The sequence below is a fragment of the Blennius ocellaris genome, assembly GCF_963422515.1.
Source record: "Blennius ocellaris genome assembly, chromosome: 5".
NCBI classification, from domain to species: domain Eukaryota; kingdom Metazoa; phylum Chordata; class Actinopteri; order Blenniiformes; family Blenniidae; genus Blennius; species Blennius ocellaris.
In genome coordinates, this window is record NC_137654.1 from 6651533 (window position 1) to 6723621 (window position 72089).

The 72089-nt window shown below is 42.0% G+C and overlaps 2 protein-coding genes across 2 annotated transcripts; one reads left to right on the top strand and one right to left on the bottom strand.

The window, feature by feature from the left end:
• Positions 1–18206: 18206 nt before the first annotated feature.
• fam50a (family with sequence similarity 50 member A) lies at positions 18207–28265 on the bottom strand. The gene is made up of 13 exons (XM_080497104.1): positions 28033–28265; positions 27224–27308; positions 26915–27014; positions 25183–25313; positions 24776–24852; positions 24582–24648; positions 24071–24132; positions 23887–23963; positions 23176–23230; positions 22667–22715; positions 22218–22288; positions 18886–18996; positions 18207–18399 (listed from the first exon to the last, which is right to left on the bottom strand). The coding sequence occupies exons 1-13, from the start codon at positions 28141–28143 to the stop codon at positions 18391–18393; spliced, it is 1005 nt and encodes a 334-aa protein (XP_080353230.1). The 5' UTR covers positions 28144–28265; the 3' UTR covers positions 18207–18390.
• A 1407-nt stretch (positions 28266–29672) lies between these two features.
• On the top strand, positions 29673–38790 carry LOC308130629 (uncharacterized protein). Its single transcript, XM_080497042.1, has 6 exons — positions 29673–29885; positions 31134–31306; positions 32120–32338; positions 33921–34081; positions 34628–34760; positions 37312–38790. Exons 1-6 carry the CDS (start codon positions 29708–29710, stop codon positions 37486–37488), a joined length of 1041 nt encoding a protein of 346 aa, XP_080353168.1. The 5' UTR covers positions 29673–29707; the 3' UTR covers positions 37489–38790.
• The last annotated feature ends 33299 nt before the right edge of the window (positions 38791–72089 follow it).

The following is a 72089-nucleotide window of genomic DNA, read 5'->3' on the forward strand; positions in this document are numbered from 1 at the left end:
TCACAGATCACACACACACACACACACACACACACACACACACACACACACACGCACACACACACACACACAAGAGATAATGCCAACGCTTGACTGGTTTAATTGGAACAGTGTGGGCTTGACTGTTCCTGTGACTCGGCCGGGTCGGAGGCTGCAGCGGTTGCACTTCACACTTCCTCCAGTGGAAATACACGACTGAGGGCTGCAGACCCAAATCTCTCCATCTGAATTCATGACATTCACAATTATTCATAGTCCCGCGTACACGTTTACCACCGCCGCTCTGCAGAGTAAAAGTGAAATTACCACCGCACCGATGGGCAGGCGTTTATTATTTATTCATTTTTAACTGCCTGGGCCTGCAATAAACGTTGAGCGCTGATGTGATGTGCTGCCCTGCGGATAAGACGGAACGTCACATGTGAAGTTTTCCTATTGGAATGCGTCTCCCTCCTTCGTCCGACGACTGTGAAATGTAAACATTGAACATGATGGGAAGAAATGAAAGAGACAAGTACTTCCATTACGGGAGCAGAGGTAATCGTGAAATATCTCAAGGTCAATGTTATTGTGCGGAGCTGCGTTTGGAGATGAGCTTGAGAACCGGCCGGAGACAGAGCGACTGTATTTCTGTGGTGCAAATCCTGACCTTGGGAGGAAGGAGCAGACAGATCGAGGCTTGAGAGGTTCAAAGTTGTAAGGAATGACTCAGCAGAGCAGCGTTCTATTGGTCGCGCCGCTCTCGCTCACCCGCCACTGCCTGCGCTGGCGTGCAACATGTTGTGAAGCGGCGAGGGAGGAGGAAACTAATTAAATAAAGAGGAGGGCTGTCGGCTGCAGTTAGACGGTGACAGGAAGTGCCGCTGAATAAAGCTCGCCGAGAACGATCGCAACACGGTTCACTGAATCCAGGACGGCGTCGTGGGAAAACGAATCACAGAGCGATCAAGACGCCTGACGGTGTCAAGCAGGATCGCTACTCTGGTCACTGATCAAACTTTAATAATTCTCCTGGGGAGATTCCAATAGACCAGGGGTCGGCAACCTTTAATGCTCAAAGAGCCATTTGGTCCCATTTCCCACTGAACACAACACCCAGAGAGCCACACATTTTATTTTGACACTCCCACCGGCATTCAGACCATGCCAGGACCACACTACACACTAAACCTTCTTCACTGCTGGTTGACAACTTACAACTAATACACTAAACTACATGAACTAAGGAACAAAAACACAACACAACACAATTATTACCGACACTACAAACCTAATATAACCCCCAATAATTACATTTAAAACGCGACAAACAGAAGCTCCCATAATGCATTGCAGCTCTCAGCTCCTTTATTGCTGCACATTATTAAAATGGAAGATAAATGTGGGAGATCTGGATTGTTAGAACCATGAGTGTGAGTGTTGTGTGGCTTTAATGTCCTGTAGTTGTTGTGTAATTCACTAGAATTTGCCGTCACTCTCAACAAGTCTGTAATGAACCTCCCGGAACTGTCGGCGCGCCACAGTGCAGCAGTTTTACTGTGAAAGGTACAGGAAGCTCCCAGCTTCAGACACCAGTTGAGCCGCTGTCATGACCTGCAGCCGCAATTCTACGTTCTTCATGCCATTATTATTGTGTAATGACGTTACATCACTGCGTCGTTCACAACCCACCTACATTTGACCACTCTTTGTAGAGGGACTGCGCTCTGGGTGGCTTTACCTCCTTACGTCCCTCCAGGATGAACTGCAGTGGGACCAAGGCTCAAGGAGCCGCAGTGGAGGGACCAAAGAGCCGCATGAGGCTCCGGAGCCACGGGTTGCCGACCCCTGCAATAGACCAATCTCTGGAACGGAGGCACGAGGGGGTCAGGGGTCATGACCAGGGACTCTCAGGTACTCAAACCGTCAAGACTCTGGAGCCTCGTAGGTGCAGAAGTAATGGTGCAGTAAATCACAATACATGAAATGACATGACTGTAATGGAAAGAAAACGACATGAGTTCAGAGTCAATCAATCAGGAGTTTTAACTGCTCAAACTGCATTTCAAAATAAATGTGCCTGTTGTGTGAAACGGACGGCGGTGAACCCAAACACAGACTCAGATTGTAGAGACCGGGGCATCCCAAACCATCACGGTCTCTACTTCCACACGCCTGGTCCATAACCCCGCCGTCTCGTCAGCTTTATAACAACACCTGAGAGGCGGATGGATTCTCGCAGATTTAGACACATTATCAACAATATCTGAGAGATGAAGCCATTTTCTGTGTACAGAAGAAGTCTTATATGTTTGAGTTCAGCTCTTAAAAAAAAAAAACCAAAGTTTACGGTTCTGTATTTTTCCTTGAGTTCAGATCTGACCAAAGAGTAAAAGACTGATCTCCTTCCTCAGCCGCCTGGCGGTCTGAACATTATTACGCTACAGCTCCTCCACAGAGAGCATGTGCCCGGGGCGGGCTGTCCTCATACCCTGGGAAATCAACAGTTGTCTGCACTGTTGCATGCGACATCTCATTACAAATTGTTTATTTTTGCGTCGTCACTTCAAAGGCCAGATTCAGTCATGCCATAAGAACAAATGAGCCTCTGTAAAGATTCCTCTTTGATCTGCGCCGTCGTCTCGCTGTCCAACATGTTTTATTCGTGTCGCTGTGAACGCTTGTTGTGCTCACGGTTCTCCTGTCGACACCCACCGCTTCACTCATTCTGTCTTTACAGACGTGAATCTTATTGAAAGTGAAATCACATAGAAACTCCACCCACATTTGCCATGAATTTCCTTTTCATTTGAAAATAACACAACAGAGTAGATGAATAATTCTACAACAATCAGACAAAATACAAAATATAAATGGATTTATTGTCATCAAGGTGCATGACAAAAGCGAGACAGCTTCTGCTGATCAATGCTAACAAACAGCAGTAAGTTAAGAAATTACATGAATTTAAATAAACTATAAAAACCATTTTATAGTATATAATCTGTTCAACTAAATGTAACAAAATGTACACACGTATATATATATATATATTGTGCCTTCAGCCTCATTTTGATAACTAGAAAAGTTATAAAACAAAGTGATTGGCCGGTGAAAAGGTGCAGTGGAGGGGAAAACAATGCTGCTGCAGTCCCACATATCCATAATTAAAGGTTCTCAGAGGAGTCGTGTTCTCAACAAACTAAAACAAGCAGGAAACCACTGCATCCACCCAAAACGTTACACAGCAGAGGCCTCATCTAGAAAGGCTGCTGGGGCACAAAACAAGTCCTGAAAGATACGTACGCCACTTCCCACGCAAAGTTTGACCTAAAAACATAAACTCTGCAGGAGAGTGTTGGTACCGGTACGACAACCTTGAACCTTGTGGAGACGGGGAACCTGGTGGTGCTGATGGTGAGGTGGAGAATTGATCCTGAGTCATCTCGTACATTAAATATCCTCAAATATCAGACTTATAGATCCACGTGATCGTAAACAGCCAAGCTGCAGGGCTGGAGATGTTTCTTCAGTGGAACACTACTGCCTCCAGCAGTGTGATCCGGTAGTGCCCCCATAATGTCCCCTCCTCTGACCTCCACCTTCAGATCAGACTCTGCTGCTCCACCTCTACAGTCTCTGGTCTCTCTGAGACTCTCACACTGTTTCCAGCAGTGACAAGTTGCTGATCGCTTGTATTTTCTATCATTAGTGATTCCACTTCCCCGACCACCAACTAATATCATCTCCTGACCTCCACCTCCTCCATCACTGTTTCTCCCTCCGTCCGAAGAAATTCCTTTTCTTCGTCTTTCCCGTCAGGATTTGGCGTCAAATGCCGGCGATCAGCTGATTGAGATGTAAAAATATATTGATTTGGCACTTTGCATTGAGCATTTATGGTAGAAAGTGGGCGAGTTGAAGAGGGAGTTGAACCGTCAACCTTCCAGGTGGACTGGGATCTGGAAAAGTAAAGTGCGTGCAGATGTGATCTAAATGTTTATGGGGCCGTTTTCTGCTTTCGGGCGTTTTTAGTAGGAATCCTCCACGAGGTTTTATCGATGAAGCCGCACTTCTTTTCACTCTTCCCTTCTTCCTGCCTCCATGTTTCCATTTTATTACATGTGAGGTTCGGCTCACACCTGAGGGCCTCTGCTGTTGGTGTGAATCCTGCTTGAGGGCGTTGGTAAATGTGAGATATAAACAAAACGGGGCCGACTCATCACAGCGCTGTGTGTGTGTGTGTGTGTGTGTGTGTGTGGTCACAGCTGGACGGGGAAGGTGGAGCTCCCCCGGCCACTCATCTCTTCTCCCCAAACAGCATTTTATCCGCTCGCTCCTCTTCCGGCTGCGGCTCCTTCCACATCTGTTTATCTGCCGCCGCGCATCACCCTCTCCCGCTCCTCCCTTCCTCTGCAGCAGGAGCCTCAGCGGGGCATCTGGGGACTCGCTGTGCCATTCAGCTAACAATCCCCCCCCCCCAAAACCCCGCCGCCGCTCCCAGCAGACGCCGCTTTCTTCCTTAAATAGATAGATGTAAGGCCGAATTAAGACACGAAAGCTGGGGGGCGGGGTGTGTGTGTGGGGGGGGTAGACGACGGGAAAAGAGAAAATAAACACAGAGAGACACGGCGAGGGCGGGTGATAAGACGAACTGGAGGACGGAGTGGGAAACAGGATTGTAAATATACCACGCCACAAAAAAATGAAGACGAGAGAAATGGGAGGGATTCAACACTGTATCTGGCTCTCAGCTGTGTTGACAAATCTGGATCGTGACAGAAAAATAAGTCCAATAATAATGAGCGGCGAGAACAGGAAAGAAAACAAGGACAGAAACAAAAGGAGCAGAGGATTCATCTCTGGAGGGATAAATATAGAAGCATGAATGTGACACAACTGGCCTCTACATTCAATCTAGACAAGCAGAATAAAGAAGATATTATATGAGAAGAAGCACAGTTTGGGATCTGTTGAGGAAAACGTCCCGATTCTGAAGGTCAACAAAGGTTTGACTCGTTGGCCATGGTCAGATATTATGAAATTAGTTTTATGTGAGTTTGTCACCTTTCAGCCGCAGAACCGTGAAGAGAAACCGTTACCACCGTGCTAAGCTGCACTGTAACTCAGTGACTTATTAGAAGTGCTGAATAAATGTCCGCCTCTCTTCCAGAGCGTCCTGTGTGTTGATCACAGCTTCTACCCGTCATCATTTCTTCATTTTGATTCTTTGAGGAAGGACAACAGAGCACCGTCCTCTGAAACGTACATTAAAGGAATATTCATGACGTCTTTTTTTGATATTTACTGTCCTACAAAACACCAATACATTTGATCTATGCTGTAGAAATCTATCAGAAAGTGTCAAATTGACCACGAACTATCATCATAGAAGACAAGAAAAACAACATGATTAATAATCCACACTGTGGTTTTGGGAAAAGATTCACAAAGAGCCCAAATTAGATTTCATTTAAATTTCATGAATATACTTGGTTTTCTTATTACTTCATTCACTGTTTAAGCTTCATCCATCCTAATGAACCAAAAGGCTTTGCACATTCAGAATGTGCTTCTCGTGAAACATTTCCTCAAGTGCACACTGAAAACATTGTGAGGAAGACATGTTGAGAGTTTCTCAAATCTAATTTAAGAGTTCAGCACCGTCATTTCATTCAAAAACACGTGTAAGTGTGTTACATGTTCTTTAAACTCACAGTAATTCAACATTTGTTTGCCTTTAACCGTGGGACACTTTATTGTCTCGTCCTTTCTTGATGTTTCTAAATCCTTTCTAATGGACGGCCTCGTTTCTTAATCCCGTTCTTTGTTACAATGGAGATTAGCTCATCCAGTGTTTCTTTTAATCTGCTCTCATACCTGCCATGTCAACGCCACCGACACCATCACTGGACTTGTCTGACACAAAGCAGACCAGTCCTTTGACTGCAAAGACACAAGCAAGGATTTACTGGAACGGCTTTGCCAGCTGATGCAACACAGTCTGAGCAGAGTTCATGGGAAAACAAAACGTGGTATTTTTAGCAAACTGGTATGTTGTCCAAATCCGGCATGCCGCTGTACGACACATGAGCCTGCTCTTATCGAAATAACCAAAAAAGGTTGTTGGAGTGGCAGAGTATCACAAATCTGTTAAAGTACTGAGCTTTTAGCTTCTCTTCAGCTAAATGCAAAAGACCTTTCAAGGGATGGCGGCTTAAAGGGTTTATTTCAAACTGAGGGCTTGTATCCTGGAGCAGTATGAGGGATTAATTAAAATGTGAATTTAAAGTGTCCATTTGTTTTCATCCATTCAGTTTCTTCTCTGAACTCAAATAAAACAGAAGTTTTTATATTTGGCCCAAAATATCTGAGAGGCAAATTATGTCAACCTCCAGTGAGTACTGACAAGAACCAGCGGCAGAGATCACATCACTCCAACATTAGCTTCCTGTTACATCGAGAATAGAATTTAAAATCCTTCTTTTAACCATTAAAATACAATACCTTAAAGGGGGTTATATTATTAAAATTCATTTTCTAAAGGTTTTTCAACAGTAATAATCATCCCGACACATGGACCGACGCCCCAGATAAAGAAAGTGTGTCCTCTCTCTCCCTGGCTTGTTCCAGGTTTTAAAAAGTGTGTTGCTCCAACCAGCCAATCAGAATTCAAACCCTATATAGTGTCATCGGGGGTTTAGCCTCCCCTTTGACTCCTCCCACAATCAGGCAGCTCTGCTCTGGCACATGGCACCGCGAGAGGAAGGACTTCCTGCTCTTCCCATAGATGGGCGTGTGTGGGCGGAGCCAGTCCAGCTCACACAGACACAGCAGATTCTGAATGCAGCTCCTATGATCCGATATTCTAATGGAGGAAAATCAAGTTAAAGTGTGTGTGTGTGTGTGTGTGTGTGTGTGTGTGGTGCCGGCGATCTCAGGAAATGACCTGTTGTATCACCGACACCTCTGGCAAAGCAGATATAACAAACACTCCTCACAAGAAGCAATCACATTTACCCCCATCTGCCACTCGGCTCCAAGCGAAAATCAAAGCAGAAGCAATGTGGAACAATAATCAAAGAGTTACGTCTCTGCTGAGCTGAATTACCTCACCGATGAACTAATGCTTCATGACATGACAGTAATTATTTAATGGAACCCGCCTTCGCCTGATAAATTAGACCGGGACTCAATGTGGCAGCAATAAACCAACACAAACATGGTTTTTATTCTTATATTCCTCCTCCTACAGATGCGATGTGAAGCTCCTCTACACGCAAAGTCCACATGGTGGAGAGGCTTGCTGTCTGTGCACTCAGTGGACACGCAACAGAGACAGACGGCTTCGCTTTGGAAATAACTTCACTGTCACATTTATTTAAATTTTTTTGTTTTGTTTTCCATCTCAAAACAAAGAAGAGATTTGATTTCAATTTTGGTGAATCCTCTGAGCTGTACAGGATTGATTTCACGCGCCGTCGCATTCCAGCGTGTGTCCTCTGAATAAATGCAGCAGAAAAAAGTCCTGCACTACTGAGCGTTGCTGCCAGGGGGCACTGCAATGCTCCGTCACTGGTATCACTCCCACTCAAAAACAATCACGCCGCTCTGGATTCCGGTTCCACCCCCCAGGCCCGGGGCACCACCGCCCTGCAACATTCAGACGCGTCCCTGCTGCTTATCTTCAAGGTTCTGTTGGGCCTGATAACGGCTTCCGTCAGTCAAACGTCGACTGCGTGCAGAAATACACATTTGAATCTCGCTGAATTCAACTCCCTTTTAAAGCCTTGCTTTGAGAGGATGGTTTATTCTAAATACCTGCTTTTACATTTCCATCCTGAAAGAATGACTTCTGAAAGTTTGTACGTATATCTACATACAATTTATGGTAGTAAATGCGAGATTGCTGTTGCCCAAGTCATTTATAGTCTAATGTTTTCTATAATCTGCAACATATTTCTCCAATCATCAGTACAAAATCATGTATAACATTAAAGATCACATTAAATTCTTGTTCAATCTTTTTACATTATCAAGCAGTTATATGGTTTTGGGTTGTATTACATCATATTTTATAACAATTGGGGTCGTTCTTCCAGTTTGGGTCATTGTTACACGTCGGGTTCGAAAAATCTCACTGACGTGAACGGAAGAAAACACGAATACGACAACATGACCGCTGCTTCGACTTACAGCTACTTTCAGATAGAAACAAAAAATAAAATGGTGATGGACAAACTTTTGAATGCTGGGCCGTGTCCACATGAGACAAATGCTTGATTGTTGGATAACGTAATCTATTTCTCGCCCCACAACTTGTATAGTTCAGTCGTCCTCGTGGTTCACAAAGTAAAACCTGCAGGAGCTCTTCATCATTTAACTTCCTTCTCTGACCAATCAGTGTCTTCGAGGATCCCTTGTGCCGTCCAGTCATTACAATGTTTAGATACAGTTTGAAGGGTTGTCAACACGTCTGCTCATTAGATGCTGTTGATGATTTGTGGTATCGACGTCAGGACTCACTGCATGCCCTCCAAAGTCAAAAAGAAATAACTGAAAATACTACAGTACATTGCTTGATCGGTCCTCGGCACTGAACTGGGAATAGAACCAGCACCATGCAGGCTCAGGCTTGTTATTCACAACACAATGTCGTGGTCTTCATCCCGGCGGAGCAGTGATGCCGCGAACGCCTTCATTAGTAACGCGTTGCTCTCGTATGACCACTTCTTTCAGTAACCAGTAATCTAATGTGTTACTCTTTCCACACCAGTAATCAGAGTAAAGTTACTTGTTCAAGTCGCTGGGTTGCTGTTGTAGCGTCCAATAAGACGAGTTTCTTGTAACGGACCCAGCCGCTCCTCTGTTCCCCAACCGAAAAACACACACTGCAGCGCATGCATGCAGACGCTGCAGCTCACCTGCCCCGCCCCCTTCTGCACTCTCAGCCAATCACAGGACAAGTGGCTCTAACGGTGCGTTCAGGGAACAGAAAAGCATCGGAACCAACCATCGTCATCAATAAACCTTAACATTGCAATAAGCCCCCCTTTTTCAATCAATTAATTAATCAATCAATCAAAGGATTATTTATTTGTCCAGCAGGGGAGAAATGAAGTCACATAGAGCAGGCAGTGCAAATAAATAAATAACTGAATAAATAACTAGTGCAACAACAGACTACAACTGTGGGTACATAAATACCATTAATAGTAAAAATGTGACAATAAAAGCGTGAGACAAATATAAATACAACAAAGAATGAAGGTCAAAGGTTAAATATGTATAAACATGGTGCAGGAGGCAGGGATCAAATCAAATCAAACTTTATTTATAGAGCACTTTTCATACGAACATACATGCAACACAAAGTGCTTCACAAAAAAGAAAAAGAAAATAGAAACACACACACACACACACACACACACACACTTTTTTAAAGGAGTAACTAGCAATCAGTAATCAGATGAGGTTTTTTTTAAGTAACTGTGGCAATCCTGGAGAGGAGTCAGGTGAGCGATGTGACGCAATCAAAGGAGGAACTCAAGCTGACGAAGCAAAGTGTTTGTCTGGGAGCTTCCTGTCCTGGCCTGCAGCCCCGAGGAGCCTCCAGGGGAACTGACGCCTCACAGCTGCTCACGCTTTCTATTTCCTGCTGCTATTTTTCTCACCAGAACTCCAGGTATTTGACAGAGTGTCAGTTTTTTTTTGTTTTTTTTTTATGAAAAACTTGTCGTACTCCAGGTGAAAATTCAATGACTGAACAGGGAAGCAGAAATAGAAGCAGCTTCTGGCCAAACGTGCACTTGTTGTGTGTGCAGTGTTTTTTTTTGTTTTTTTTAAATACTGGAAGGAAAAAAGGAAAAAAAAAAATACGATTGCAAAGATTCCTGTCAATGTTTACAACGTTCCATGCTTTGCTCCGGATTGAATATCTGCAATCCAACCGGAGGGCAGAGAGTCACAACAAATCATAGAAAATCATGAGATCGTTCAACAAATGTTAAAGTGAAATTATCTTTTCACCATAAAAACAAACTGCCCTGACAACGATCTACATGATCAAAACTGGCTCAGATATACCTGAAATACTGAACTGATCTGGTTTTTCACCACTTTAATCATGAGTAATAAACACAACCAGACTTTTCAGAGCAACACGGAGAAACCGCCTGCTTTTATCATCATTTCAATTAAGAGGATATAACGTGTTTAGGACCTTCAGCCACAAGGGGGCAGTGCTGTGATCTAATCTATCGATCTCTTGTTACTCCAAATACAGGAAATCAAGCGAAGCTGCACTTCCCGTAACACTGGGAGTTTTCTTTCTTTCCACCACCGCCTTAGTGTAATCCTTGGCTCTTTCTCTCCTATGAATGTGTTGCATTCGGCACTAAGCAAATAAAACTGAACTGAATTAAATCTGGCTCAGAAGGATAACTAAGGAAACGTTCATCTGCGACAACAAATTGACCATTAATCAAAATAAATCACTTTGCTTTGTGGCAATGATCTGTAGAATGAATGCCAGATGTTCACATTTTATTCTTTAAAATTTTAATTTCTCTGCTTCATAGCTTCAATGAGCAGATGTCATTTATTGGGGGATATTTATCTGGTAAGTTAACTGTTAATTTCCCCCAGCTAATTGAATCCGCTTGACGTGGCCCGTCTGCATACAGAGCAGCTCCGCGGGAATGAAGAGTGAAAAGCCGGGTCGTAGTGACAGATGGCTAGAAATGTGTGTGTGGTGTGTGAATTCCGCACCACGGCTCTAAAGGTTACGGACACAAGCGTGACGATGACACACGAGAAAATCCGAGGGTGAATTAAACCTCTAATCCAGTTCCCGACTGACTCGTCGTTATTTTCCCTGCCTCGGGTTCTTAAAAGATGTTTCCTGGACGTGTCCCTCCCTGATTATGCGACTTTTCCCTTCTCCTGGCTCTGTGACATGTCGCCGCGGCCCGAGGCGGGCTGGACGTCCAGACCGTCCACCGTGAGCAGCCCACTTAATCCTCAAATGACAATCTTGGCCGAGGACCAGGCTCGTCTCCCTGGAGGAACGTCTGCTGAGCCGTCGTGTGTCGGAGCCGTGAACCACAGCGAGGGACAACCTCCTGCACCTCCCAACACGGGAGCCTCATTTATCAAAGTCGGCCCACGTGTGCAGATATAGACTTCTGCCTGCCTGCATTTCCCTTTGAGGAAACACAAAGTCCTCAAGGCTGAGAGAGGATCCAGGGGGATCGGTTCATCGCAGGTTAAAGTTACTTCAGACTACAGGTCAGTCGTGTCTGTGAAGACGGGAAGAAACCGGGCTCTAAAATAAAACAGAAGAAGAGATTATAGGGATCTGTTCATTTTTATTTTTGGTGACTAAATTCACTGAAAATTTGATTTGATTTGTACTGATTGATAACATAAACACGCCATACTGTATTTACCACCTGTCTAAATGGAAACGCTTGTTGGTTTGCCTTTTTTTTTGTATTTCTATTATTGTTGATTGATTGATTCTTTATTTTATTGTAAATTTTTCATTTTCTTTTAATTTTTAAATTTCTTTAATTTCTTTTAATTTGTTGATTTTATTTAAAAAAATATTTTATTTAAAAAATATATTTTATTTACATTTTTTAATTTTCTTTATTTATTTTCTTTATTTCAATTTTTTTATTTTATTTACATTTTTATTTGTTTAATTAATAAAAATTTTGTTTATTTGTGTTTTTTTTGCCTTGTTATGCTCTGTATGTGTTCACTCTGTGGTATTGTATTATGAAATTTAAAAAAAATGTATTTAAAAAAAAAAAGGGGGGGGAAACATATAAGTTACACTGCATTAAGGTGTGTTAACAGTTAAAACCTCTCGGTCCACCATTAATCCACTCTTATCCTTAAACGTTGCAGTAAAACGGAGCTTCGACTACTTAAAGTGGCTTCAGCAGCATCAAATACTGCCTGTGTTCAGTGTTCCCCCGAGCGCCAGCGCCCCCTATGGGAGGACTCTGCTGCGAAGGTGGAGAATTAAGGCGGTGTGTGTTCACGTCAATTACATTTTTTTTTAAAAAGAGAGAAATTTGAAGGAGTGGCGGCGACCCTTGAGGAACGGCGGCTCGCCATGTAGAGGAAACACTGAAACTGAACAGCTTCAATTTCCTCACCTTCACACAAATAACATGTAATTTGCAGACGAGCCGCCGCCGCCGCCGCCGCCTCGCCACGGGACGACGTGAAGATGATAATGCAGGCGAGGGGAAGAGAGTGACGATCGGAGGCGTAAAGTGCAGCTGCTTGCTTTCATTTCAACGACGGAGCGATTCAGCAGGGCAGAAGTTGAATCTTTTGCATAAATGTAGCTGGAAAGTGGTCGACTCTTTTCAAAAAAAACACAAAAAAAAAGGTGTCTTTTCCCTGCAGAGAGACGAAATGCATTGAAATGCATCCACTTAGGTTGAACAAGCCTTTGTTGGGAACTGCAACATCAGTCACTAATCTCATTCCGGCATCATTTCAAACTGGGAGCCTCCATTTGTCCTTGTCGCTGTCCGCCCCCGCCACCAAGCCCTCCTGCGCAGGCGGTGGCGGTGGAGGCGGCGGCGGCCGCAGCCTCTCCCGGTGGCTCCTGATAGAAGGTGGCGTTTCCCTGGCACAATGACAGCCGCCACGCCGCCGCACATCCGGCCCGGAACGCGGCCAGTCAGCCGTAATCCTCATTATGCAAACGAGCTCACGCCACGTTGAGGCCCGGCGCCGCAGGTCAGGAGGTCGACGCGTTCGGAGCGACTCCGAGGAAGAGGGAGATACCAGGGGAGGCACTGTTTGGACTGGCGGGTTGCTTTCTGCTCCCGTCGCTCATATTCCTCTGACAAATCCACTTTACTGGTTTTACTATTCATAAATAGCCCTAAAAATAAATAAAATAATAACCACATTCAATGGAACGTCTACATCCTGAGATAAAGGTGAATTTAAACGAGTTTTATGCTTCAACCGCTACGAAAAGGAAACTGTGACGGATTAAGACCAGAGACAGAATCATACATCCAGTCATCTATTCTCTATTTGGCTCAGGAGCGTCGGGGGGAAACACACATTGTCACATTCTACAATTAGAAATAAAAGTGTTCTGAGTGCTAAACCAAAACTCCACATTATTTAGGAATAATCAATATTTGGAGACATAATGTAAAGTTTCCTGTCACACATTCACCTTGTTTTGCCCATATTTATTATTATTATTATCAAATAGAAACATTCACGCATTCACTTGAGTTCTAGAAAAGAAAATATTAGAGTGAAACCCAACTTCTGCAGGAAATGACGTGTTAGAGAACCAACCTCAAGACACGTGATGAGTTTAACTTTGAAAGTCGTTGTGTTGACGGGTAAACAACTCAAACAGCTATCATGTCGGCCCAAACGCAGGTTTATTAAAAAAATATCATATCAAAAGACTAAATGAGTTTTGTAAAGTTGTGGTGGAAAAAAAACCCCAGGAAGATCTTTAAATTAAAACATAAATACGTTTGTATTATATGCATTTAAAATATTTTTTAAAAAACATGAACTTGGAGGCTTCCTGTCACTGAACGCCACATCCAGATGTTGAGCGCAGCAGATGGCACACGTCACATCAGCTCCTCTGCAAAAGACGTATCTCACTGAGCATCTGGGGGGGATTTGACCCCGCAACCTCTCGCCTAAATCCATGGATGTGCACCACAGACCAACCACGCAAGGCAGCGCAGGACGATTTCTGTCCAAAGTGCACGATGCGTCATTTCGCTCTCCGTCCAAACTTGCAGGAAAGAGACTCGTGGTGGAACACCGGCAGCCTCCACTGCGCCATCGAACGCGCGCGCGCGCGCGCGTGCGTACATGCGTGTGTGTTTATGTGTTTATGTGTGTTTCAAACTCCGGTTGGAGTGCGCTTCTTTCATTCTCGTGCAATATGCAACGCCCAAACACGCAAACACAGCAAATCATCCAGCACGTGCGCGTCCTCATCCAGACCCGCATCTGTTCGGAGCGCGTGAAAGTTTGGCGGCAAGCAGTTCTTCTTACCTTCCTCCTGCGGTGGTTCGAGGTGCGTCTCGCAGCTCCGCGCAAAAAAAAAAAATTACAAATTAAAAAAACACCCCTCCGGACGGCGCGTGATTCCCCCGGTCCGAGGAGACGCTCGCTCCCGGTCCTGCGCCCGTTTAGTGACCAAACCTACCGAGAGCGACAGCGTCCAACATCAGTGTGTCCCTGTACTGACTCAACATCTCTCCTCCTCCTCCTCCTCCTCCTCCTCTTCCTCTCACTCACTCTCACTAGTGCGTATTTACGCAGCCTCCTTCCAAACACGTTGGCGCGCGCTCCGCTCTGCAGCTCGCACCCGCGTCACGCTCCTCACGCGCCCGGCTGCCGCTCGTCCGAGTCGTGTCGCGTCGCCTCGCGCACCGGAGACTCGCTCTGGTTTGTTGTTGGTCGCTTCTGCACGAGGTGGAAAATCCACACTTCACCTGCTTGCCCGGTGGTGAAGGTGACGCTGTTCCCACGAGCTGCTCTGCTGCCCCCTGCTGGACGCAGGCGGAGTCTCAACGTGCGCGTCAAAAACCACAAATGAGAAACTTTCATTAAAAAATAAAATAGCATGAGTTTTAATGTGTCTGTTTTTGATGGCGCCAACTGTTCAGACCCTGCAAAACAGGTTTTAATAATCCTTCCAAAGAAATGAGTTCACTCTTAGTTGTGTATTATTACATTGTATTATACATTACATGTATATATTATTTCCTAGATAGGCCATTTTATTCTGAAAAGAATTCATTAGATGTTAGTAATCCATTATTTCATTATTGACAAATTACCGTGTTACATTACTGACTTTATTACATTCAAAAAGACCAAAAGTGTTACACTACCAATCTTCTGCTTTACTGCATTTAAAAGGAAAACGTTGTTACATTGCTGGCTTTATTACAATGAAGAAGGGTAAAATGATTGCATATCTGGCTTTATAACATAAAAAAAACTCAAAAAAATTAGATAACTGGCTTTATTACAACCAAAAATGCCAAAATTATAGCATCTCTGGCTTTATTACATTAATAAAGTTACATAATATTACATTACTGGATTTATTACATTTAAAAATGTAATAAATGTAATAGTGTGAGTCTCAAAGGTGAAGGTGACATAGAAGCTGGAGTTTGAAACCAACACTTGAACTCAATATTTTCAAAAAAAGAAGGAAAATGCAACATGAACTGTGCAGCATTAGACACTAAGAATAGAGACATTTTCAGCTGGCAGTGCTTGTTTATTTAAAACGAATGAGTTGCATGGAGTATGAAAGCTCAACAAGAGGTGACGATAAATCACAACAGGCAGTACTCAGAGTAAAAGAACAACAGCCTCTTTAAGAGACAAAAACCTCCAAAAACCTATACTTAACAAAAAATAAAGATTAAAAACATGAACTTTAAAATGTTCAGAAGTTCTATATAAAACACAATCTGGTTGTTATTCATCAAATACAAAACTGATTCTTAAAGAAGTCACTATAAACCAGTGACCCAATGCTTTGAGGGAAAAAAAGATGGAAAACAAATGAGGCTTTTAAGATGAAACAGCAAAACGAACATAATTCTGAATCAAAATGATCACATCTAAAGTCACGTATGACTTCAATGTACCTTCCATTAAATTAGTGATTGCTCAGCAATCAGATTTGATTCATGCAATATGCATTAATTTGAATTCCAAGAGTTCCTTCCAGTCGACCAGTACGGTCTTCAGGAAACTCTCCAGTCCGCAGGTGTGTCACCGCCTCCATTACCAGTCTTTCAGCCTCTATCTTCAAACCAAGAGCGCCATCTGGTGGAGTCAGCAAATATAGAAAGTGGAAGGTGGCTTTATTGAGGAGGATTACTATTCCAACAACACATCATCAGTAGAGTAAAACTAACCTGTCTGACGACGGTCTCACCTCAGTTCACTTCCTGTTAGTGGACACAGTGTGAAGACTGGATTTCCTGGTTGTTGGTCTCTGGCTGCTTCTTTCACCACGCAGTGTGTATTGCATTAGTGTAGCTCGCCCCTCTCTCACCATGCAGTGTGTATTGCATTAGTGTAGCTCGCCCCTCTCTCACCATGCAGTGTGTATTACACTAGTGTAGCTCGCCCCTCTCTCACCACGCAGTGTGTATTACACTAGTGTAGCTCGCCCCTCTCTCACCATGCAGTGTGTATTGCATTAGTGTAGCTCGCCCCTCCCTCACCATGCAGTGTGTATTACATTAGTGTAGCTCGCCCCTCTCTCACCATGCAGTGTGTATTACACTAGTGTAGCTCGCCCCTCTCTCACCATGCAGTGTGTATTACATTAGTGTAGCTCACCCCTCTCTCACCATGCAGAGTGTATTACATTAGTGTAGCTCGCCCCTCCCTCACCACGCAGTGTGTATTACACTAGTGTAGCTCGCCCCTCTCTCACCATGCAGTGTGTATTGCATTAGTGTAGCTCACCCCTCCCTCACCATGCAGTGTGTATTACATTAGTGTAGCTCGCCCCTCTCTCACCATGCAATGTGTATTGCATTAGTGTAGCTCGCCCCTCTCTCACCATGCAATGTGTATTGCATTAGTGTAGCTCGCCCCTCTCTCACCATGCAGTGTGTATTGCAGCAGTAAAGTGTAAGTGTTGCTCAGACTGTGGCTCCATTCATTCAGGTCACATGATGTCGACGCCTCGTGGGGTTTGAAGCTCAAACCTCCACTAACGTCATTAAGATGCTCAGAGCTGATTGGCCGACGCTGATTGAGGCTCTGCTTCACAGAACTGGAGTGAGTTGAACAAACTCCAGCTGTTTAGCAGCTAAAACTAACAAACCATTAATAATCTATATACTTATGCAGGTCGATTATTTCCCGGAGTAAAAGTTTGAAACTCTTACTTGAGCAGAGAAACTGGAGGTCACTCGTGGTGAACGGAGTCACACGGTGCTAATTCCTCTAAGGATCTGAGTAGTTGCGTATTTCTGCCAGTGGTCAAGTGGTGGAATTTTCATCTTGGCACAGCAGACCCAGGTTCAATCTGACTCCCCCCCCCCCCCCCCCCTATTTTCTAATCCATTATTTCCAGTGCACAACCTTTTCACAGGATCAGCGTGGATATGGTTGTTATAACGGCACCCACTTTACTCTGGAGTCACTAGACTTGAAATACAATCTTGCCCCACCAAGTGTTTACACCAGGGGTGTCAAACTGATTTCAGTTGAGGAGCCACATCAACCTAATGTGACCTCTGGAGGCCCAACAAGTCAACCATATTAAACTGCAGATACGGACAAATGTCAAAGTCTTTCCTTCTTTTGATATTTTTGTAACTGCAAGAATTGGCCAGTCTATTCTGAAATATACATATTAAAGGAAATCAGATATATTTGCAAAAAAAACCCTCAGTCACCTGTATGTGGGATTATAACAATTTGTCATCTGGAAATTGTTTTGACTTTACGTGTCTAAAGTATCACTTCACATAAGTTGGACTCATTGTTTTATTGTGAAAGGTGTTGCATCATGTGACCTCCACAGACGCATTAATGTCGGGGGTCAAATTCTGACCAAGGCCGGTTTTGAATGTCATTTTTGCCAATCTGGTGTTTTTAGATCAGCCTCTGTCACTTTTAATTTTTATACCTCACACTTCAAAAATCATATGGTGGCCAGAATAGATCGTCTGGTGGACCGCTTCTGGCCCCCGGGCCGCATGTTTGACACCCCTGGTTTACATCTAGAAACCAGTGATGACTAAATAAAGCTTGATGAACCAGTCTTTACCTCCTGAAGCCACTAGATGGCACTGTCTGTTCAACAAATGTCTGAAAACACCTTCATTACCAGTCTTTCAGGCTTGATCTGCAAACCAAGAGCGCCACCTGGTGGAGTCAGGAAGTATAGAAAGTGGTTCATGAAGCTTTACTGGAGCTTCTATTGACCGTCACTACTGAAACGTCTGGCTGCAGGTGCTGAATGAAGGGTGGAGGTGCAGGCGGCCTCTTGAACAGTGGTGCTGCCGAACGAGTTGGAGGAGATCAGAGCTCAAACACAACAGAGAGGAAGAAAACAAAACACACACTAAACAGGACAAGAGCGATGTCTTGTCTCCTCCACGTCCACGTCCAAGTGTCCAGGTCCACGACGTCCCGGGAGTCAGAAAGGAGGGGACTGGTATCCAGGGTTACTTTATTCAGCCCAGACAGGCCGACCAGCTCACACTAACTATGTACAATGAGCGCAGGGTCATTTACATCACAGGAGAATCAGAGTGGAGAAGAACAAACATGGTCAAATGACTGAAATCAACACAACAGTTGTGTCTCAGATTCCAGAGGCTGGAGATGCTGGTGTTTTCACCGGATCTGCAAAACAAACAAGCATCCAGTTACTCTGCAAGAACGGATCCAACATCTCAGGCTGAATTAAAGACCACAGCTCTGGTTTGTTCTCTTTGAGGCTGAAATGTTTGGACTCATGGTGCCAAATTACTCTCAGTTGGATTTTAGAAGCAAATGTGCTGCTGGACTTCTGATCATATATATAATAAGTTTTAAATAAATACAGGGGTGTGAAAGTGTTTGCTCTCTTCCTGATTCCTTACTTTTTTGCATGTTTTCCACACTTAAATGTTTCAGATCATCAAACAAATGTAAACAAATAACGAGGGATGTGTCATCTTTGACTTGAGTGTTTCAGGTACTTTCGGATGAAATGCAGCTTGTGTGAAGAATTGTGTGTGTGGGGAGAGAGCGACTGCACAGAAGGACGTGGCCACTTTGTTTAAAGTGAACAATTCTCTTCCTTCCTATAAGTAAACAGGAGGATTTGGGGGATAAAATGACTCTCACCGTGTATTTGTCCCATTTCTTCTCGGGATCGTAGGGCTCCCAGCGGCTGGCAGGGAAGATGTGCTTGTTTTTCTCATACCAGCTCCTCAACACCACTTTGCCTGCGTGAGACTTTAGAGGGAAACAAACAAACAGTGTCAACGGACACAGGAACACGCCTGTCCATCAGCTTTGACTCTCGTGTCTTCAATTAGATTTTTAAAACTTTATTTTTTATCATTTGATTGGTCATTTTTTTGTTTGTTTTTTAAAAATTCAATTACCGTATTTTCCGCCCTATAAGGCACCTAAATACCTCAAATTTTCTCAAAGGCTGCCAGTGCGCCTTATAACCCGGTGCGCCTTATATATGGAAGAATTGCTCTACTTGAGACTGCTATTTGACAGCTGAACAACCAGAAGCTTTTATTTTGACAACTCTAACTTCGCAACCGGATCTTCAGAGCGGACGACACTCCACACAACACTCATCACTCATGGTTGCACACCAACATTCTAACAAACCAAAATAAACTAGATGAAATAATTACTCCCTAAACTGGGGAACAAAAACACATAAACACAATCAACACAACACCAAGCCCAACAACGACCCACAATAACCTCCAACAACACAAAACATGAATTCCCATCATGCCTTGCATCCTGAGCTCCTCAGTGCAGCCGATAGCTGCAATGAATTATGGGAGTTTCTGTTTGTGGTGTTTTAAATGCAATTATTGGGGGTTCTATTTGGTTTGTGGTGTCGGTAATAATTGTGTTGTGTTGTGTTTTTGTTGCTTAGTTCATGTAGTTTAGTTTATTACCGGTAGTTGTAAGTTGTCAACCAGCAGTGAAGAAGGTTTTGTGTGTAGTGTCCTCCTGGCATAGGCTGCAGGTAGGACTATCAAAATAAAGTGTGTGCACCTCTCTGGGTGTTAGAATCAATGGAAAATGTAACCTAATGGCTTTGAGCTATAAAGGTTGCTGACCACTGGTCTGTTCCATGCGCCTTATAATGCGGTGTGCCTTATATATGAACAAAGTTGTAAATTATGTCAATCAATGTAGGTGCGCCTTATAATCCGGTGCGCCTTATAGTGCGGAAAATACGATACATGTTAAATTTGAAACAAAGAGCTCGGAAATGGAAAGAATCCAATTGGATGACGTTTTAGGAAAACAAAGATGAATTTGGGTGGATCCAGAATGTTGATGTAATTCTGTGCAAATCAGACAAAAACCACAAAACTTCCTTTCCCTTTGGCTGCTGAAATGCTCTTTCTTCTACCAGACCGTTCATTTACATCTGTCTGAGGTTCAGTGACGGCATCAGGTACAATATTAATGACTGACTGTCACATTGGTCACCACGGCAGTCGTCATGGAAACGTGACGCTTTGGTGCGACGGAAGGTTTTCATATAAAACAGACAAATGTAGTTAAACTAGTTCTGAAGAACTGTGAAGGTTCATTGTGTTTTATTAAAAACCTGCTCAAACTGACGCCGCCGACTGTTTTTTCTTTTATTGACGTCCGGACAGACGAGACGTTGAGGGAAAGTAGATGCAAGTGTGAAACACATTTCAACCCTTCTGGTGATCTAATATAGAAGAAATATTGCTGCAGATTTTGCACAAAAAAAAAAAAACAAGTAAAAAAGTCGTCTCATTTTTTTGAAAAGGAAAAAAGTGACCAATGTTTACAGATTAAAAACAGTTTTGGACGTCACGGTGTTAAATCCCAGCGACTCGTTGCCTTTTATTTCTGTCTGGAGAATCAGACTGTGTAAATGTTCCAATTGAGTTAATAAACTGAACTTGGTTTAAGTTGTTGCAGATGACATGAGGTGGTTGATCCTATAGACATCTCTGATTGTGTGCAAATAAACATGTTGGGGCTAATTACATCAATCACAGCTAAAGTTCTAAGACGAGACACATTTGACTGCGCCTGCGCCAGAAGATGTGTGATTGTGTTATTAATCTACATTATTGGTCAGACGAGTATAAGGGGGAGATGAAGGTTGTATCTGGGAGGCAACTTTGGCACGACACTCATTTCACAGCATGTTTCACCAGCATACTGGCTAAAAGCAGCAACAAGTGGAAAATTAAGCACAAAGTTGGTCCCGGAACATATTTACATGAAATTGACCTTGATCACAGACGACACGAGACGAAAAGGACATTTTTGTGTCCCTTTCTCCCGAACCTCCACAAGACAGAGGGTTTCTTAGTTGCTGGGGTGAGATGATGGAATTCTTTAAAGAACACATTAAAATGTTCTCAAACAATAAATACATTTTAAAATATGTTTAAGGAGATGCAGATGGAGGAATATAAAAATTTTTTACTTGCATGTTGCAATGGGGAAATTTGTTTTGTTTTCTAAATTGTTCAAATGTTTGATTTTTAAACACAATAAAGCGTTACAATGTTGTTGAATGGATCGCCGCCGTTTATGGTCATGGATTTTTCTGTACATATTCAAAGGTAATGAATAAAAAGACGATGTCTTCATCGTGCTCCTTTTCACCAGGAACTGTTCACATTACCGTATTTTCCATACTATAAGGCACACTGGATTATAAGGCGCAAATTCATGTTTTGTGTTGTTGGAGGTTATTGTGGGTTGTTGTTGGGCTTGGTGTTGTGTTGATTGTGTTTATGTGTTTTTGTTCCCCAGTTTAGGGAGTAATTATTTCATCTAGTTTATTTTGGTTTGTTAGAATGTTGGTGTGCAACCATGAGTGATGAATGTGTTGTGTGGAGTGTCGTCCGCTCTGAAGAGCCAGTTGCGAAGTTAGAGTTGTCAAAATAAAAGCTTCTGGTTGTTCAGCTGTCAAATAGCAGTCTCGAGTAGAGCAATTCTTCCATATATAAGGCGCACCGGGTTATAAGGCGCACTGGCAGCTTTTGAGAAAATTCGAGGTATTTAGGTGCCCCTTATAGTGCGGAAAATACGGTAATGTATGACCCTGTTGAGTCAAATGTGAACATGGTTGAATGAATAAATAAATAAGTGAAGAAAAAAAGAAGAAACATTATTTTTCCCCTCCAACCGGGCATTATTGAATTTACACTTCCTTGTGCTTTCCGCCACCAGGGACAGTGATGCTACTTCTTTGCAGCTTGGATATTTTATACACACTTAAACACAAAACAGATAAAGAAATATGGCAGCAAAACTTAAATTGATCAAGTTAAGACTTGCAGATTTGTGAATTCACTGCTCTGAAGACTTTTTAAGAGCCTGTCTGAAGAGGGTTAGGGTTTGGGTGCCATGAGGACGACCGCTGGTCTTTGCAGCTTCCTCTCTGCAGGTCTCACACCCGGTTCCACGCAGCTCACCTCGTCTTTCTCCACCGTGGCGTCGTTCACCAGCCGGATGTCGTCGTGGACGTCGAAGCTGAACAGCGGCCCTGTGGGACAGAAAACACGTCTCCCGTCACAGAGAGTCTGGTTGGCATGACGGTCAAACCGCTGCCTGGTTCTGGTGCTTCAGAGAAACATCCTGTCACATGGAGGGAGAATCTCAGAGCACAGAGACGTCGGTGCAGAAGAAACCCGTCGGTGATCTTTACGCTCACGTTTCTTCAGCAACACAGACGTGCAGAAGGAAAAACTCTCAAACTGTGTGAATAAAAAGAGAGCAGCTGGTAGAAACGGAGAAACAGTAAAGAACTGCAGTCTCTTAAACCTCCACAAACACAACTTGTCGTCTGTGAGGAGGTTAAAAAGCCAGTAAGCAGCGTCTCAAACCCTCGTCACTCCTGCTGCACGACGCTGGAGACACTCACCAGATTTGCCTCTGGCTTTGGTGACGATGAAGTCGTAGAAGCTGTGATGCTGAAACACACAAACAAGGAAAACCATTCAAAAACAAGAGAACGGAAATTCAATCTGACACAATTTATGCCACAAAACAATCTTTATATGTATTTTATATGTACATATTCTTTATAAATATTGTTATAATAACCTTTAAATTGACACTTCAAAGTGTTTCTTTGATGTGGTCACAGTGGATGGAATGAAATGTCTATATTTTTACAAGATCAACAGTTAGTACTGAAAATGATCACAATCTCAACATAAAGTAAATTTTAATGAAACATTCTGGAGCAGAATGTTTCAGATTCTGTCGCTGCTGTAATTCTACAACTTAACGTTTGCATTTGACTCATCAAAAATCAAGCAAAGCAGGAATTTGGCAGCGACGCGATGAAGAAGAATCTGCCAACATGACAGGGTCTGCTGAAGAGAAGCAAATCAAAACAGAGACAGGAAGTGATGTCACAATACTCACGTGTGGGATGATCAGATCCTCTTTGATATACATAAGCTGCTCCACTCCTGCAGACCTGTGGGGAGAACACATGAGGTGAGAAGGGAATTAAAACAGGCTTTAATGCTTCAGCTCCCCCTGGTGGCTGCACAAAGTACTGCACAAATACTGCAGGACCAATTTCACTGTCACAGGCAGATATTGTCAATAACGATTTGAAGAAACCGAGTCCCACTAACATGCTCAAGCAGGAATCTCCAAAATAAAAGCATCAACAAAACTCAATTACAACTGTTTTGAGTGATCTGTAGCCAAGGAAATGTCAAAATTACATTTTTAAGTCATACAATATTAAATTTTTTGTTTTCTTTATGGTAATATCATTGTAATTTACTTCACTTTCAGGTCTTGTTATGACGCATGAGGCTGTGTTGCTCCGCTACGAGACGCTCCAACATTATTTTCTAACCCACAGAACTTCTTTATAGTGAAGCCTATCATTCCACACCTCCATTCCTCCTGATGCTGAAGCTTTTGATTCAGACACGTCCAGAAATAAAGTGAAAGGAGCAGAAATTCCCTATGTAATGCCCAAATGGTGAAAAAAAAAACCCAAGCTCATTCACGTGTTTTGTTTTTTTTGTCTCTCTGGCTGCTCCGGGGCTTCGAACTAAAACAAGATGGACGTGAACCTGGTTCTTCCTGGTGGAAAAGTCCTCTGTGTGAACTCACCTGAGCTCGCTGAAATCTTTCCGGAGGACTTCTAGAGCTTTCTGCAGGAAGTTCTGGATGGTGTTCCCTTTCTTCATCTGCAGGAAAAGCAAACAAATAAAAGTGATCAATAGTGTTTGGAAAGAGGGCAGAATTCATGCAGGAAATCAGAAATATGTGGTGTTGGCAGTGTGTCACACTTTACCTTGACAGTCTTTCGATGTCCAGAACCGTCCCAGTAACTGAAGGTGATCTCGATCTCCTCACCTAAACACATTGAAGACGTCACTGTACCGAAACACGCTGGCGCCATTATTTTATACACTGTGGGGCCGTGCTGTGATGTAATATTTGCAATCATACTGGTGTGACTTTTAACTTTAAAGGTTGCATATTAAATCGGTGTCATTTGTCCAACAACGTCGTTTTTAAAGTGTTTTTTCCTAAATCCAGCCGTGGTCCTGAATGTCCTCCAGTCTAAAAGTCCCTCTACTGAGCTCTACTGAGAACAGGCATAGGTGAGAACAGGCAGTGTCCCCTGAAGACATAGGTCTTCAGGGGACACTGGATTTCAGGGCGTCCCTACATCAGAGGTTTTACTGCATACAAAAAAAAACAACGTCATGACAAACCTACGTAAATAAGATATTTTAAAACCGTGAGAGGTCGTTTGACATGAGAGCATGAACGTGTGTCCTTGTCCTTGATTGACTCACTCTTGATCTTTTCTTGTTTGAGCTCCCACTCCTGCCGGAGCTCCTCCCTCATCCGGTTCTCCTCCTCCTGCGGGGAGGAACACCATGTCCACATTGGTATTACAGTTCAAACAGGACAGCGGTTGGCTCCACCGAGGCGAGGCGAGGCGAGGCCAAGCGTCACAGACAAGTGTTCCAGCAGAAACTGGGCTCACCTCTCGGTCTCGATCGGGGAGAAAGCTGGTGTCGACGTCGGGGTTCTTCCCCAGCTTCTTCTTCTTATCCGGAGGATCTGCGGGACCGGAGTCAAACATCAGTGAGAGTTTGTTCAGTGAGGTGAAGAAAAAAGCAAGCGGTGATTGAGCAGGTCACATCCAGGGCCAGTTCCTGCAGCAGCATTTCTTCAGCACCTCGTAACGTCGTTTGATTCATGTCAAGCAGTCAAACATACACATGGTTTGATTTAATTACACTATTTTAATACTCTTTCTTTGATTTCCAATGATTTTAGCTTTAGGTTGTGAACGTTTTGATCCACATGTCAAGATGAGAAAATCTTTCATTGACATTGTAACGCCGTCGACGCGCGGCAGCATGTCAACTGTACTACCCAGACACTCACAGTCCTGCTCTTCCTCCTCCTCCTCCTCTTCCTCCTCCTCCTCGTCCTCATCTTCCGGATTGAAGGACAGCCTGGCAATTTTCCTCTTCTGCTCCTCTTTTCTCTTTTTCTCCTTTTGCTTCTCAAGCTTCCTGCAGAGAGCAGAGCACAGGCTTGTTTGAACATTTCAGCTTCCTCAAATTGCAACAAATACCAACAACGGATGTGTTATAATTCTCATTACCATTTCATGAAGCAATTATAGAGTGCTTTTTTTCTGCCTTGAGATTTGTGTGTGGTATTTGGAGCGACATAAATAAAACTGAGTTAGATTGAATTGTACAGAACAGGTAAATGAAATACGAGGGATGCACAATATTGGTATCTGCAGATGAACACAAAAACATTAAGCTTTGGTATGAGACAGTGATTGTCGTACGCCGATTTATTAATCTTCCTGTAGGTAAACAGTGATTATGCCACGATCACGCCATGAGCGTGACCTTTCAGGGTAAAGAATATAAAGACGTCATCACATGATGAGTGTCTGGTCGGTGCCCACAGGGGCGTTTCTCTGGCAACACAAACACACCGCATCCAAAAAAGAAGATTTCCCGTCAACCTCAACACTTTCATACAAGACAGAGCAGAGCGGAGCGTCTTGCTACACACTGCCTTAGGAACCGAGCTCGCTGTGGTGCATGCATACGCTGCAGCTCGCCGTGGTGCACGCACATGCTGCAGCTCGCGGTGGTGCATGCACACGCTGCAGCTCACCGTAGTGTATGTACACGCTGCAGCTCGCACGGCTCAGAGTGACGCACAGCGCCTGAATGCCTCGTCTGCTCCTGGACTTCAAACCAAACCAAGATGGCGGCCCGGTTCCAAACTTTCTTTAATTACTAAAACAGTTTGGCGAAAAGTATTTCTGGAAACATTTGAGTCGAGAAATAATGTGCGCAGCTGCTGAGTTTGTCCTGGTTTTGGTTCGACTATAGTGAGTTTGGACCTTTTACAAATGTTTCATGATACGCCGCACGATTCCAGCAGCTTACTTAGACACAGTTGACGGGATTCTGCCTTGTGGACGTGAGCTGCAGGGAGCTCTGGGGCGACGCCATGCCACGCGGCTGAAAACGTGTCTGACCGCACCCAGCATGCACTGCGGTGCGCTGCACTTAACACAATGAACGGGAAGCGGGAAATTGACGGATCCCGTGAAGCGGGATTTTTTGATGCACCGACGTGCGTGTCGACTCTGGATGATATCGGTATTGGTAATATTCTATTTTATTAATGTCGTCATATTCAATATAATATAATTAATCATGTAGCTGTTCAGGCTTTATCACCAATTCTGTGTACAAACTGGTAGAAAAACAAACGTATCAACCTAATCAAAAAAAGAACCAATGAGCTGGATGTTCTGTTCCATTCAAATAAGACAGAATCTGGTTCGACGTTATCTCGCTGAATTAAACTCAAAGCAATTGCTTCCCTGATAAAGAGTTGATCTGAAAGGCCTGGAAGTATGGTTCACATGTGGAGTTTAATGGTTTTACTGTACAGGATTTATTTATTTAAAAAAAAACCTCTATCAGGCTCTTAAATGTCAAAGATGTGCGTGAAAGATGGAGAGTATCTAGAAGAACCTCGGCATACACATAACTTCAACCTCTGTAAAGGCCTCATTCAGGAACAGAGGCAAACTGATCTCAAGCCAGTTCCTGTGGGACAAGGACGGATCACTCACAGCTGGAGCTCCTTGGATTGCTCCTTTTTGGCCAGCTGCTTTTCTCGCTCCTTCACCAGCGCCTCCTGCTTGGCCTTCATGTCATTCAGAGTCACCAGACCTAGCAGAAACAGACCCCCCCCCCAGAAAATATATGAATGAGAACTCTCATGGTGAAATTACCAGCGCATGTCAACATAATGACTATGATAATATTATAACATGCCCCCTCCCTGCCCCAGACAGCCTGTCCTCACTACTGAATTACAGTGGCCCCACCCCTAAGCTGGCGTCACTCTGATGTGACGTCAACCTCTCAAAGACACTGACCCACGGTGCTGGACTTGAGCTCAGCCTCCACAGCGTCGTAGTGAGCCGAGAACTTCTTGTCGATGTTGGCCTTCACCATGTTGTCCTGCAGAGGGAAGGGGAGAAGGTGAAAACTTCATTTGAAAAACCACGTCACGGCTCTATTGTCTATTTCTCATGATAAGAGAAATCCATACACGTTAGCTAGCTCAAGCTGGGCATGTTTGTTTCAACAGTGGGAACTTTTGAGCAAACAAGTCTATTGTAAACAAGATAATAATAAAAAATAATAACAATAAAGAGGCTCAACACCCTTTAATTTTGTGCGAAAATATATATTTCTAATAAAGTATAAAACGTGTCTAACTTGTGAGATATTGAAAGAAAAATAAGTGCCAAAATTATTCCACTAGTCTTGATTATATTTTAGGCTGATTCTTCCCTAGTATATATGAAAAACAGTTAAAAATATAATTAGTAAATTGCACAAATTCAGTGACTTAATCACGATTTATTGTAAGTTTTATTTCACGTCAAAACTCCCTTCTTTTTGTATTTGTAGAGCATATACAGTGAAAGTACATGAAAACATAATTTAATCCATTTTTATTGACTGTTGTGTATCGCGCGTGTTTACATTGATAACTACACATGCGCGAGAGGTCACCAGTTAACTCGGAGGCCACTGGATGCGAAACACCAGTACCACCGTAAATGATACTGGGCGTCTCAAAACGTTGTTTGTGTGGGCCGCGGTCGTGGTTTATCTGGGATGTGTGGACTTATATTAACCAGAAACACGTTTTAAATCGTTCTGGGACGTCCCATACCTCAGCAATTTTCTGTTTGAGCTGTTCGAGGTGCTCGCGCTCCTTTTCTCGTTTCTTCATGAGCTGCATGGCTCTGCCCGCCTCGCTGGCAGCTCCTTTGTATTGCGCCATGTTGGCTTCTGTCTTCTCTTCGTCCGCTCACAAGAAATCTTTATAACACAGCCGCTGAAGAAATACACTTGTATCGGGAAGATTTTCCAACTTGCAGAATCCGCTCCGGCCTGATCGCAACAAACTCCCAGTGCATTCTGGGTAGCTGCGTCATAGGAGTGACACCTTCATGGTCCTGAGAAAAACCTCGGAATTATGAAAGACATAGAAGAAGGAGCGTGTTTACAACAGAAACGCTAAAAAGGCATAACGTTTGTGACATCGACACTCATCAGCAATAAAGCAAGAATCTAAAGACTTACAAATATAAATGTTAGCTTTTAATAGATATAACAGGATGTGGCTGATTAACATATTAACATTATGTGAACAAAATATTTTACATTTCTACAAAATTGAGGCAAATCAAGAAAACAACTTGAACACTTTGTTTTGTTGTGCAAACCATTTTTAATTAGTAGAACTTAGCTGGACTCTGTGATTTGTAAGACAAGGACTTTTGATAACTCTCACCTGAATAAGTAGCAGCGCTGGACGGGGACGGGGGAACTTCTCCCATCTGCTTTGTGTAGGACTTCTTTTTTTCACAGTTGAATGACAACAAATCATCCCTGAAGATTTCATCCAGTTACAGTGAATAGTTTTTGCAAAAAGTTGGTAAAACACATACAAACATACAAACGAAAAAAGAAATAACAAAAAAAGAGTAAACTCAAACGGACACTTGGTAGAGCGCATACCTTTGCAAATGCTACAATTGTTTGCAGAATCAAGTTAGCATCGCAAGCACATTTTTCCACAGTTATTTGGGGATTTAGTCAGGAATAGCTGTTAACTTCCCAAAATCTAATCAATTGGTCCTTGAAAGTAAAGCGAACCTGAAGTGGTTCTAATTTGGAGGAGTTTAAGGTAAGTTAAAGGGTTTTCCCATCCACTTCAATGTTAAAAATTATTTTAAAAAGTTTAAATATTTACAAAAGTTATCAAGAAGTCTGAAAAGTGATTTAAGTTAATTTGTAAGTTTATAGTTTTAAAAGTTGAAATGTTCAAATTGGTGAAGATTTGGAGGACGTTTCGACTGAAGAATTACCAAAAAAATATCCCTATGTGTTCACAATATAATACAACATATCAAGACTGCCTTTAAAAAGCTACACATTTTTATAAAAAAAAAAAAAAAAAAAGCTGAATTCGCCAAGCTTTGAATTGTTCTAATAGCACTAAAGGGGGGCATGTATGTACTGTATATATAAATGATGCCACGCCCCGAACGAAATTAGATCTATCTATCTATCTATCTATCTATCTATCTATCTATCTATCTATCTATCTATCTATCTATCTATCTATCTATCTATCTAGCTATCTATCTATCTAGCTATCGATCTATCTATCGTGTTTATGTTGAAGACCAGCAGGGGGCGCTGTGGCCCGTCGTTCAGGATGGAATATCCCCGGTTAGGCTGAGGAAGAAGAACCGAACAGGAATGAGGAAACGCCGGTAAACAAACTCCCCCAACCATCATCCACTGACCGAGCCGGCCAGGTAACGTCTGCCTCTGTCATGGAGGGGAGCAGCCGAGCTGCGGGCCGCGAGGAGCCCGTCACCGGGAGGAAGCTGGTCCTCCACGTCGATCTCAACAACACCATCCTGGTGTCGGACGCAGTGACCGGCCAGGGGACCGTGGCTGCTCTGGACTACTTCCTGACCACGGTCACCTGGGGCCGGAAGAACAAACAAGGTAACAGGACCGAGGCTTCTCCTTTCAAAACCACCATGTACTGTACTTCTTCTGTACTTCACTCTAAATATAAGCGCTGCTATTTCCCGAACATTTACCGAATGAATGAAATACTAAGGTGTCTTCTAAACAGGGGCGGTGTTTCGGATTATCTGGTTTCCCCGTTAATTGGTGACTTGACTTCCGTCAGCTTCTGTCATTGCCGATGATAATAATAATAATAATAACCGCAGGTTTTCGAACGAGACTCACAAATAGTATAACACTTCGAAGCTTTATAATAAATGTGTTTGGGTTTTTTATTCATTCATTTCATTCATATGACATTCATATGACATGCATATGTCATATGAATGTCATATGAATGAAGACATACAACACGTCTCCAAAAATATATACGCCATTTGATGATAATAATTAAATGATTGCTTATGAAAATATATTCATACAAAATATTTAATTCTATACAACACATACATACACACACCTCATATATCTGGTCATCATGCCTGTAAAGGGGTGTGAAGAAGTAGACTTATCAAGTACCCCTTCTCCAGTATTCAATTATTATTCTGTAATAACAACAGTTAGTATGACACACACACACACACACACACACACACACACACACACACACACACACACACACACACACACACACACACACACACACACTATATATATATGTTTGCATGCATATGCATTCATTCACACAGTTCTCCCCTATCCAATATGCCTGTTCACCCCCAAAAAAGGAAAAAAGAAATTGGTACAATAGCTAAAAGTGCTCTCACCATTAGGAAATGTACAGCGGCAATAAACGGCTCAACAGCAAAAAACGTTAAAAGAGCCAAGATGTCTAAAAATGGCTAAACTGGTCAAATCAATGGGAAAACAAATTTTGGAGTTAACTAAAAATATAATAAAATACATCTCAAATTTAGTGTAAATAGTGAAATAATTTAAGTAAAATAAATTGCCACTTTTATGAATTTATGACACATTTATACATTTAATTCAAATTGTAATTAATTATTTAATGTGCATTTGTTGATTTAATTTTGACACATTTAATCCTCCATATGACACTTCATTAATGCAACCTTTATTTTTTGTAGATGCATCAATTTATTAAATTAGGGGGGGTGTTTAGTTTTGCGGCTCCAGACAAATATTATTGGTGGAAAACACTGAAAAAGTCTCTTTTGGCCATGAAGGTTTCAGAGGCGTGTTCCTGTGTGTTTTCAGGAGGCTGGGATTGGCTGAGCGACTCCCCCTCCCTGCTGCCCCCCTGCAGCGATGCTGTCAGCTACTACTCCGCGTTCGGCCGGACGCTCGGCTTCACGTCTGGCGCCGGCCGGCGTTTCCGCGGCGTCCTGGACCAACATCTGGATCTGCTCCGCTGGCCCGAGGGCGTCAAGGTGAGAAGAGAGCCGTTCCCAGACGCTGACATTTCAATGAATCTCTGTGACCCAACGGGATGAAGACCCACCGACCTCCTCGTTAACTGGCCAGTGGATTTCACTTATATGGCACTTTTCCACTGTTTGAGCTGCTTTACGTCTCAGTGTAGATTGCAACAAGCATGGTATCACTCGAATGAGCTGTTCTCTGACATGGTTGAGTCTTTCATCTGAATATGAGCTCAATGTAAAGATATTCATCAGTTAAAGGAGTCATGTCATGCAGCTTCCCAACACTTTCACATGGTTTAAAGTTTCTTGCCCCAAATCCAGCTTTTCCTTGGTTTTCCCTCCATTTTAATATTGGATTATAGGAGCTGCATTCAGAATCTGCTGTGTCTGTGTGAGCTGGACTTGCATTTATTATGGAACATTTCTGTGCTGCACCTCATATTTTGACTTTGTGGTCGTCTCCTATTTACCCTCATTGTTGTTGTTTTTGTTGCTAAGTCCGGATAAGATGTTCGTTGTGGTTTGACTCCAAACAAACTCTTCTGTTAACAGTCTGAAGCAAAATACCCACGTTTGTACTCGTGATGTTATTCTCAGCCAGCGATCTGCAACCTTTGTGACCAAAAAGAGACCGTTTCACAGTTTTATCCCCGATATATATAATTTATCCGGAGCTACAAAACATGAACCGTACATATGTACGTGTCTAAACTGAAGAAAACAGATCTTTAGGAAAAATTGCAATCGCATCATCAAAGCAGCTCCACCGTGTGACGAGGATCCGGGCTTCTGACTCCTCCTCCACTCTGTCCTCCGCAGGCAGACAAAGATTTGTCTCTGAAGGGCGAGGACGGACGGACGTACCACTGGATCCTCCCGTCCTTCTTCCAGCTGCTGCGAGACCTGGCACAAGAAGGCCTGCAGTTCGCCGTCGTCTTCCGCACGTTCGGGTCCGACCTTACCCGAGTGCTGAGGGCAGTCTCCCGAGCTCTGAACGAGGGGGCTCACCCACTGTTCCCAGACCTGCCGGACCTGAAGGTAACGCACCGGCTCACCTGGATCCACGTGTTTTTACTGCCAGTGGATAGTCTTGGGCCCAATCCCAATTCTATTTTGTACCCCCACCCCTACCCCTTAGCCCTTCGCCTCCAAAACGAGGGCAAAGGCAAAGGGGTAAAAATTTCAGCCCTTAGATTTGGGAGCCCCTCCCCCTCTCCCTCTGCTCAGCCCCGCCCCTCTCCCTCTGCTCAGCCCCTCCCCATCTCACTCTGTCTCACAGTTATGACATCATAATACGGCGCCGTTACATCAGCAGAGCTGAGCCACGGATGTTTGTTGATTTTCCAGCAGGAGCGTTTCCTGCCGTCCCAAATTCAACGTGTTGCAGCAGCTTGGCTGCTTTGTTTCGTTTTCCACCTTTTCCTCATCAAGGTGAAGAAATAGACGGAGACATGGATTACTTCAGTTTTTGTATTTGGACTTCAGAAATATTTCCTCATTCACCATGTGAAAGCGGAGGAGGTTCCTGGTTTGCTCAGGGGTCCCTGTTTTCAAAACACCCATATTAGAAGACTTTGGAACGATACAGTGTAATAATAAAATGTTATAAACACGGTCTCTACCAAACAAATACACACGGAAGCTCCATACAGCAGCACTACTGCTGTTCTTACTAGAATAAAACAAAACAGGTTTATATAACTTTAGAAGCGTACATATGTGAAATGCGAGTCCTTGTTGGTGAGTTATGTGGAAGTTTGAAACTCCTCCTACCCCTCTGTTTAAGTGTGCATCTGTAAACGCTCCGTCTAGAGGGGTGAATAGCCCTTCCCCTCACCCCTCCGCCTCTGCTCACTAGTGAAATGAGACACCCCTCAGACTCTCGTGAACGCGCAATTCAAAGGGGTAGGGGTCAGATGAAGGGCTAAGGGGTAGAATTGGGATTGGCCCTTGCAATGCTTATTCGGTACCTCAGGTCTTAACCGGGATGATTTTAGCGGCGAGAGTATTAAAAATGTCCGCTCCTGAAATGAGTCTTTTCAAACCGCCAGCCTTGCACAGTCAGCGGCCGCAGCCTAAAGAGCCTCGTCCTCAGACAGAGAAACACAACAGTCAATGGCAACACCGCACAATACCGTTGATGTACGGCGGCAGCGTGACAAAAGAGCTGCAGAGTGGTCAGAAAACCTCATGTGAATCCTTTACATCCTCACCTGTCGGGCTCTGAAACCACCACATGGGGGAAAAAAAATAAAAAAAATGGTCCGTCCTCCTCTTATAAGTGGTGCTTTTACTTTGACGCTGAGGCCGATGAGCCGACTGTCCTCTGGTCTGTCATGTTGGCCTCGGCCATGTCGGCAGTGAACATGACAGACAGCCTTTCAGATATTCTGTCAAAAAAAAAAAAAAAATTCAGCCAACGTGACTTTTGTTCCAGAGACGTCCGTGACCTTTACATGTGGTGACGTTTTATTGCTGACATAGCAGTTAATTTAGGCTTTGCTTTAATGACACTGTTTTGGATTTTGTGCTGACGACACATTGAGCATAGTTGTTCTTCTCTCTCTCTCTCTCGCTCTCGCTCTCGCTCTCTCCCTCTCTCTGTCTCTCTCTGGCTCAGCTGAGTGTGGACTTGAGTCCAGGAAAGATCCGCTGCAGTAAGACAAAGATCGTTCTGAGCAGAGCCGCCGACCGCGTGTCGTCTCAGGACGGAGAGCGGGCGCCGTACGACTACCTGAGCGCCGCCCGGGGCCTCGGCGGCTTCGAGGACGACTACAACTGGTCGGCTCCGTCATTTCACTCAGCTTCACTTCCTCCACCTGTTACACTCATTTCAGTTTGGTCGCAAGTTAAAGGAAACCTCAATAACCTCAGAATAACAGAAACTCCCCTTATATTTCTATCTTACAGCAAACAGATGAGTTTACACTGTGCAACTTTAATGCTAAATTCAATAAAAAAAAGCTACAAATATCAATTTTATGTATATATTTTTTTACTGTTTATGGCTTAAAATATAGTTAAAAACACGATTAATTCCAGGAGGACGTCAGCCTGCATTGTGCTACTGTCATTAAACGTCCTAGTTGGTTTGAGGAAGTTACCAGACTTGGTCACAATGAAGCCTGAAGAGTTGGTTTAAAAAAAAAAAAAAGCTCCATTTCAGGATGTTTCAATCTTCTTCTCATGTCTTAGGTTGTGTCTATTGTTCTTTCTAAAACAAAGTGAATACATTAGAAAGGACCTGTTCTTGGAAAACAAAATTCGGACGTCATCTTGTTTGGCCGGCATGTCCGACATCCCTGCGTTTTCTTGGCTCCCCTCCAGGTGGGCCTGTAACGCGTATTCTCTCCGGGGAGGGAAGCCCTTGTGGGTCGACCCGTTTGACCAGGACGTCCAGCACATCTTCATCGACGACAACATCCGACAGAACGACGAGGACACCGTCGTTAATCCCAAGGTACCGAAAGGTCAACGAGCCCTGGGACGTTTCTCTAGAAGGCCGATCATTTCACTTTACTGCAGCGGAAACGTTTCAGGCCGGGCTTCCTCACGGCTTTTCTGTTACTTTAGATGTTCCATCCAGTTGATTTGAGGCTGAGTTTCCCCCGTGCGTGTGCGTGTGCGTGTGCGTGTGCGTGTGCGTGTGCGTGTGCGTGTGTGTGTGTGTGTGTGTGTGTGTGTGTGTGTGTGTGTGCGCGTGCGCGTGTGTGTGTGTGTGTTGGAATATTAATTCATCACTGCAGCGGCATGAGAAGTTCTGCGTTCCCACCCATGAGGATTATTTACAGTTTTTTTTCAATTGTTTACACGCAATTTTTATCCCCCGCCGTGGCTGATAGGCCCCGAAGGGGGATCTTGAAACAGTCTCCATCCGTACGTCCGTACGTCCGTACGTTCGAACGTTTCTACCTATATCTCGGCAACCCCTGGGCCCACAGTGACCAAACTTCACATGTGGATACATCTCAGAGGGGGAAGGGATACTATGGTGACCTTGACCTAATTTGCATATCAAGTAGGTCACAGGGTCACGAAGTGCTTAAAAACACATTTTGGGCTCTGGAGGCCTAGGTTTTTGAGCTAGGGCTCTGAAATGTTATACACACATGATACACACTCCAGGGATAACCTCCAGTACACCAAGTGACCTGACCTTGACCTTGAAGATTGGTAGGGTCTGAAGTTTGCTCGTCATGGTTGCACAATACATGTATTTTCATATAAACATTTCTCCTCATTTCTCAGCAGTTCCTGGGCCCACAGTGACCAAACTTCACACATGGACACTCCACCTGGGGAGAAGGGGCACCATGGTGACCATGACCTAATTTGCATATCAGGTCACAGGGTCACTAAGTGCATAAAAAACACCTTTTGGGCTCTGGAGACGTATTTTGACATAGCTTATGAAGAAGACCTCTCAGATTCTACATAATTATCTACTAGGACCCATGGAACACCCTCTAGTGTACCAAGTGTGCTGCCTTAGAGCTGGCTTTGTGAGAAAATATAAAGCCCTCCGGCGGGGGATTAGCCGAGCAACGGCCTTCTTGTTTAAAACCAGGTTCTTTTTTACAAAATAGAATCACAATTATCCAAACACCACACTCAATTAGCATAATTCCAAGATTGTTTGCAAAATGACACACTTCAGTCAAAACATATACATATTTGTGAAAATGCTTTCATTTTCATTTCGTTTTCATTTAACCAACACAGTCCTCAATGATCAGACACTATTGCAGCCAGTTTCACACTGCTGGGATAAATAAAAAACTAATTGTAGGAAATAGCATGTGCTAGATTTTTGGCCAGACATTGTTATGTAAGGGATAATTTAGATTAAAAAAAATTGTGACAAACCCACAACATTGTTCATGAGTAGTTTGAGATCGAGGGAGAATGTACACAAATAAACTTACCAACCGCTGCACAACACTGATGCTGCAGACTGAATAGTTCAAGTGTTTATTTCAATACTTACAGTATTTCTTATCATAATCAGTTACAGTAATCGACCAACAATAAAATCAATGAAACAAATACAATCTGTAAACAAATCAAAATGACTGAATGAAGTTCATACACTTGACCTGCGTGCTGCGTTTTCAAATTAGCACACGTGTGTTTCCACACCTGGTGGATGTGATTCTCCAGTTTGTTCATTAGTGTGGTCGTTGGCAATGACAAGGAAGTGACGTCACAATCCTGACCTGTGTTTGAGGTGTGAAAATGTGTGTAGAGTTTTACAAAGCACTGTGTGTAATGTTTTGCCAAAAGGATGAAGCAAACATTGTGTGTAATGTTGTGCAAATCTGTGGAGGTGTTTTGCTCCTTGGAGTAGAATTTCGCAAATTGTGTGCAAATTTTTATTTTAGTGTGTAAACAATCGTAAAAAACTGTAAGACTACTCAACTCAACTCAACTTTATTTATAAAGCGCTTTAAGCAGCCGTAGCTGAGACAAAGTGCTGTACATTGAAATAAAAATATATAAGAAGCAACATAAAAAACATTAAAACAATAAAAAAGTTAAAGCAATAAAAACAATCAGATGGTAAAACAATAAAAAAAACATAAAAAGTTAAAACAAAACGAAGGCACTAAATCCAGAGCAGAGTCTCACGCTGAGGTAAAAGCCAAAGAATAAAAATGGGTTTTAAGACGAGTTTTAAAAATGGACAGTGAGGGGGCTTGTCTAACAGGGAGGGGGGGGGGGGGGGGGGGGGCATTCCAGAGGTTAGGACCAGGCAGGTCATTTTCCAAGAGGTCTGACTGGACGGGAGGCGGAGCTTTTACACTCACTGTGATCTTCTCCAGAACGTGTCCCGGTCCAGAGCAGGTTAGACATTCAGAGTCAGTTGCCACGGTGATTAAAACCCAGGGTTAACCCTGACGTTCCCTCCATAAGAGCAAACCCAGAGTGTTGGTGTCGGCGTCTGGTGCTTAACTTCAGGACGTATCCAGCAAGCTCAGTGAGCAGCTGTGTGTAACCTCCTCTTCCGGCAGGTGTTCGTGGCCCCGGGCGGCTCCGACACCCGGACGGCGTCCACGGCCGAGCTGTACGACGTCAGCCTGGTTCAGACCGACCTCCTGCGGGCCATCGCCGACCCCAACTACTTCACTCAGCGCGTCCACATCTGCCTGGAGAACTACCAGAGCAATCTCCAGCAGGGGGCGGCGTAGAGCGCGCTTTACTGTCACCGTCGCCAGAGCGGAGAGGAGATGAGTTGAGCACAGTGACACACGGAGAGTCGTCTGAAGCTGGAAGAGAAACCGGAGGAAGCTGTTTCTCACATCTGGATCAGGTGAAGCGTTCCAGAGGGTTTCAGATGAGAGGAAGCAGGAATCAGTTCACAGGATCAACATGAACGACTCGGGCCTCCTCCGGTCTCCTGAGAGGAGTCAAGTCAGGTTCCCTGACACTTTCAAGCCACTTCTGTTTTATTTTTTTTAACTCTAGGTGGGAGATTTTCTTTGTTTTTTTTTTGCTTCCCATGTTTACATCCTCGTATCCTGACGTCAGCATGAATCTTCCCCGACGACTGAAGCGACTAATTAACTGAATGTGACTCGGTTGTGGAAACGTAGTGTTAAACCCACCGCAGGAGCACCAACCAGTCTCAGCAGCTGAGAATCACCAAAACAGACCACTAGATCAATAATGTGCTCGTTGAAGAACAGTCATTCATACCCATAATGCACTGCTCTGATGAGACACATCAATGAATTTCCAATATTGTTTACAAAGGATAATAAACAATGAGTGAATCATTAATAGGGTTGAATTTGTGTGGAAGGTTTTAGTGAGTTTATTATGGAGCTTCCAGCTATTTTTAATTGCTTTATTTTTCTCAGGTCAGTTTTGAAGAGGCAGCAGCTTTTTATCACACGTCTCTCATATGTAATGAGAGATGATATTAGGATTTTTTTTTTTTAAACAGAAGCATTTATTGTTATTGTAAGAATTTGGGATATTTTAAGTAGCGGATTTTATTTTACTACAGTGACAAGAATTTTTTTTTTTAAAGGTTTGGACATAAAAAAAAAAAAGAAACATTTATATGAATAAGACAAATGTCTTTGTTATGTGGAGGTTTGAATTTACATGAAAAAGAAAAGAAAGAGTAAAAAGAATTGTAAACATATTTAATCCTCCCCTTCATGCGTCTTTATCAACAACTTGCTTCACGAGTCCTTAAGTTTTTCTTCATTTCAACCTGCAGCTTCTTGGTTTTTGTTGGAGGGAAAATCTCTGTGACGTTACATCAGATTGTTTTTGCTGTAATGTTCATCAGGAAGTGACGTCATCTCTCATTTCAATCTCCAACACATCAACCTCGTCCACATGAAGTGTTCCATCGCTGAGTTTTCAGAACTCTTCCCCTGATATGCGACTGGACTGTGTTCCTGATTATCCTCATGATTGTGTAGATTGAGACTTTTCAGCCAAAGCTCCTGCAGGCCGACGGTGAAATCCTCCGGACACCTTCGTCACGTCATGTTTTCTACTTATTTATTTTCCTGTGGACTCTCATGTCATGTGAAACATCTCCATGAAATAAAAAGGATTCTTTGAAGCTGCTCGGTGTTTTGCATCATGACAACAAACCACAATAACATTGATCAACAGTTTTGCTCGTCCAGCAGCTCTGGTGCAGCTTCTCCACCTCCACGTCAAGACGGGACGATTTGCTGGAAAAGGAGTTGATTTCACGTCGATTGATTCTCGTTACTTGGGGGACATTTTCAATGCAGCTTCATGAACTACTGTCTTTATCTCCTGAAGCCACTAGATAGCACTGTTTCATCAACAAATGTTTGAAAACACTTTCATTACCAGTCTTTCAGTCTTGATCTGCAAACCAAGAGCGCCACCTGGTGGAGTCAGGAAGTATAGAAAGCGGTTCATGAAGCTTTACTGGAGCTTCATTTGGCCTTCACTAGCAGACGGTTAAAGCGGGAAGAACAGCAGGTCACATATATCAATAAGACGCTTTAGGAGACGTCTCGGTGTCGACGTTGCCATGACACTATACACTTGCCATCTCAACCCTGGTGTTTATTATCCCCCTCCGTAGCCTATAGGCTCCGAAGGGGGATCTTGAAACAGTCTCCGTACGTACGTCCGTCCGTTCGAACGTTTCTACCTATATCTCGGCAACCCCTGGGCCCACAGTGACCAAACTTCACATGTGGATACATCTCAGAGGGGGAAGGGATACTATGGTGACCTTGACCTAATTTGCATATTAAGTAGGTCACAGGGTCACGAAGTGCTTAAAAACAATTTTGGGCTCTGGAGGCCTACGTTTTTGAGCTAGGGCTCTGAAATTTTATACACACCTACTAGTACTCTGGGGACACCCTCCAGCATACCAAGTGGCCTGACCTTGACCTTGACCTTGACCTTGAAGATCGGTAGGGTCTGAAATTTGGTCGCCATAGTTATTATCTACTAGGACCCATGGAACACCCTCTAGTGTACCAAGTGTGCTGCCTTAGAGCTGGCTTTGTAAGAAAATATAAAGCCCTCTGGCGGGGGATTAGCCGAGCAACGGCCTTCTTGTTTGTTTTTTTTGTTGTTTTAATTGTTTATTTTATATTGCCTGAGTTGTAATATTTTGTTATGTTTTTATTTATATGATGTGACGGCTGGGATGCCCTCAAACACAGAAGAGGTGGGTGTAAGACAGTTATGGCAGTAGGTGTCACTGTTGCTCTGTTTGTTTCAACAGAATCAGTCTGTTGAGTTTGTCCCTCTCAGGATACCGAGTCCTGAGTCTTCACGCTCTGTGAGCTGCTATTTCCACATATTGTTTTGTCTTGCTCTGCAATGTCAACAGGGTCACGATGTGTAGAAATATGTGGTTGAAAACAGAGATTAAAGAAAATATCTCCTTAATTTATGTACAGTATGTGTGTGTTATTAAACCAGGCGACGGTTCATTTAAAGAGTTAGGTTGAAGAAATGTGTTCATTGTTTTAGAGTTGATGATGCGAGATGAGATATTATTTTGTCTTGCTCTGCAATGACTCTTGTCGGCTGAAATAAAAAACAACAACAACAAAGTTTTAAGCACAATCCTGAGTCCTGCTTCAATTTAAATTAACATATTAATGAATTAAAACACATCACAGAGTCAGAGAGGAAGAGAGAGTGTGGTGACGGGTGTGCTGAGGAAGTGGCTTAACAAATGCATCTGAATTCATTCGGCAACCAAACAGGAATCCTTACAACACAGGATGGGGGGGGGGGGGGGGGGGGGGCTCCCCCCAGCACCTCCCGCTGTGGCCCCACCGTGTTCCGGGGTGAGTGTGGCTGGAGTCCGGGGAGCACGCTCACTCAGGCGTGGCACCCTCGGGGGTGCGGCGGGCTCCGCTGCCGGGATCAGGGGGGGGGGGCTCCCTGTCCGTGTGGCCTGGGGACCCTGCTCCGGTCCCGGCTTGGCGGCTCGGGTTGGGTCCTGGGGCTCTGCGCCCTTTATCCTTCTCTTGTGGGCCCCTCTTGCCTGGGGGGGGGGGGGGTCCTCTCTGCACTCTCCGTCTGCCACCTTCCGGGTTGGGGCGTGGCTCTCCGGGGTGGTTTGTTAGGGCCTCCCCGGGTCCGAGGGGCCGTCGGGTGCCGGAGTGGCGGCGTCCAGCCCGGGTGGCCTTAGGCCCCGGAGCGGTACTGCAGACCCCCCCCACCACAGTTTCAACCACACCCAGTGGACAAACCACACACACACTTCCTCTCCTCATCGATGAGATTTGCAGCTGATTTTTCTTATTTTCTGCTATTGTTCTTTCAATGATCAAAATCATGTTTTTGTTCTTGTTTTGTGTCGTTTTGTATTTGCTTTTGTCACCATTGTTGTTGTTGTTTTGCTTTTTGTTTGTTTTTGTTTGGGTTTTTTTTTTGCCTACCTGCTAATTTATACTCTTGCTAGAAAATCATGTTACTGTGTAGATCAGTGTTTTTCAACCTTTTTTGAGCCGAGGCACACTTTTTTCTTTGGAAAAATCTGGAGGCACACCACCACCCGAAAATGTTAAAATGTTAAACTCTGTAGCCTCTATTAACAAGATAAAGTCATTCTCATCAAAGTTTCATCAACAGGAATCAAATAAATACAGAAACAAGTATTTCCCAAATTTTTTTATTTTTATTGTGACTCCCTCAATGTGAAACCTGGACCTGATGGATGAAGAGCTGAGATCCTGGTTCACATTCTTCCTTTTCAAAAACGTCTCCATCACTGTCACTGACACAGTACTTTGATACAAGATGGTAGCAGCAGGAGGTGGAGATTAACCACACTGACGTCTGTCACTTTCCATTTCACCGACAACGTTCTGTGCTGCCATCTAGTGGTGAAGAGTATTGTAGCATCACGGAGTTGGTCGCTGCAGGGCATGATGGGAGTTCAGGTTATTGTCGGAGGTTATTGAGGGTTATTGTTGGGGTTGTTGTGTGTGTTGATTTGTGCTTGTGTCGTGTTTTTGTTCCTCGGTTCAGATAGTTAATTATTTCGTCTAGTTTGGTTTGTTGGATGTTGGTGTGCAACCATGAGTGAGAAATGTGTTGTGTGGAGTGTCATCTTGTTATGAAGCTCTAGTTATGTGTGTTCATGTTAAAATAAATGCTTCTAGTGGGCAGAATAGAATTTCGACTCAGAGCAATTCTTCCATGGCGCTAGCCACAATATTTATACACAATTACTCTGCACACTGCTCTCACAGTTGACAGCGGCTGTGAGAGTAAAGGTTGTTTTTAGAAAAAATGTGAAGTTGGATAATTTCTCACGGCACACCTGACTATATCTCGTGCCACGGCACAATGGTTGGAAAACACTACATTATTCAAATGGAAGATATATATGGAAGATCTGGGATTGTTAGAACCATGAGTGTGAGTGTTGTGGCTTTCAATGTCCTGTAGTTGTATAATTCACTAGAATGTTCCGTCACTCTCAACAAGTCTGCAATGAACCTCCTGGAATTGTCGGCGCTCCGCAGCGCAGCAGTTTTACTGTGAAAGGTACAGGAAGCTCCCAGCTTCAGACACCAGTTGAGCCCGTAATTCTGCGTTCTCCATGCCATTCTTTTTGCGTAATGGTTACATCGCTGCGTCGTTCACGACCCGCCTACATTTTACCCCTCTTTGTAGCGGGACTGCACAACGCAATATGCCTCTGTTTGAATTTGCCCAACATATCTGCATATCGCAATTTGCCATACCTCCCCGCTGCGGAATGAGGTTTCTCCCTGTTGAGTTTTTCCTTTCCACAGTCACAAATGAACCTGCTTGCTCATGTGGATATGTTGGGCTTTTCTATTTTCTGTTAAAAGAACTAGAAATGACAGTGTTGTATTTAAAAATTAGTTTTGAATTAAAAAAAAACATACACACTATCAGTTAAACATACCATAACACTTGATTCGGCAAATATACATATTTTTCTTCTCAATTTATTGAAACTAAAAATTATCCTATATCATACTAAAATAAATGGGGGTAGGCAGCAGGTGGGGGTGTAGAAGTGTGGTTTCTGTGGGACGTGTCCTCTGCGACGATGAGTGTTACTCATCATCGTACGAGATCTAGCACTCCGGAGGCAGTCGGACGTAGATCTCTCAAGGCTGTGGCTTGTCCTCATACTCCACAGGCAGTGGCGTGTTATCGTCCTCATCCTGTCGTCCTCTGGAGCCTGTAAGGTGGAGTTCTGCTAGCCTGAGAACTCTGAATCCTGTGGGAGGAATATTCTTGAGGCTGGGGGATGAGACAGTCTGCAGGCTGGGGGGTTAAATAGTCTTCTATCCGGGGGAATTAAATAGTCTACAGGCTGGGGGATTAAATAGTCTACAAGTTGTAGAATGAAATAGTCTGCAGGCTGGGGGATTCAATAGTCTGCAGACTATTTAGTTTGCAGGCTGGGGGATTAAATAGTCTACAGACTGGGGAAACAATTAGTCTCCAGGTTGAGAGAATAATTAGTCTACAGGCTGGGGGATTAAATAGTCTACAGACTGGGGGATTAAATAGTCTACAGACTGGAGGATTAAATAGTCTACAGGCTAGGAGAATAATTAGTCTACAGACTGGAGGATTAAATAGTCTACAGACTGGAGGATTAAATAGTCTACAGGCTGGGGGAATAATTAGTCTACAGACTGGAGGATTAAATAGTCTACAGGCTGGAGGATTAAATAGTCTACAGGCTGGGGGAATAATTAGTCTACAGACTGGAGGATTAAATAGTCTACAGACTGGAGAATTAAATAGTCTACAGGCTGGGGGAATAATTAGTCTACAGACTGGAGGATTAAATAGTCTACAGGCTGGGGGAATAATTAGTCTACAGACTGGAGGATTAAATAGTCTACAGGCTGGGGGAATAATTAGTGTACAGACTGGAGGATTAAATAGTCTACAGACTGGAGGATTAAACAGTCTACAGACTGGAGGATTAAATAGTCTACAGGCTGGGGGAATAATTAGTCTACAGACTGGAGGATTAAATAGTCTACAGACGGGACGATTAAACAGTCTACAGGCTGGGAGAATAATTAATCTACAGACTGGAGGATTAAATAGTCTACAGACTGGAGGATTAAATAGTCTACAGGCTGGGGGAATAATTAGTCTACAGACTGGAGGATTAAATAGTCTACAGACGGGAGGATTAAACAGTCTACAGGCTGGGAGAATAATTAATCTACAGACTGGAGGATTAAATAGTCTACAGACTGGAGGATTAAATAGTCTACAGGCTGGGGGAATAATTAGTCTACAGACTGGAGGATTAAATAGTCTACAGACGGGATGATTAAACAGTCTACAGGCTGGGAGAATAATTAATCTACAGACTGGAGGATTAAATAGTCTACAGACTGGAGGATTAAATAGTCTACAGGCTGGGGGAATAATTAGTCTACAGACTGGAGGATTAAATAGTCTACAGGCTGGGGGATTAAATAGTCTACAGACTAGGGGATGAAGTATCGATCTGCCTCAGGCATGTAATATTCTGCAGGCATGGGTGCGATGGTCATCCTCATTGTTTGATTCTCAGGATAGAAGCAGTGGAAGTATTCACAGTATGAGGGCCGAGTCTGACTGCTGAAACAAGGTGAAGTGCTGGCGGCGACGCCTCACTTCCTGTTTCCAGCAGGTGGCACTATGTCTGATCAGTGTGACCGTCCTACTCCCACAATGATTCAAGTGGGAGTGACGCTAGAGTTACTTCTAGAGTTTTAGAAGTTATATTAAACCTTACAAGACTCATCTAATACAGACTTTTGGAACCTTTACAGTGTGACAAACACAACAAAATATTCTAAAAATTCTATTCTGATCAATATAATCATAACTTTCAATGTCTACTGACATGCAAATAAAGACATTTTCATACATGCGCTTGTATGGATGTTTCCTGAAACACTAAACTGTACATTGATTGCTAATTGAAGGTATTTTCAAGTAAAGGTATTGAATTTAGTTTTGTTACACAGCAGTGGGGAAAATAACGATGCAAATAGAGAGAAGTATAACAACGTGAAATGCATGTATAACTTTTTTTTAATGAGAAAACACAAAATGTGATCAAAAACAATATCACATCAGAAAAAAAATCACTGGAGCCTCTCCTTCTGCGTCAGATTCTGCTTCAAACTGGTCGAAAACAACAGAGTTTCTACAAGTCACAGCAACAAATCCAGAAGAAAAATGTGTGCATTGTACCAGAGAGCCACGTCTTCTCCAGGGTTGCCAGATTTGACTCACTGTTTCCAGCCCAAACACAACGTAAAACCCACCTCAATAAAAAACAGCCCAAATCTCAACCTCTGTGGAAACTCATGTTAAAACCATAAAACTATTATATGTGTAGTAAAGAACACGTGAAGAACAAACAACTGCAAGAAACAAAGAAAATGGGTGAATCAAACATGCTTCTTTTCCAATGTGGCAACACTGACATACGCGCGCGGTGTAATCTAATCTTGTGACGTATTTCTTTTATTTTGTAAAAAATAAAAAACGAGCATAGACCAACAGACTCAGAAATAGTTTTTTCATCTACCTTGAAACATCTGTGATTTGTTTATGTTGCACTAGTTCTTTTTTTTTTTTTTTTTACATTTTCTTCATATGCATTGAAAGAGGAACAGTTCTCCAATTCCATTGTACATTGTATAACCATAGTAAAGGTTTTTTTTTTATTATTTCTAATTACTTAAAATGACTCTATTACTCTTGCTGAACATATTCTGTGGTATGCTACTCTTTACTGTTCTTCTTTACTTGAGAAAAGTGAATAAAAGAAATGTAGAAATTACTTTTCTGATTATTCTTCTACTGTACTTAAATGTACAAGTCACTCATTAGAGTGTTTTTTCTTCTTCTTCAGATAAAGTGTATTAGACATTCATGGGGGGCGACACTTTCATGTTTCCTGAAGGCAGAGGCGAGTGAACTCATCACTTCCTGTGTAGATCGAAGATCTGGTTTCAAAAATCCACCTCAGAGGTTTTTGTGGCTTGATTTTTGCTCAACTCGCTCCCGTCGCAGGCTGCTGCGTTGATTGCTCCTCCGATAAGTGTGAAGAGTGTGGTCAGAACGCCTCTGCACCAGTTAAAGTTCAAACCATCTCTGCAGTAATATTCACCCGCTCATCACCAACGTTTCACTGCTTTCCACACCGGCGGCTGCAAATGTCAGAACTTCAGTCCTCAGCCGACACTTGGTTTTCAGTCAAAATATGTTAATCTTACTCACATCCTTCTAATGTTGATGTTTCTTAAATATATATTACACACATTATAATCTCCATTTATGATATTTCATCTCAGTAAAAGTTGCTGAATACTTTACATGCATTTTTATTGAGATTTCCTTTTAAAAACTATGAATTACAGGTGTTTATGGTGTTGTGAATAAATGGAAAATGGTCTTTATTGATTTATCACGGCCTTTATGTGAGGAATGTAAGTTGTAGTGTGTGATAACTGCTTTATTAATTTCATACTGCAATTGAATATATATATATATATATATATATATATATATATATATATATATATATATATATATATGATACTATATAATTAGCATTAGAACATTAGAATATTAGATTAGAACAAAATTAAATTACAGAACAGGTCAGAGCTTCAATAGCATAATTCTGCATCATACAGTAACTCTATAATCTAATATATAGCAATATAATACATACATTCGTTCTAACTATAATAAATAGCCTTAATGCACTTTTTGTTCCCTTCATATTTTATACTAAATGTTTACATATTTCCATGGTTATTGCAACAAGTAAAAAATCTACATCCCTGGTGTTGTTCACATGGAGTTTGTCTAAACATGCAGTCGAAAGTTGTAATAAAAAAAAGATTCATTGTAATTTTTATATTTGTATTTTCTACTTTATAGAATTTTGCATCATCCTGATTGTGTGTGAAAAGGCGCAGGTTCAAAAAGATGCATAGTCTTAACCAATATAAGTGACTTTTTTATTTTTTCTAATAGGACACCTTTAAAATAATTTCAGATGTAATTATTTATGCCAGAATGCAATATAAATATTATACATCCAGGAGAAATAATGGAGAGAAAAATCATAATTCCATTTTGCTTATAATCTAGCTGCAAAGGTTTTAATGGTTTTATTATCATTATTATTTTTAAGTTTAAAAATGTATTTAATCATCTGTGTGATGGAAATTAATAGAAAGAACACAATATGCTTCTAAAACGTAAGCTGGCTCTAAGCACTCGTCAAATATTTAAAATTAAAAGCCTGTAACTAGCATTAGAAAACTTTTGCTTTTCATTGATATGAAATTATCTTGTAATGAAATAAAGATTAGGACTTCAGCGCCCTGGCTCACACCAGGACAGCTCGGCGACGGGATTCAGCCTCACACTCGTGAAAAACTCCAGAATTCTACTACTAAAGTTGACATTTTCATAACTTTACCTTTTGGAACGTCACAGAGCAGAAATAGTGTGTTAAATGAGGAGAAGCCGCTCCTTCCACTCAGAGCTTAAAAAAGAGATGAGGCTGCCGTGTCTGGCACTCCCGAGAAGTACTTTTCTGTTTGCTTTTGGTTTTTTGTGAAGCAAAGCTGTGGTTAATGTTTAGCTACTGGAACACGTAAAACCACGAAGCCACAGCCGCGCTCGGCTCATCATTTCTGTCAGTCTGCACCTGTAACCACGGCTCATCCACGCTGACGCGCTCAATCTTACTCCGGCCACATGAAAACCCCGATCACTCGTCTCATGCGACAGGTTCTATACGCGGGAGATAATATTCACAGCTAATTATATTTAAGGAAATGAAAACAATGTGAAGAATTCAGGACTGTTGCAGTAACACTTCTGCAGTTAGTGAGAAACAACTAAACAGCTAAATACATGATGTGGGGAAAAAAACAACCTTTTAATCCTTTATTTCTAGATTGATAGATTTAGACTTTAAAGCAGTCATCACCAATTTATTTTGTTGGAAATTGTATATTGGTTGTTGGACCTCAGGAGAAACTTCACTAAAAATCTGGACTTGATATAGTTTCTTTTGTTTGGGCTCTTGTGTTGTCAACACAAAAGGCTAAACTCAAAACACACCTCTGTTAAGTTTATCTACAAAACATTGTTCCTGCGACTCTCCCAGCATCTCTTCATGTCGGTGCTTCACATTTAGTGCCCGAATGTTTCACTAATTTCAGAGGAAACCAGGCGGAGACCACATCAACCTGCGTTTTGAATGATTCCAACTGTCAGTAAGTCTTGCGCTTCTTATAATGTTGTACTTTGTTTTGTATGAGACCATGAAATCACAGTAAACAGACAACAGCAAACCAATATTCAGTCTAGCGCTAGCCACTAGCGTTAGCTGCTAGTGGCGAGTGACTAGTGTAAATGTTGAATACCATGTGATTTACAAAGGACCCCTGTGTTTCATTTAAAATTTCTGGGGTGCGGTGCTCTGCAGCATAGATAGAAAACAGTAGCTGCCTCACGGCTCCACTATGTTGAGGTGATCTCCCGCTCGTGCTAGGAAATCCACAAAACGTTCATAGCTCGCTTGCTAGTTCAAATAGCGACACAAAAAATACCTAATTTTAAAGCTGAGGAACAGCTCTATCCCATGAGGTTTCCACGGGATAGAGCTTTTCCTCAGCTTTAAAATTAGGTATTTTCTGTGGATCTACGTGGACAACGTATCTAGCCTGGGATCTTTACGTTTAAAGGCCTAGTGAAAGGTAAAACACGACTTTGCAAAAAACGATAGTTGGGCTACTACTTACAAGGTTTCTCCGACTCTGCCCCACCATTGTTGTCGCATAACAAAGTTATTTGAATTTTGATTCTCCAGCCGAGGAAGTCGGGGGAATCCTTCTTCGTGGGCGTGACGTCAAGAGATGTGCAGATCTCCATCTGTTGTGTTTACATTGGCTTGTTTCCCTCTTAAATATCCAAGTTTTAACAGTGTTTTGAAGTTATAGTCTGCGTTTTATGAGCCTTGACGAAAGATTGAGCCTGGAAGAGACCCGAGAGAGGAGAAAAGGAGCACAGGCGGCGGCAGCGGCTAGCCGTTAGCTCGGGCGGCTAGTAGACGATCAAGTAATACCTGGACTCATCTTCGGTGATTCCGCGCAGTTGGAGAAGCGCTTCGACGTGATCCAGGAAGCCGGATCGTTCCTCAAACATGTTCCAGACGGGGTCACCGATGGCAGAACGACCCTTCTGTGTCTTCTTCATCAATCACTGGGTTTGAAATGATGATGATGATGAAATATCGTTAAATTCAGCCTCTTCGTCGTCAAAACTCTGATCCTCCATAAAGTAAATACAACTTGGGCGTGTGCACATCCAGTGACGTCACTCTATTATTGTCAGAAGCTCCGCCCAGCAGCGAAAATAGCTGTTTATCGGCTATTTTCTCGCAGATTGCCGTGTTTTAACATTTTACCCTTGGACCAGTTGGCATAAAAAATGTCCCTAGAAGCGACAGCCAGAGTGTTTTGGAGGTCAAATTTTCATTTCACTAGGACTTTAACACTAGCGGGAGGCCGCCCCAAGATGGCGGCGCTGTAGGCACGTCGTGTCAACAGGTGTTGATAGGCCGTGCAGCATATAGGTTTTATATCTATGCTCTGTGGCGTGAATGTTTGTAGTTGGCTGTCAGTCATAATCTCAAATGTACTCTCTCTCTCTCTCTCTCTCTCTCTCTCTCTCTCTCTCGCTCTCTCTCTCTCTCTGTTCACTCTCTGGTTAGCAAAGACTCAGAACAAACTGATTTTTTTTTCTTTTGCAAATTTAAGAATTGATTTAAAGACAATTTAAGGGAAATAATCCTGGTGGTGACTCCTTTAAGGCAAGAGAAAAATGACATTCACTCATTTTACAATCGAGTGAATTTTGTCTGTGGTTGTGCAATTCTAATTTTGGACTTTTTATTTGCATTATATGGCATTATTTGTGAGTTTCCTTAATCGCGAACAAAGTCCATGATTTTTATTTGGGCTAACAAATAAAGGGAAAAACTTACTTATTGGACTCTATTTAGGATTAGCTATTTTTCAGTGTTTCAAAACTTGGCTTTAATTCATGTGTGGACTCTTTTTGTTTTGAATTAATTTCAATTAAACTTTATTTATAAAGTGCCAACATACAACACAGTCACCTCAAGGCTCTTTTACAGAGAAAAACCCAACAATTCCACTTGAGGTTAGAGGAAGGGCAAAATATGGAGACGACACGTGGCAAATTAAAGTTAAATATACGACAAAACTAAATTAAATATGTAGTCAGTTCATCAGTAATGTGTGTAGTGAATGGATGTGTGACCATGTGTATGAAACTAACAGCTCCTCTATGATGGAGCCTGGCTGTTGAGAGCTTCATGGGTTAAAATACGAATTTTAAATTCTATTGTAGATTTAACAGGAAGCCGGTGAAGAGAAGCGAGTGATGTGATCTCTCCTGCTGGTTCCTGTCACGACAGTCGATGCAGCATTTTGAATCAACTGAACACTTTTACGGAGTTATTGGCACACCCTGATAACAGGGAGTTACAGAAGCCTACTCTGGAAGTAACAAATGCATGAATCGGTTTTTCTGAGGCCACGTTTTTACAAAAACTGATATTTCGCCCTTCTATACGGGGGGCCACACTCTGTACAAAAAAAATCTTAATTTACACGGACTGCATATACGCCTGGTTCAGAGCTACGATTAGCAGCCAAACATGTGGGCAGTGTTGCCAAATCCTCAGTCAGGAAAGTAGCCATTGGCTGTCCTCAAAGTGCGAGAAGTGGCTAAATGATGTCATCACCGAATTTGCTTAATTTGATATTGGCGTGTAATTGTAAGGCATGCTGTAGGAAAGAAGAATAACGTCATGGGAGAGATAAAGTAAGTTGACAAAAAATGCCCTGAATATGTTTAGAACTGCAAATGAGCTTTCTGCTGCTGATTCTACTGGTTTTGTTTTTATTTTTGTCACTGAACTAGGCCATCACTTCTCAAAATAGCTTTAAGCCAAATGCTTTGTTCAGACCACATGTGGTCCAAATGTTGCCCATGGACCTTGAGATGAGAATTTGTAGTTGTTAATCTGGTAAATTAATGACATTTATATTAAACTGGTGCCAGATTTCGCAAGAAAGTCGCCAAGTCTCAGGCTTTTATGTCTTTAAGACAAGATTGTAGTTTGACAAGTTGATGAGTGGTTTTGTTTCATCGACAAGTTGATTTAAAATGTAAAAAACAGGGGAAAAAAGGGTTTCAATCGGATGTAGAATACAAGAAGAAAAATTATCCTAAAGAATATTTCTTGTTGAATCTCTGATAAATTCTTTATATTATTAAAGTTCTATATAAATGAATGTGGGAAAGGAAAGAAAAAAAAGAAAAGGTAAGCTTTATTTCTGATTCATTTATCTCTTAAAGCCACAGAACTTAAGCTGCATGTCGTTATTAGGGTGGAAACCAGTGAAAACCCCTCAAACGCTTTCAGACAGGCAGGAGATTCACTTGATAGCAGTTTCCTTCTTCTTTCACTTCTCTGGTTTCCTCCAGTCATTCAGTGTCGAGCTCTTTTCCAGAATGAACTCTTTCACCTCCAGGCGTCCAGGAACTCAAGATTCAGCTTCATCCTGAACTTGTAGATATAATCAGGCAGATTCTACAGGATTTTTTATATATAGTTTTAAAGCTCACTGGGTTTCAACACTGATCTTAGCAGTATTGAATCTCTTCTGACTATTCCAGTATCTCAGTTTTCTTTCGCAGTGGCGGAGCCAGCAGTCTTTGAGCCGGACTGCAGGATTCGGTGCTTCTAGTTTGCAGTATAAAGCTGAGCACATGACTGATCGCGTGTCAGTCTGCTGTCACGACCTGTGGTGACCATGTGGTTCCTGCTGCTGCTCCTCCAAGGCGCCAGCATCCAGACGGTGACCTCGAAAGGCAAGTGACACCCCAAACGCCTTCAGGACATTTCCCTCTGGAGAGAATATTTGTTTAAATATGAGACTGCTTTGGAGGCAAACTCCTTCAGATACCACTTTACAGCAAAATGTGACAGAAATTTGTGAATTTTTTTATAGGTCCTGGTTAAAATAATGTTTTAACCTCCTAAGATACAAACGATATTTGTATTTTGGTCTTGACATCCCAAAATGATCTCCACATATGTGGACTTCATGTTGTTACAAAATCAATACACCAAGGATGTTTTCTTTTCAAGATTGTGACGAGAGGATCGTTCCACCATTTTCTACTATGAGTGGAAGTTACAAAAATCTTAGTAAGCTTAGTAATTTTTTTTACAAATAATAACACAATAAAAAGCTAAACCAATTAACCTTTCTATTAAATATCTTTAAAAAAACAAGTAATTCCTGTAATTTGAATAATAATCTTGATAAAGAAGTTGCATATTCATTGAAAGGGGTACAAAAAAAATCTTTGTTCTGCAACGATTTTGAACTTGATTCCTGATTTGAGCAGACTGATATCAAAACAAATGTTTAATTAAAAATTAAATTAATTAAATAAATAAATAGATAAATTTTATCGTTTATGGAACAAACGAAAACATTTTTATTTTTCTGGAATCAAATTGATTGATATTCAGGTCATATTTTCTATTTTTCCCTGTTCATGAATATTCCTAAAACACTTTAATTTTGGACCATAATGTAATGAACATGTACAAAGATATAGGAAGTATATTTGAGCATTTCTCAGACCTGTATACTTTAATAATTTTTATTGTGCATATTTCATGAAATAATTTGTGGATTTTAATAAATTCTGCAAATTGTTTTATTATGAAATCTTTATATAAAATCATGTTTTGAAAAAAGTGTCTAAATCATGGACATTTTTTTAATGAGATGTTTCTCATAAACCAGTAAATTAATTTGTAGTTAATTTTGCCTGGTTATTACAGTTCATAAACTCAAGTACATTGCATTCAATGTGTGTTTTTATTGGTCAGTCTAGATCAGGGGCGTCAAACTCATTTTAGTTGAGGGGCCACATCAACCTGATCTGACCTCTGGAGGCCCAACAAGTCAAACATAACATATTAAACTGCAGATACGGACAAATGTCAAAGTCTTTCCTTCTTTTCATCCTTTTGTAACTGCAAGAATTCACCAGTCTATTCTGAAATATATTTAATAATATCTGATTAAAGTTAATCAGATATTATTATATTTGCAAAAAAATAAACCAAAACCCCTCAGTCACCTGTATCTGGATATCGTATTTTTATTCAGGATTAAAACAATTTGTCATCATCTGGAAATTTTTTTGAGTTTACGTGTCTAAAGTATCATTTCACATAAATTGGACACTTTTATTGTGAAAGGTGTTGTGTTGTGTGACCTCCACAGACGCATTAATTAATTCTGACCAAGGGCGGTTTTGAAGGTCATTTTTGCCAATCTAGTGTTTTTAGATCAGCCTCTGTCAGTTTTCTACGGAGCCCCTCTGGTGACATTGGTGAAAAAAAAATTATTGCTTAATAACGCGTGGCCACGCGTTATTAAGGCGTGGGAACGAGATAAATAAGTCGTGGCCACGCGTTATTAAGGCGTGGGAACGAGATAAATAAGTCGTGGCCACGCGTTATTAAGGCGTGGGAACGAGATAAATAAGTCGTGGCCACGCGTTATTAAACTGCCGTCAAGTGAGCCGGCACTCAACTTTAACTGCGCTTTTATTAACGCCTTTACGGTAAAACACAGGTCAGCGTACGCCGCAATGCTGACAGAAAGACAGATGGTCTGACTTCAAAATGCAATAAAACGGAATCCTTCATAGGTCTACACCCAATTTCACTTCAGCGCAATACTAGGCATACTCCTTTGTTACTACAAGAAATATGAAAGAATATTACTGTAGAAATTTGGAGAAAAGTACTCTTAAACTTGGATGTGTTGATCGAAAATGATGGCCTCATCTAATTTCAAATTGCAATAACATGGAATCCTTAATAGGTTTATGCCTGATTCCACTTCAGGCAGTACTAGACATACTCCTTTACTACTACAAGCAGCATCAAAGAATATCACTGTAGGAATTTGGAGAAAAGTACTTTTAAACTTGGAGCAAATTAATGAAGGCAAGACTATTATTTTCGACCAACAGATCCAAGTTGGACATTACTTTTCTCCAAATTTCTACAGTAATCTTCTTTGATCTTACTGGTACTGGTAAAGGACTATATCTAGTATTGCACTGAAGTGAAATCAGGCATAAACCTATGAAGAATCTTTTTTTATTGGAATTTGAAAACAGGTGTGATAAATCATTATTTTCGTTAATTTGCTCCAAGTTCAAGAGTACTTTACTCCAAATCCCTACAGTAATATTCTTCGATATTGCTTGCAATAACAAACAAGTATGTCTAGTATTGCCTTGAAGTGGAATCAGGCATAAACGTATGAAGGATTCCTTTTTATTGCATTTTGAAAACAGGCGAGAGATCATTATTTTCAACCAACAGATTTAAGTTTAAGAGTACTTTTCTCCAAAGTTCTACAGTAATATTCTTTCATATTTCTTGTAGTAACAAAGGAGTATGCCTAGTATTGCACTGAAGTGAAATTGGGTGTAAACCTATGAAGGATTCCGTTTTGGCGCAGTTAAAATTGAGTGCCGGCTCACTTGACGGCAGCTTAATAACGTGTGGCCACGACTTATTTATCTCATTCCCACCCCTTGATAATGCGTGGCCACGCGTTATTAAGCAATAATTTTTTTTTCACCAATGTCACCAGAGGGGCTCCGTAGTTTTCATATTTATACTTAAAAAAAAAAAATTTAAATCACATGGCGGGCCGGATTAGATCCTCTGGCGGGCCGCTTCTGGCCCCCGGGCCACATGTTTGACACCCCTGGTCCAGATTAAAGAAAATGCTGCTACAGATTTGAGCGTTGCCTCGTTTCCTCCGCAAAGCTTCAAAATGTTTCAGTGACATTATTGTGAAATTTGAGCGAGGTTGAATGACTCTGCTGTGACTGGGCAGCTGCGGTGAGGGTGATCCTGCACAGTGGAGCCGGCCCCTGCCAAGGCCACGTGGAGGCCTACTACAACCACACCTGGGGCCACGTGGGGGACGGTGCCTGGGCCAGGAGCACCGAGGAGGTGGTGTGCAGGAGCACCTTCTGCGGGGTGCCCATGGAAAACACCACGGTGAGCGTCACCAAGCGCACGGACAAGGTGTGGCTCAATGACCTGAAGTGCTCGGGTCAGGAGAATGACCTGCTGGACTGCTCCAGTCCCGGCCTGGGGATCAGCGTCCACCTAAGACCCTCTGTGAAAAAGATTCAGTGTTCCAGTAAGGTTTTTTTTGTTTTATTCCTGTTTTTTTTTTTAAACTGATATTCCACACAACTCTTGTTCTCCTCAGTGGTGTCACTCATTCTCTCCTGCAGATAAGATCCAGCTCAGCCTGGTAGGATCCAGATGTTCAGGAGCCGTCCGGTACTCCATCAATGGGGGGTCAGACACCGGCTACTTCTGCAGCGATAACTGGGGTAAATGTGCATCACATGACATTACAGTCAAGAATATCTGTGTATCCATTTACTAAATCAATAGTATGAAGACACTGGGAATAAAGAAAATTCCCCAATCGCACACTGTTGAAAAACATCCGTAGAAGTAACAGTGAAAAAAATATGCTCAATAGCAATAATAAAATACTGTAAAATCTGAACAAGCTTAAATCTAGAAACAGTATATAACTATAGTTTTTATGGGCATAACAGGTAGAAAACCATTTTTATCACTGAAATTCTAAAATATATGCCTACACTGTAATATTATACATTGTATTGTTAAGAGTGAAACTTTGGCAATCACAGCTGCCAGCATTTAGCATAAAAAAATCAAAACAAAAATAAAAAAAATCTAATAAAAAAAAAATCTAATAAAATATGCAAAATAAAAAAAAAGTACTGTAATATTTTTACATTGCATCTTTTTTTGATAAAATGGTGCTGTCAACTAGAGCTGCTGGTGGAAGTATAAATAAACAAATGTTTTAAAGTGTACCTAATATTAGATTATTGGTTTTAATGCTGCTTACAAGCAACCTGCTGCTCACATTTATCTATTACACTGAGGTTTCTTTTTCTTTTATCTTATGACCTTGCACAAGTTATTGTATATATCTAGACTCTTTTTGTAGATCGTATAGTTCCTAACAGATTAACAGCCCCCTTTTTCCAAGATGGGGAGCGTATGTGTGTGTGTGTGTGTGTGTGTGCGTACGCGCATGTGTGTGAGAACATATGTTCATAAAAAAGAAATAAAACCACATATAATTATAGATATGTATGTGTCAAAGTTGAGAGAATGTAGATGATTAAACTGGTTACAGGAATATTTATTTATTTATTTATTTGTTTATTTGTCTGTGTGCAAATGTACTACAAATATTTCAAATGTTATACAATATTAGTTACATTTCATGGGTTTGAAAACATGTAGAATTACAACATATTTTCACAAAAACAAAAAATGTCTAATGTGTTACAAACAAAAGTATGCAGAAGCTACCAAAAAGACAAATAAAGTTAGGAAAATATAATAAATTTTTTTTTTTTTAAAGTTTCATGAAAAAAATGTAAAAGAAAATTTTAAAACCATTTTTCGACAAAAACACAAATATTTATTAGAAACTATTTTTTCTTTATTTTTCAAAATGCATGTGTATAAAGCAGCTCTATTAATAAACTGTAGTTTTAAACATAGAAATTTGCATACGTAGCCCACACATTAAAGTTTTAACAAAAAAATACATCATCAATGTATTGAGCATTTTATTTGGTGACAAATGTACACATGCCAGTGAAAACTAAAAAAAATGACACTTTTGTGAATACGATTTTCCTAGTTATAAATAAATACGTTTTTTTTTTTTAAAATCAATATCAAGCCTAAATCCTAACACCCACTAAATTTGCAAATGTAAAACTTTTTTTTTTTATTCACATAAGATTAAATTTTGTCTCGCAAAATGTGGTCAAAGCAGACCTGAATAAAACTACCGTAAACTAAAATATTTTTACTAAAACAGATTTTTAGTTATAGCAAAGTGTGTATTAGAATTCATTTATTAGTATGTTACATAATTTTAATACCTAATGATTGTGTGTGTGTGTATATATATATATATATATATATATATATACATACACACACACGCACACACACATATATATATACATATATACATACATACATACATACATACATATATATGTATGCATGTATGTATGTGTATATGTATGTGTGAGTGTGTGTGTGTGTGTATATATATATATATATCCATCCATCCATCGCACACGCACGCACGCGCACACACACACACACACACACACACACACACACACACATACACACACACACACACACACACACACACACACACACACACACACACACACACACACACACACACACACACACACTCACACACACACCCTGCTCCTTCGTCCAGGGGAACAAGAAGCCGGCCTGCTGTGTCAGAACGTGGGCTGCGGTGCTTTCTCAGAGTTTCCCACCCCCCGGAGGGTTCGTCCACCGGACTTCACCGAGTCTCAGAAGCGGCAGATCAACTGCCCCAGCAGTGACGTGACTCACCTGTGGCAGTGTGTGAGCCACGATTCGCCTCCAGGGTGCCAGGATCCTGTCGCCGTCACCTGCACAGGTAAAACTAATTTCACACACATACTTTAAAACGTGCCTATACGCCCTGTCCACACGGCAACGTCGTTTCATTCAACTGCATCGCTGCCTTCGACCCTCTCTGCCACGTCACTGGGGCAACAACAAAAATGGCGGACCACGCGCTCCAGAGTGAGCTGCAGAAGCTAATCGGATTCTGTGACAGCGCTACAGCGCCACCTATTGGCTTCGCATCTGCACTACATCATTCAGAGTAGTTTCCGTAGCGTCACGTGGAAGCAGATGTTTCCTGTGTGGACGGGAATTCGTTTTAAAGAATGACGGGGAGGAAAAAAACATTGTTATGGGTGGTGTGGACAGGGCCTGAGGCCGCATGTCATCCTCACTCTGAATGTGTTGTTGAAAATGTACCGATGCCCTTTGTTTGTGCAGGTAAATAACAAAAAAAACATTTTCAAAGATGATCCTGCGTTATCAAGCTACTCTCCCAGACGTTCATATCAATTCTAAATGTTCAGTTTAATACAGAATCAAGACCCATGAGCACTAGTAAATTAACAATTTTGAAATCAAGAGAGGAAATTGAGCTCCGGCGCTCCACTGACTTGCACAGGTCACAGGAGGCTGCAGCTCAGAGGAAATGCGTCCAACGTGTGCTCTGGACGGCAGGAGACAAGAAGAGGCACCGAGTGGATCCCCGTCAGCAACAGAAGCTCCAATCCTAATAAGACGTGCCAGAAAATGCACTGCGGGGCGACCGGCATCGTCGGCACAGACAACCAGCTGACGTGTTCAGGTAAATGAATTAAGAAAAAAAAAGAAAAATGTATAATTTCTTTAAATCAGGCATCTTTATTTATGCATTTATTGTAGGGGACTCATTAATGTAAGTGACTAAAGTATAAGGATAGTAATGAGTAATCTAACGCGTTGCTATTTCATTAGTAATCAGATTAAAGTTACTTCTCCAAGTCACTGTGCTTTACTATTGTAGCGTCCAGCAGGACGAGTTTCTTGTCTGTAAAGTCGCTTTTTTAACTGAACAAAACCGGGCCGCTGCTTGATTCTCCTCCAAACGGACACACACACACACACACACACACACACACACACACACACACACACACACACACACACACACACACACACACACACACACACACACACACACACACACACACACAGAGGCAGTTTCTGCTCGCTCACCTGAACCACCTCCTCCTCCACTCTCAGCCAATCACAGGCCAACTCGCCCTGCCGGTGTGTTCAGGTGACACAAAAGAATCAGAATCAACACAACGTCGTCAGTAAACGTCAAACATTGCAACTAAAACACGACTGAAGACATGTTACACTCTTTTTGTCAGTAAAAAGATATATTGGCATGAAGCCCCACCCCTTTTTTGGCATTGAGGCAATGGGAGGCGTCGTCGGTGGCTGCTGAAGGTCAATGAGGCCCCGTTTACACGACAACAAATACGAGTGTATCCGCAAACCTTTCTTCACTTTTTTTTGGAGGGGGGGGGGGGGGGGGGGGGGGTCTGTTTAAGGCACCTGTGTGTGGATCCACTGTATCTGAAAAGGTTTTATGGTGGAAAGAGCATCCAATTCTTCATCAGTCCATACGAATGTCAGGCTCTCTCCATTTTCCTCACGTTTATAGTGTATTGTTCTTTGCACACATCTGTGTGGTTTCATTACAACATGAAGCAACAGCGCCCCCCTGTGGCCCGGCAGACTAACTACATCGTTGTCTGTGTGTCTCATGCTGCAGTTAAACACACTGCTTTTTTTTTTAACGGATGAGGTGTTGTCATGGTGAAACGCTGTCGTGTAAACTGGGCCTAAAGGGTAACTTGTAACGTCACTCACTTTAAAAACAAGTAATTAGTAAAGTAACCAGTTCTTTTTTGAGGGAGTAAGTAGTAATCAGATTACTTTTTTAAAGTAAGTGTGGTAACGCTTCAAATTAAAAGGCTGCAACTGGCATCAGAAGACTGTGGTTTGAGCTCTCAGATAACGAAACTGATGTTGTTCCAGACAACGTCAGCATCGTGCTGATGGACCGTGACCAGGAGAGTAAGTGCTACGGTATGGTTCATTTCAAGAGAAATGGCTCCATTTTCTCCGTGTGTGCCACCACCTGGACAGCGGTGGAGGACAAGCTGGTGTGCAGGGAGCTGGGCTGTGGAGGGGTAAGAAGCATCAACCTCTGCACCAGTCACAACCAACAGCAAAGATTCAGGTTTTTTATTTAATTAATATTTTTTTTAATGAATTGTTAGCTTTGAGTGCGCTTGAAATTTCTTTCCTTCTTTCTTTTTGTTTTAAATTAATTTTATTAGAAAATCTTATTTCTCCCTTTTTGGTTTATAGACCTATTCACGAGTGATGGCCAATGAAGCCCCAGTAAAGCTTCATGAACCACTTTCTATATTTTCTGACTCCACTAGATGGCGCTGTTGGTTTGCAGCTCGAGTCTGAAAGACTGGTAATGAAGTGTGTTTTCAAACATTTGTTGAACAGACTGTGCCATCTAGTAGCTTCAGAAAATAAAGACAGTGGTTCATGAACCTTCATTGAAGCGTCATTTGGCCATCACTACTATTCACATCAGGATATGCATTTTAATGATTTCTCACACGTACTCACAATACAATAATAGAAATGTAGATGGCTACAGCATTATTTCCTATTTAAAGTCAACTTGTACCACGAGGCAGGGAAATGTGTCATAATGCGCCTTCAAAAACACACAAAAAATTACTGCGTCGCTGAAGTATTTTCGGGAGGTATGTCATATTATGGCTCAAGTGCTTTGGCCATCTGCTGAAGTCCGTCACCTTCCACCACGACACAAGGCTGCATGTCTTGTCTTTGGCAATGAAACACTCCAGTGGTTTGGCTGCAGTTCTGGAAGTGGTTATTGACTCACTTGGGTGACGTCTCTGCAAGCGCCCCCGACATGTTGGACGTGTTGCCGCTAGCACCTTGAACAGCGTTCGCACACAGCGGCCGCTTGTCCTCTCCGCTTTCCATGACTGCAACACACACGACTCCACAACTGTCCTGTTGCATGCCTTCGCCTCGCATTGTGCATGATCCCAACCAAACACACTTCAAGCTGGCTGTGCCAGAGAGGGACAGACGCTTTGAGACGCCCAGGGAGGAACAGCCTTTTTGGTTCCTTTAAAATGTAAAGGCAGTGAATGTTTTGAATACCTGTTTTGGTTTGTTTTGTACAAATAGGTAGTCCTGCTTGACAAAGACTGAGGAGAATCTTAGGACTGTCAGCCTGTGGCTGTATGGCCACACATGTTGATTGTGAATCGAACTATCAAACTATGAAAATACTTTCTTCTAGGTAGTTCAGAGTACTATCGGACGCTCTTCACCTTATGGACGTTGGGATATAAATTACGTGGAGTGCAAAGGCGATGAGTCCTCGCTCTGGCACTGTCCCGCTCGTCATGGTGGAGACATTCGTTGCTCGTCCATACCTTACATCATCTGTTCAGGTGAGATACGTCTTGATGGGTTCTTCCTTTTGTAAATAATAACTCTGAGCTTTAAGGTGTTGAAGGTGGGTAATATGACCAAAATCATGGATGACTCATTTTTCCATTTCCCCTGCGATCCAGAGAGTCTGGATGTGAAACTGGTGGATGGTCCTGAAAGATGTGCTGGCAGACTGGCCATTCAATACAAAGGCCAGTGGAAAAGAGTCACCAACCTTGGATGGACATTACAATACTCAAATGCTGTTTGCCAACAGCTGAGTTGTGGGAATGCACAAAATGGAGGAGAATTGGTCAAATTCAGTCAAGGTACTGGCGCTGTACTGAATGTACAATGCCCGCCACAAATGCAGAGAATATCTGAGTGTACTTTCACCAGCCAATTCAACCCGGCCCAGGACACTGGGGTGGTACAAATCACTTGTGAAGGTGAGTTCTGTTCTTGTATCACTGTGTATGATTATGATCCGTTCCGATGAACATGGCCGACATAGCCACTGTGGTGGCGGAGCTGAAATCGCTTCATTCAGATTTTGGACTGAAATTGGACGATACAAGCAGTAACCTCTGCTGGTTCAAATGTCCTGGCAATCAAGTTGCTGTTGTAGTCTTATTTTTGTTATTTTCATTAATAATAATGACTCTGATGAGTACTCCGTGCAGTGTCCGAGAAATTACTTTTGCTGTTTTAACTGGTTGAACCATTTATTGGCCGTGAGGTTTTAGCTCTTAAAGCCCCACTACTTGGCTGACATGTCTTGATGCGGTAGTCAAAACCCAAATGTTGGTCTTAAAGCCAACTGGACTGAAGTGCAAAATGTATTTTCAATTTTTGCAACCATTGGTATGAATACTTCCCACACAGGAAGACAAGGATCCAGAGGATGTGACGTAGAACGCAGTGCATTTTGTGTAGTACATACACATCCACATTCATGTTGAAGGAGCTACCACCATCAGACAATCCTCCTCACTGTCCACTTTTATCTTGAGACCCATTTTTATTCCTTGACTTTTAACTAGTGATGGCCAAATGAAGCTTCAATGAATCTTCGTGAACCACTGTTGTTGTTTTCTGAAGCCACTAGATGGCACTGTCTGTTCAACAAATGTTTGAAAGCACACTTCATTACCAGTCTTTCAGACTCTATCGTCAAACCAAGAGCGCCATCTGGTGGAGTCAAGAAATATAGAAAGTGGTTCATGAAGCTCCATTGAAGCTTAATTTGGCCATTACTACCTTTAACCATATTTGAGGCTCTGTGCCTGGTTTTATCGTTGTCAATCTTGTTGATTGTTTTACTGTATTTTGCTGTTTTTACTCTTCTATTATATGTTTTTATTTTTGTCTATTATGTGAAGCACTTTGGCTTCAGCCACAGCTGTTTTAAAGTGCCCTATAAATAAAGGTGACTTGACTTGATTTAAACAAAGCTAACAGCACAAATCCAAAGAAGCAGAAGCAGAAAGAAAAAGTTGGAAAATATCTTGTGGGCAGATGTGGAGTTGTAAGGAAGAAGTAGTGAGCAAGGCGCTCATTGATATCCAGTGATGCCGGTAACACCTTAATTAGTAACGTGTTACTCTCGTATGACCACTTTTCAGTAGCCAGTAATCTAACACGTTACTACTTCCAAACCAGTAATCAGATTAAAGTTACTTGTCCAATTCACCGTGCGTTACTGTTGTAGCGTCCAATAAGACGAGTTTCATGTTTGCAAAGTGAAGTGTGAGTTTCAGTGGCTTGTTAGTCACAGGTTTTCTTTTGCCCATCAGCGCACAGGGTGGTCTCTCTGCGAGGAACTCAGCCCTGTTCCGGCGAGGTCATGATAGACGACATGACCAAAACCTACCAGCTCTCCGGTTCCACGCTGTGGAACCAAGAGTCTGCAAATACAGTGTGTCGACAGATGCACTGCGGAACCGCCGTAGACTTTATCTCCAAAGCCCGAGTGAATGGGACTGAAGACATTTGGAGAACTGCCTACAACTGCTCATCTACCGATAAGAGTCTGTTTGAATGCCCCGAAATAAAAGTGCCATCTGAGGACCTCAACAGCACTGCCTCCGTCACATGTTCAGGTATGTGATAGTGATCATGCTCAAACAGAGTTGGATGATGCACGGTGTCCATGATCCAATAGCAACAGGCTCGTCATCTGACAACCATGATGTCTCACAATCCTTTCTATAGCATCTGGAAATTAAAAGCGCACTGAACAAAGAAATGTATACTTGAACTAGACCAGGCAGTAGAGCACATACCTTTGCCAATGAAACATTTGTCACCATGGGAAATAATGGATTACAAGGTTATTTGATCTACCACACCACTCCTTCCATCATCTGTCATGCTTGTTTGAATTCCTTCATGTTATCACCGTTTGAAAGACATTTTACGATTTCCTTTATACCGACGTCACTGCATCAGGTGGCATATCAGTGTAAAACTGATATTTCTCTGCATTTTGGATAGGAACTGAAAAGTTTGGCTTGACATCAATCAGAATAAAACTGACTGCGTTATGACGAAAATGTGTTTTTGACCACTTTCATGATCTCAACCTTGACCTTTGACCCAATCGCTCTCAAAATGGAATGGAACCATCCTTGGATGATTTCAATCATCCATGAAAATTTTATGTGATTCGGGTCCCTGATGTTTTTCATGTTTTTGTCGAATTTCACTGTGAAAGAAGTGACTTTCCTGTCCTAGCACATAAAATCCACAATAAAACTTTGGGCTGTCAAGTAGAAGGTACAGGAATCCTCTGATAAGCCACTGAATTATAAATTTGCTTCTTGCAAGCTGAATGTCACATTTGTTGTTTAGTCATGTCCATCTTTGCAGACGATGGTGGGAAATCCAACACTTAGTGACTCCTTTTGGGGGAGAGCTTTTGAGAGTGTTTAACTGTGGAAGGTGAAGATTATGAAATCTATTTTCCACTGTTGTGTGTATCGGTCTCACCCACGCACACACACACACACACACACACACACACACACACACACACACACACACACACACACACACACACACACACACACACACACACGAAAAATTAAGCAGTGATGTTTCTTTGTCTGATTTGCAAGAATCCAAACAACCCTGTTGAGGGCCAGATGCTTGAATGTCCACTATGTTGCCTGTAAATTCCTCCACTATCCACTTTCCACAAACTTCTTCATGCCTTTTGCCATTTGTTTTTGTGGATTTCCACCACAGGAAACCGGACTGTGAGCCTGGCCCATGGCTGTTGGGGAAGGGTCGTCGTCTGCGCTGAAGGTGACTGTGGCGGCGTGTGCGGAGACACTTGGACGTCCAACAAGTCTTCGATGCTATGTGAAAATCTTGGCTGCGGCAGAGAAATGAAAACCCTCAGATCACCGGAGAGCGGCGATATTAAGTTCAAGAGCCTGCAAACTGCCAGACACACCACTGACCTGAGCCACTGCAACCTCATCAGAAATGAGAGGAACGACCACTCCTGCGACCAAAACCCAGCCTACGTTGTTTGCTCAGGTAAAAGATTACGTGATCGTACACGAAAGTCCCACATTCAATCTGATTTTGTTACTTTAACTCAGCAGTGCCATTTGCGCTCTGAACAGTTTGGGAGTTTTTTTTTCACTTTCTTGCTTCTTATCAATATTAAATCGATGCCACTGACGGAATATGTCACTATAAAGTCGTGCAAAATCGAGGTAGAAATGTTACTTCAATGGAATATTTTGATTTTGAGAAAACTATGGAAATGCAAAATGCATGATTCCATTGCTCCCCCCTTGAACCACCCTTATCGTGGTGGGGGAGTTTGAGTACCCGACTGATCTTAGGACCTCTGTTGTTGGGGGCTTCATGCCCCCCAGTCGGGTCTCCCAAGGCAAACAGGTCCTAGGTGACGAGTCAGACTGAAAGCAGTTCAACGAGCCCTATGGACAAAGAAAAAAAGAGAGGAGAGACGTCGCCCGCCAAGGTGCAGCCGGGGCCTCAAACTGAGAGCGTCCAGCCAGGCCTGGGGTTGGAGCTCGTATGTGAGTGCCTGGTGGCCGGGCCTGTACCACTTTTAGCACAGAGAAAACCTACATTTGACCTGTTTCTTTTGATGATCCAAGAGACCTCATGATGAAGCAGAAAATGGCTTTGAAGGATCTTTTTGAGTCCTCACTGTTGCGGCGTATTCAGCAATAACAAACTGAGTCTAAATCAAGTTGAGAATCAGGCTAAATTAAAATAAACAATACGTTTATTTGTACTCTGTATGAGCCTGCATTTGACACGGTAGTTTCTGAAACAGGACTTGCCCATAAACAGACTTCACCGAAATACAACATTTTCTATAAACTCACCTCTTCCCTAAATTTTCAGCTTCGTAAAATGCTATATAAAATCTTTACTTTCTGTACATACATATGTCTTTTATCCATCAGCCCAAGCTATTCAAAAGAATGCATTTTTAACTATATTTTTCATTCTACTGTCTTCAAAAAGTCACCAAAGCTTAAATTTATCTTTGATTAACATCATTGCGTTTAAACTTTACAGTGTAACCCTAAGCATTGCGTTTACTCAGTTTTCTAAATTTAAGGATTAAAAGCATCACATTTAAAAAAAAGATTTTTGTCAAGAAACTTCTATTCTTTTTGTTTGGTGTATTAATTTTCAATGGCATGTTATTTTCTCTTGCAGAAAGCGTCAAGACGAGATTTGAAAAGACCAGAGACAAGTGCTATGGAAAGGTGGTGATGGACTACGAAGGGGCGTCGGTCCCAATGTGCATGGAGGCTCTTAGTAGCGTCACAACTCAGAACGTCATCTGTGGGGAACTGAACTGTGGCAGGGCTCTCGGACCTCCGCTCTACTTTGGACCGATGCGAGACAGTTCTTCAGCCGTGTCGGAGGTGAACTGTCTTACCGGTTCGGGCGGCTCCTTATCGGCATGTACCATCAGCGCCCAGAAGATCAACTGCAAGTATGGAGGCCTTCGATGTTCTGGTAGGTTCAGTACTCTGTCAACATCTTTTCATGGATTACGTAAAGGCATGTATCGACCTTGACGATGAACCCTTCATTTATCTGTGAAGACTATTGACGAAAAAAGGTAACAAGACTTGCTTAGAGAAATCCTAAATCCAATCCAAAGCCTTTCCCTTCATAAGTGAAATATCTTCAACCAGTGCAGTTGCTTTTGTAAATAACTCAACTTCCTGCCTCCTGTCTTAGACTGGAGGATGATGAGCTTCCAAGTAACCTGCAGCGGGGAAGTTTCCGTTCGCTCTGAGGGAACAAAACACCTTGTTTCCTCCGAAGGCTGGAACGACAAGGAGGGACAAAGACTTTGCGAGGACATGAGGTGCGGCAGGTTCAAGTCAATGGAGGAACGTCTGCCGAACTCGGATGAGGTCAATTCTTTCTGGAACAGAAGCTTCAGTTGTGGTGGTAAAGATGTCAGTAATATCTGGGACTGCGAGACCCAAGCCCCACCGGTAAAGTTGAAAAAGCTCCTCGTCAAATGTGAAGGTAACTTCGTATTTTGGTTTAAGGCCTTTACACATACCTGGGTTTTTAAAAAAATGAATATTTCCCCCTCTACTTTTAAAAATAAAAAAAAATCTTCATTCACACGGACGGCATATACACTGGTTCAGAGCTGCTATGAGCAGCCAAACATGTAGGAGGCAGTGTAGCAAGAAGCATGAAGCCCTGATAGCCAATCAGAATTCTGTTGGAAAAAAACACCTCGTCACGAATTGTGACATAAATATCCACCTCCCCCCTTTTAGATGCAAACAGAGACACAGAATTTCTCCAGATCTCCACTGTGGCCGGAGTTTTCAGGAATTATCATTTGTGGTGAGCCGTAGTTACGTTTATGTGTAAATGCATGAACCAAACACAGAGAAATATCACAGTTTTTTCCCCCCAAATCTCCGAGTTCTTGTAAACATGGCCTAAGATCTAAACAGGACAATGCCAGAGACATCACATTGTATAGTTTCTAAACATGGTTTTAGGCTGTCAGTCATCCTGTCATTTTTCAGAAAATACAGCTGAAAAAAATAGCGGACATGTTGCTCAAAGCCTCTAAAAACTGTGTATAATGGCCATCACTACTTCTCACTGTCTAAATTTGCCCATATTAATCTTTTTTCACTAAAATAAAGCAAATTATCAGCTCAAGTAAACAACTTGCAACTGACTTCCGGTTTAGTATTACGCCCAGTAACGAGCAACGTGATTGGCTAATTGATACCATGTGGCATGTACCTTTTGAAAGGTGGCCTCTGATTGGTCGTCATTCTTCTGACTCATCCATATTCTCCTCCTGCTCATTCTCCGGGGACTTTTTCTCTCCAAACACATAAAAAGCTTGGCGATTTCTCCATTTCAGTTTGAGTCCATTGCCAATGTTTAACCTTCATTTGCTTTCCTCCGTAGATGAATCCAAGATCACCCTTTCCCAGCAATGTCACGGAGAATTGAGGATAAACAACACGGCGGTCTGCAACAATGACTGGAAAGTTGAATATTCTCACATGGTTTGCAAAGAGCTTGAGTGTGGCAACGCCATAGTTGATGACGTGCAAGACTATCTGCCGGTTCCTGCGAAGACGTCCTACGTAAGCTGTGACAAGCACCACTATGAACTCGGCCAGTGCAGGAGAGTGGAAGAAAGCTGCTCCAAGGAAAGCGTGGTGTCTGTTTATTGTGTTGGTAAGGACCCAAGTGGCGCTTTTCCACGACACAGTTCTCGCTCTATTCGGCTCCAATCACCTCGTCCCACTTTTCCATTCCAATATGATACCACCCTGTCGTGGGCGGAGTCGTCAGAGCTTTTGCCGACACTGCTTCACTGGCTAGTGGTATCCGTGAGCGGCCATCAGTTTGGAGACCTCCCGATTTCACTCTTATTTATCTCTGTCCAGCTCCGCCTCGCTCTGTCTAGCTCCCAATGAACCCTCTGGTTGGCCACCACACAAAGAAATGTCTGCACCTCGTTTTGGTGCAGCTACCATGGGAGCTATACAGCTGAAATTGCAACAAAAGGAAAATATTTACAGGAACTTTAGAGTGAATAACAGTCAAAATGGCAAAAATATTACTTGACTTGGCTTAAAATGAGAAACAACCAACATTTCAAGATGGTGGAAGCAACCAAAACAGCTCCAGAAGGTCTACAATGACTTGGATGGTAAATGGATTTCACTGCTTTAAACTGCTTGAGCATTCCCACAGTAAACATGAATACATTCACACACCAATAAATGCATAAAATAGCTTAAGCAACTACAAAAAGTAGCCTAAATAGGAGCATAGAACAGAAGTTCTTTTTTAAAATAGCAATAAAGTGTAAACAGCTTGAAAACAAGAAAAATAAGCACGCAAAATGGCTAAAACAGTTCAAATATCCCAAAAAGCTAAAATAGTTACTTTATTGGTGTTTAATAAAAACGTCGAAACAAAAGATAAACCTGCTGAAAAAACTCCCAAAAAGCCCACTTTTCTGAATTGTAGTCATGAAACATGAAGCTGTCCTTATTTCAAAGGTTAATATTTTGTTCATAAAGTTATTTCTGCTCCAAAAGCGACTGTTAGCAGTCAGTCAACACCTGAACATGATCGTCTTCAGCATTTATCCAACCGAAACAGGTATTTTATCTCCAGGTAACGCTCCATGAAAACTTCCACATATGGAAGATACTGAAGTAGTTTATCAAAATATGGGATTGTAGTTAAAAGAATTTTTGTCACAAACCCTTGAAATACAAGCTTTAAGTCTATTAGCTTCATTTAGCATGATTCAGCACTTATCCTCAAAGACAAAATTTATTTGCCTTTATTGCTCACAATGTATGAAGGTTTACATCCTCTTTTATTTCCTTATAAAACCTGTTTGAAATGTTGCTGTAGACGGATGCACACTTGTTTTCTGTGGCGCTCGCACGATGAAGCTCAGTTAAGTTTGGTCACGTTTGTCAGAAAGCTAACGAGGCTACTTCCTGGAACTGTCCCGTCCTCCCAACGCGTTCTCTTCTTTGGTTTTACAGACAGTGTCAGATTCAGGACCTCACAGCACTGTGGCGGCGCGCTTCAAGTCAAATATCATAAGGAATGGGAAAGCGTGTGCATGCCGGAGGAACTCTCCCGAGAAATGAAGGATAAACTGTGCAAGGAACTGAACTGCGGCGCCTACGATGCGGCGAAAAAAAAACAAAGGGGAACCAAGAATGTGAGTCTTTACTCTCCGTTCCCTTTATACGCCATATTTGTACAGATCTCATTGGTCGTACAGGTTGCAGATTTTGCTTGAATCATTACCAGAAATTTCAAACAAGAAGCGATATCGTTTCTACATGGTAGTACAAGTTGGTCAAATTACTCTTGGATTAATAAAGTATTTTACAGAGAAAAATCTATTATTTTTATAGGGCCACTGCAGAAAAATATAATATCGGAGGTTAAAAAAAAAAAACAGATGGTCATGGACTTTGAGAAAAAAATGGAAAATTTAAGTCAATTTGATCATTTTCTTATATACAAACTGGAGACGTCTGTTCATCCCTCATTATTTGCCCGTGGATGCGGAAATATTCTTAGATCACATGATTCTGACTATACTGGGTTGCTTTCTTCTTCTGGACGTCTGATTTTACTCAGAATTTCCATATTTAACAACAATACATTTTATAAGCACCCTGGGATCCGTGCCTTTGTCCTTCATATTGACAAACGAGCGCGATGGAGAGTCTGTTTTTACTTTAATGCTTATCATGGCAAAGCCATATTGTAATTATTGATTAACACAAGGCAATATTTTAGTAAATGTGGTATTTATGGTAATTTTATGATGTTTTTTAACAACAATTGTTGCATCACTCTAAAACCGGATGCGTTACATTAACGGAAGCCATTTGTCGACACAGGCTGCCTTCAATCGTTTATTCATCTGTAATGATTTATGTTGAGTTCAGATAACGTGAGTATTGTTACAACTTTAGTAAAGTACACTGTTTTGGGTTGAAAATACTTGACAAACAACAATATGCCATTTGCAGGGTCATTGAAATTAATTAAGGAACAATATACATTTGAAATCAGATGAATTAAAAAAAAAAAGCTTGAGATATTCCTTAATGCCAATTGTACGATCAAAATATATTTCAAACATCTTAATATTTTTCATTGTAATTCTACAGCTGCCCTAAAGGATAAACATTTATTCAAGTGAACTCAATTCAGATGATGACGATAAAACTGAAAACTTTTCGACATATTTCTGTTATTAAGGAGTGATATTAAGTTTTACACTATACTTCAGATTTGTTATTTGCATATGAGATTGATTGATTGATTGATTGATTGATTGATCCTGAATGTTCCATTGCTTAGGAGGGGAAGTTGGAGTTGACCCTGCAGTGCAGTGAAGAAACCCTCGATATCAAGTACTGTGTTAAAAGACAGTCGTGTAAAAACTCTGTCCCAGCTGAGATCTACTGTAACGGTAAACAACTGTCACTATCAAAGTGTTTCTATCTAATAAATTATTTTATTTTGATGACTATAATAAGGTGGGGCTCTTGTCGCTCCGTGTTTCATTTCAGGTTTTGTGGAAGCAGTTGTGCCTCCAGAAAAGCAGTCGGTTTCAGTGGGATTGATCGTTGGAGTGGTGATAGTTGTGATCCTGCTGTGCGTCATGCTGGCTTTGTTCGTTTTCTTTAAAAGAGCCAAGAAGTCCAACATCTTGTGTGAGTAGGGCTTTCAAATGAAACTGTGTTTAACAAAGTGAGAACAATTTTTAATATCGATTCCAGTGTAACAGCTACGACTGCAGCGAATCATAGCAGCTCTTCCTTGTCTGAAGAGAAAAATTAATTCACATCTCAAGCGCCTTTCACAGAAACAGAGTTTAACCCCTTAATGTTGTTTTAATTGAGAAACTCTGAAGGAACCATTTTTATTCAAGCTCAACCTTACTTGATTAAATCATCTTGACTAGTCAGTACAAGTTTTTTTCCGGAGGGGGGTGCTTTTGCATTGCATTTTCTGAAAAAGAGCTTTAAAAAAAGAGATCCTACATGAAGATGTGAAAACGTGAAGACGTCCTACTTGTTAAGGATTAAGGAGGGGAAAATACTTTTATATGTATAAAATATTTAATATTGTGTGCATAATGTCAATAAAAATCAAGTACTTTTTTTTGTACATTTTTCCATCATTAAATCCGGGTGGACAGATTTTTTTGTTCTTAATTTGATCAATACAACATAGAACTGCAGTTCTGCCTTCACATATACAAACTACACATGGGAAACTATGAGCAGGGTTCATCTTCAATTTGAAGGCTGAGAAGGTTTTGGTCTTTTCAAAACGTTAGATTAGATTGGTGGAGGGTAAACTGGATCTCATGGAAAGAAGAAGCTTTTGCCATTTTGACACAAGAGGGAGCTGTTTGTATGTGGTAAATGCGTTCAGACAACCGTAGCATTTAATCCAACAGTGCCGATGTTCATTACATCATGACATCTACTCTTACATCTTCAGATAATTCAAACCCGTTATACGTATATTGTGCTGCTTTCCTATTGAAAACACGGCAGATGTGTTGCTCTGTGCTGGTAAACACATAACACTGTTTTCTTGCAGTGAGAACGCTGCCAGACAAGGAGAAGGAGTTTGAAAGTGGCAGCTACGAGGATATGAAGCACAGCGACAGTGACTCGGAAGACATGAGTCCAGACAGTGAGTCTAAAAACATTCATTCATTCAACATTTATTCATTCCTCCTCGTGCTTCACACAATCCTAACAACACTAAGCGAGCGACTATATCTGAGCACATCAACCAAAATCATTGTGATCAGTAAATTAATGCAATTTTAATTCAGTTGCATTCATCTTCAGCAGTGGTGCTGAACTTAATATTGTGTGCATAATGGGGGGGGGGGGGGGGGGGGGGGGTCACACACTGGTCAGCTCGACTTGATATGGGCCAGACAAAGAAAATAGCAGCATGAAATCGTTTGAAATCTATCGCCTTGTATGACGTTAA

Excerpts from the sequence above, each read along its gene's own strand:
- fam50a (XM_080497104.1), bottom strand. The coding sequence starts at position 28,143 with ATGGCGCAATACAAAGGAGCTGCCAGCGAGGCGGGCAGAGCCATGCAG. Across the intron at positions 25,314-26,914 it reads CAATCCAAGGAGCTCCAGCT|GAAGCTTGAGAAGCAAAAGG; the intron begins GTGAGTGATCCG and ends TGCTCTCTGCAG. Across the intron at positions 24,853-25,182 it reads GGAGGAGGAAGAGCAGGACT|ATCCTCCGGATAAGAAGAAG; the intron begins GTGAGTGTCTGG and ends CCGGTCCCGCAG.
- LOC308130629 (XM_080497042.1), top strand. The coding sequence starts at position 29,708 with ATGGAGGGGAGCAGCCGAGCTGCGGGCCGCGAGGAGCCCGTCACCGGG. Across the intron at positions 29,886-31,133 it reads GGGCCGGAAGAACAAACAAG|GAGGCTGGGATTGGCTGAGC; the intron begins GTAACAGGACCG and ends GTGTGTTTTCAG. Across the intron at positions 31,307-32,119 it reads GCTGGCCCGAGGGCGTCAAG|GCAGACAAAGATTTGTCTCT; the intron begins GTGAGAAGAGAG and ends TGTCCTCCGCAG.